The 72,089-nt window shown below is 31.4% G+C and overlaps 6 protein-coding genes across 12 annotated transcripts; 2 read left to right on the top strand and 4 right to left on the bottom strand.

Moving 5' to 3' along the window:
* Nucleotides 1-3,700: 3,700 nt before the first annotated feature.
* LOC108451306 (uncharacterized) lies at nucleotides 3,701-9,605 on the bottom strand. Of its 3 annotated transcripts, none has more exons than XM_017749018.2 (7): nucleotides 9,215-9,605; nucleotides 8,102-8,187; nucleotides 7,845-7,988; nucleotides 7,293-7,372; nucleotides 5,250-7,139; nucleotides 4,623-4,773; nucleotides 3,701-4,525 (listed from the first exon to the last, which is right to left on the bottom strand). In XM_017749018.2, the coding sequence occupies exons 3-7, from the start codon at nucleotides 7,978-7,980 to the stop codon at nucleotides 3,801-3,803; spliced, it is 2,982 nt and encodes a 993-aa protein (XP_017604507.1). In that variant the 5' UTR covers nucleotides 7,981-7,988; nucleotides 8,102-8,187; nucleotides 9,215-9,605; the 3' UTR covers nucleotides 3,701-3,800. The 3 variants fall into 3 exon arrangements, with proteins under 3 accessions (XP_017604507.1, XP_052886483.1, XP_017604501.1); XM_053030523.1 differs by having other exon boundaries at nucleotides 8,155-8,187; nucleotides 9,344-9,605; XM_017749012.2 differs by having other exon boundaries at nucleotides 8,155-8,187; nucleotides 9,215-9,604.
* A 29,088-nt stretch (nucleotides 9,606-38,693) lies between these two features.
* Nucleotides 38,694-42,496, bottom strand: LOC128295573 (uncharacterized). The gene is made up of 5 exons (XM_053031258.1): nucleotides 42,004-42,496; nucleotides 41,233-41,664; nucleotides 41,101-41,158; nucleotides 39,392-41,023; nucleotides 38,694-38,979 (listed from the first exon to the last, which is right to left on the bottom strand). Exon 4 carries the CDS (start codon nucleotides 40,904-40,906, stop codon nucleotides 39,578-39,580), a length of 1,329 nt encoding a protein of 442 aa, XP_052887218.1. The 5' UTR covers nucleotides 40,907-41,023; nucleotides 41,101-41,158; nucleotides 41,233-41,664; nucleotides 42,004-42,496; the 3' UTR covers nucleotides 38,694-38,979; nucleotides 39,392-39,577.
* Nucleotides 42,497-49,700: 7,204 nt separating this feature from the next.
* Nucleotides 49,701-53,773, bottom strand: LOC108454905 (protein LOW PSII ACCUMULATION 1, chloroplastic). 3 transcript variants are annotated; one of them, XM_017753540.2, is made up of 5 exons: nucleotides 53,402-53,773; nucleotides 52,267-52,839; nucleotides 52,121-52,171; nucleotides 51,704-51,851; nucleotides 50,349-51,198 (listed from the first exon to the last, which is right to left on the bottom strand). In XM_017753540.2, exons 1-4 carry the CDS (start codon nucleotides 53,614-53,616, stop codon nucleotides 51,710-51,712), a joined length of 981 nt encoding a protein of 326 aa, XP_017609029.1. In that variant the 5' UTR covers nucleotides 53,617-53,773; the 3' UTR covers nucleotides 50,349-51,198; nucleotides 51,704-51,709. The 3 variants fall into 3 exon arrangements, with proteins under 3 accessions (XP_052886296.1, XP_017609029.1, XP_017609020.1); XM_017753531.2 differs by having other exon boundaries at nucleotides 50,349-51,562; nucleotides 53,402-53,768; XM_053030336.1 differs by having other exon boundaries at nucleotides 49,701-51,851; nucleotides 53,402-53,769.
* On the top strand, nucleotides 49,762-50,667 carry LOC108454939 (photosystem I reaction center subunit IV A, chloroplastic-like). The gene is made up of 3 exons (XM_017753583.2): nucleotides 49,762-50,028; nucleotides 50,183-50,248; nucleotides 50,345-50,667. The coding sequence occupies exons 1-3, from the start codon at nucleotides 49,762-49,764 to the stop codon at nucleotides 50,447-50,449; spliced, it is 438 nt and encodes a 145-aa protein (XP_017609072.1). The 3' UTR covers nucleotides 50,450-50,667.
* Nucleotides 53,774-53,966: 193 nt separating the features above from the next.
* On the top strand, nucleotides 53,967-55,050 carry LOC108454924 (glutathione transferase GST 23-like). Its single transcript, XM_017753561.2, has 2 exons — nucleotides 53,967-54,386; nucleotides 54,491-55,050. The coding sequence occupies exons 1-2, from the start codon at nucleotides 54,024-54,026 to the stop codon at nucleotides 54,857-54,859; spliced, it is 732 nt and encodes a 243-aa protein (XP_017609050.1). The 5' UTR covers nucleotides 53,967-54,023; the 3' UTR covers nucleotides 54,860-55,050.
* Nucleotides 55,051-55,421: 371 nt separating this feature from the next.
* LOC108454931 (monothiol glutaredoxin-S10) lies at nucleotides 55,422-59,080 on the bottom strand. Of its 3 annotated transcripts, none has more exons than XM_053030337.1 (6): nucleotides 58,680-59,080; nucleotides 58,453-58,526; nucleotides 57,232-57,306; nucleotides 56,698-56,724; nucleotides 56,180-56,242; nucleotides 55,422-55,659 (listed from the first exon to the last, which is right to left on the bottom strand). In XM_053030337.1, exons 1-6 carry the CDS (start codon nucleotides 58,952-58,954, stop codon nucleotides 55,547-55,549), a joined length of 627 nt encoding a protein of 208 aa, XP_052886297.1. In that variant the 5' UTR covers nucleotides 58,955-59,080; the 3' UTR covers nucleotides 55,422-55,546. The 3 variants fall into 3 exon arrangements, with proteins under 3 accessions (XP_052886297.1, XP_052886298.1, XP_017609062.1); XM_053030338.1 differs by having other exon boundaries at nucleotides 55,422-55,664; nucleotides 58,680-59,058; XM_017753573.2 differs by lacking the exon at nucleotides 55,422-55,659 and having other exon boundaries at nucleotides 55,796-56,242; nucleotides 58,680-59,058.
* Nucleotides 59,081-72,089: the final 13,009 nt, after the last annotated feature.

Genomic DNA, 72,089 nt, shown 5'->3' with positions numbered 1-72,089 from the left:
TAAACTTAGTAAAATTTCCCATATTAGATTTTGAATTTTTTTTTCAAGTTAGGCCATGAACTTGACAATGTTCTCAAGTTAAGGCTTAAACTAGACAACTGTTTCTATATTAGGGTCTGAATTTGACAATTATTCTCATATTATGCCTAAATTCTAAGATTTTCAAGGATTAACTTGAAAAAAAAGTTTAAACTTCAAGATGATTAGGGCAAACTTAAATAAAAAAAAATTTGGTCCTAATGTAAGAATAATTGTGAAGTTTAAGGCCTACCTTTAATAAAGAAAATTTAATTTAATTTCGGATTTAAAAAACTAAATCTCTGATTTTTGTTGTGTAAAACCATCTTAAATCAAAGTATTCCCACCAAATGAAAAGGATTGCAAAAGTTTTTATTGGAATTTGTAAATTATTAGATACCTTATGCATTGATTGATGGAAGTTCACAAAAATGCTTTCCTTTTGTTACAAGGTTTTATTTTAAATTTAAATTTACATTGGATTGGAAAGCTTGTCAACAATCAAAGGACAAAAGGTTCATTTTCATTGAGCTTTAAAAGAATATTGGGAGACATTAATGTTCTTTATCCCAATTTGTTTTATAGGTTGGGCATATTCAAAAGTTGAATTTGGATGTGTCTATCAATACAACACTTTTCTTTATTTTTTTAGTGAATTACAAGAAAAGAATAAAATGTTAACAATAACGTGACTAGTGCAACTCGAACTCAGACTACACCTAAGAGAATGAACACCTTAATTATCAAGCTAACATATATGATTCAATACAACACTTTTCTTTCATCCTGTGTAATTCAATAAATGAAGTTTTGAGAACTTAACAATATTTCATTAATTGATAAACCTCACAATCCCAATTAGGTTAATTGATGAAATTGGGTTTAAAATCTCCCCCCCCCCCAACCCCTTTTTGTGTCCTTGGATTGGTACATAGTTCCCACTCTCAGTTGGAGCAGTGAAATATCCCTATCAAATTCAGGGCATACAGCTCACCAATTGGACCTTAGCTACATAAATAATGGACAAGTATTTTTTTTCCCATACGTATTCTAGTCATATCTATGGACCATTCTTTTTATTTGGACTTTAATCATGCAAGAATATATTTATCTATCCAGATAGAAGTATTATCGAGATTTCTATATTAAGAGTAAAATTGTATTTTATTTTTTATATAGAAAATGAATAAATTAACTTTTGTATGCTAGATAAAAAATAAATTAAGTTTTTGGTTAAAATTCTATCTACCATTAAGTGATGATGTAACTGATAGAGTAAGTAGGTAACGCACATGACGACGCATACTTCATAATTGAATTTTTAATCTGAACAACTATTTATCCAAATTTATCATGAAGTAATTTTTCAAATGATTATAAGAATATTAAAATATAAAAATTATTCAAGAATTATAAGAAATTATTAAAATTAATAAAATTATTTAAAATTACAATAAGTATTTAAATTGCAAACTAATTATCATCATTGAGCTACAATTTATTTAAATATTTGATAATTATTATAAAGAATTACTATAAATATATAAAAAGAATTGAAATGACAAATAACTAGAAAAATAATGTAAAATTAAACGAAAGTGAAAGCTTTTGTTTTAAGTAATTGTTTAATTTGCATCTTATCTACTGTTAAGTGGATCAAATTAAGAAAATATGTTATAAATTTGGACTAAAAAACATTTTAAGAGGAATATGATCAGTGTGTAATATAAATAACGCTGATTAAAAACAAAAACAAATTATTAAATTCTATTATTTTGGATTTATAGTTTAGTAAGGGTTATTTAATTTTGGTTATTTATTTTAAATTAAGATTAAGTTTTAAATAATTTTAATAATTTTTTATATTTTTATAATTATTTAAAAAATCACATCTAACAAAATTAAGGCTTAACGTGTAAAAAGCCCTCAAACTTTTTTAATAAAAGCAATTAAGCTCTTGCTTTTTTTTTTTTTTGCACTCAATTGGGTACTTAAACTTTCAATATGCATTAAAAAGGCCCTCAAACTTTTTTAAAAAAAGCAATTAGGCTACTGCTTTTTTTTTGGCACTCAATTGAGTACTTGAACTGTCAAAATGCAACAAAAAGGCCCTCAAACTTTATTTTTAAAAAAAAGCAATTAAGTCTCTGTTCTTTTTTTGCACAAATTATGTACTTGAACATCCTAAATACATCAAAAAAATTCTGGGAAGGATCTAGGGGCTGATAGGGGCCCCGAACCCCTAAAATGAAAAAGTTTCCATTTAGGCACTTTATAATTTATAAAACTTTTAATTAGTAATGGTAAAATTACACTTTGACCCCCCAAATGATAAAAATTGATTTAATCTTCTAAAAATTTAAAAAAATATAGGCTATTAAAATTGTGAAATTGTATTTTTACTATCATAAAAATATATAATTTAATCCCCCAAAAAAATTTCTGACTTCACCCCTACTCCCTTAAGTCATATTTCTTGATCCACTACTAAAAATGGCCCTTTGATCGTTAACTTTAATGGTTGATCATTAAAGTTAATTTCTCCTAATTTTTTCAATTAAAGCCACTATATGTCACAATCACGGCGTAAAATGTAGCAAAAAAAGATAAAAAAAAATAAAAATTTTATAAATTATAAAAGGCCTAAATGAAAAAATTTTCATTTTAGGAAGGTCGGAGCCTTAGATCCGCTCATGGCGTTTTTAATGTATTTTGGTAATTCAAATATCCAATTAAATGTAAAAAATGAAGAAGCAAGAGCTTAATTGCTTTTTTTGAAAAAGTTTAAGGGAAATTTTTTTTGCATTTTGACAATGCAAGTACCAAATTGAATGCAAACAAAAATAAAAAAGACTTAATTGCTTTTTTTTTAAAAAGCTTTTAAGGTTTTCTTTAATGCACTTAAAAAGTTTGAATACTCAATTGAGTGCAAAACAAAAACAAAGGCTTAATTACTTTTTTGAAAAATTTAAAGAAATTTTACACTCTTACACTAAAAATTAATTATTTAAAAATTATTTACTCCCTTAAGCACAAAATTAATTACTTTAGGATAATTATTATTTAAATATTTGCTAAGGTACATGAAAGTCATATTTTACTACTTGCTTGCTCCATGAATCATATCATCCCGCTTAAAGAAAGAAAGAAAGAAATGTGATTTAGATTAATTTATCTATTTTTTTTAATTAAAAATTCTCAAAATAGTTTTACCGGCTGCCTACTGGTAAATTAGAGGGAGGGAGGGGTGATTGAGTGAGTAGAGAGAAGTCAGCTTTCAATCTCGCAATCAAAAAGTAAACCATTTCCGTAGGGTACTGACAACCAGTCTGAGCCGAAGCTTGGTTAGTTGAGTGTGGGTCAGCATTCCACCTCAAGCTTTATGTCCTTTTGCACGTACATACATACAGGCTGGCTATCCCACTTTCATTTCATTTCATATCATAATAAATAAATACATCAATCTCAAAATATTGGATCTGAGAATATTAACAATAGCTGATGAGGCAAGTAGAGGGTGAGGTGAGGGGCCTGACTGATAATTTATAACCACAAAGACAGAGCAAGGGATAGGATCTTGAGGATGGAGACACTGTCGGCTAGTTTAGACATTTTATCAGATTAATATACAATAAACATTCATGCTGCAGCATTCAACAAAATAAGCTGGCTAGGATCATCCTTCTTCAAAATCAAATGCACAAATTCACATATAATAGGGGATAGTTATATAGTCAATAGTGGATGGGGAAAGACGACAAACAGACAAAACTAAAAACACCTCAAAACAACTTACCAGTTAAATCGGTCACCGCCTCTTCTACAAGTTCTTCTAGCAACCTCCATTCTATCTCTCTTTCCAAATTATCTGCTTCCCATTGCATTTGATCAATCCACCCTTTACCCACTACTTCTTTCTGCAACACCCTTTCCACCACCAGGCTGTCACTGTCCCCATCATCACAACCCAAACATTTCACCTCACCGGAAAACCATTCCTTCATTTGGGCCCACACATGGTCAACCAGCATGGGTGATGCACCCTCCTTGACTATCATCTGGGCCCTGCCAAATGACATAGCTTTCATGCACCTGTCTGACCCATAACCCGAGATTTCTAGTAATGCTGCATTGACACAGTCAAATATGAGCTTCCTGTTTGATCTCCATTGTCGTCTCTTAGCTTCATGCAGAGGCTCCTTGTCATTCAAGTTGGCATATTTGTCTCTCAAGCATGGGTCCAGTGGGCTTTCAGCCGAATGCCACCTGGCAAAAAATGAATCTAACTGCACCTCACCATTGAGACCAGCAGCTGATAATAATAATTGGACAAATAAAAACCAATCTTGTTCTTCTTCCTTGGCGCCTGGGGAAACTGAAGAGAGCTTTGATGGATATAATAATGTGGCTGTCTCTGAACAAGAATCATCCCATGAGAGGGTGCGAGCAATTGATTCTATAGGTGGTGACTTGTCAATCAAGTTAGACCTAGGTGGCACCCCCACTCCTGTAGTAATAAAAGGGACAATGGATGAGGACTGAGGATAAGAGAAAATAAGGATTAGACAAATTACAACTATCCCAAATTAACAAGTGAAGTTTACCTCGGTGCACCGGTTTGGTACCACCAGAGGACTCTGAAATCATGTTCTCATCCTCCTCAAATGGAGGTTCTAAAACCGAGATGGGGCTTGGCTGTTCCTGATTCTCACTTATATGGACAGGCATTAAAGGTTTTGCTACAGACAGACCTCCCTGCAAACGTAAACAAGTATTCAAAAATGATATTCTGACCTCTTATGTTGCCTAAGAGCATGACTGACTTTTGTCATTAACAAGATCAATTAATGACAGAAATAATGACACTCTTAAAACCGTAAATGATGACTTTTTTTGTTCAAACAGATTAATCCAAAACTTAAATTGCTTAAAATTACATTACAACCCTAGATTCTTTGTATTGGCAATATGCATTCTAAACCCCACCCCCATTAGAGGAATTATTTATTCACAAAACTCGAGGTTACCCTTCCATTAAATCAGTAACATCTCTAACCATATTCCTAGAATTATCCCCATTCACATTCAGCATTCACAGCGTTCATACAATAGGAATGGACCTTTGAAGTTTACGTGCTGCCCTGTTTTCTAGATTAAATAAATGGGAGGCAACATATTTCAATGCAGAAAAACTAGAGTGGGTTGAAAGAAACTAAAGAAGTTTGTACTACCTCCGTAGTGATCATGCCTAGCTTCTGTCCTATGCCAATCAGATCTGGTAAAGGAGTTTTACTTGCTGATCCACCTACAACAGGAGACAAACACTCTTGGATGTAACTGTCATTAACACACTGAGATGCATCATTGCTAATCTTCCGAGGGTGAATTATGGGTGACCCTGGTGTTCCAGGAGTCACAGATGGAGATTCATCTGTAGATTGAGATCCACTATATTTTTCTTTATTCGTTTTCTTATTCTTTGAGAAAAATAAACTTGACACCTTCCCCTTTAAAGATGATTTCATGCTCTTTGTCTTCATAAGTTCCTTGGGAGCTTGTTCTTTGCTAGTTTCAGGATCTGAAATTTCATTGTTAAGCCTGACACCATAAATCGTGGAAGACCCAGGCACAGATTTTGACCTCATAATATTTTTTGGAGAATCACTTGTACTTTCTTCTTCATACAAATTACTAGCTACACAGGAAGTTGATCCCCTACGTTCTTGTTCCTTACTACTTCCCTCTTCTTCAGATCTCACCAATTTCTTTGTATCTGAAAGAGCAAGCATCTCACCCAATGTGCTTGAGCTTCTCCTGCCATGTCTTTGTTCTTGAGAACTACCGTTTGAAGTCATCATGGCCCATCTCTCTGAGAGCCGCTTCTTTGCTTCCCTACAAACCGAGGACTCAGGAGAACATGATACGCGACTGAAGGGTGAGGAAGAATAAGGGCTAGCAAACCTATTGATGTAATCCCATGAATGTCTAGAAGTTGGTGACATGACTTCTGAATCACTGAGGTTTTCCACAGGATACTCATTTTCAGATCTATTGCATGAACTATCATCACCGGTGTAACCATTGGAAAACACAGAAGAAAGTAAAGTTTCATCCCTCCTGTGACCCATAAGATTTTCACGCATATGCCTAGTGATTTCCTTCGCCACTTCTTTTGATTCTCGTGCATCATCTTCTTCAGGTTCGTCATAGAAATCTCCTCCATGTAATATCCTAGGCAAAGGGGGCGATGGAGATGCTGGAGTCCTAATAATGTCCTGATTCTTCCCAGGGCTGGGCTTCAGTACCACTATTCTAGTTGGTTGGGAAGGATATTCCTCAACTTTTGGACTGGGGAAAGGAGAAGTTGCAGTGTTATTTCTACCATATCCAGTTACTTGACCTATCTGAACCGGTTTCTTTGTCTGGTTATCACCCTTCTGCCCTGTTCCGACAAATTTTTCATTGTCAACCATCTTAGAAGGTCTAAGAACAGTTATACGTTTTGTCTGAGGCGGTAGAGATGAACACCGGAAATTGTTGAGATGCTGAGAGAACGTGGAATTTGGCTCTTCCAGAAACTTGAGGAATAACTCTCTATTGGAACTTAAGACTTCCAGTGCATCTTGAAATTCCTTGGACTGGCGAAGCTTTTCATCTGTCACTAGATGTTTTGCTTCCATAAACTTCTGACGAACTAAAGCCATTTTATTCTCATTTGCATTATCACTATACCTCCCTTTTTGTGGAGAGCTGTCTCTTGAATAAGTAGTTCTTGGGGATTGTTGCCAGATTTCATACACATCTTTGTATTTGTTCGGCACTTCATAGGGACTTACTTCGCATTGCATTTGCTCATCTGGAAAGCTTTGATCCTGCTCCCAGCTTTCCACTGGTATCTCAGAGTGACACGAAGAATGTCGAGAAGGGCCTTTAAAACGGCATCTTTGTGCAGATGAATTATGCTGCTGCCTAGGTAGCGCATCAAGGCCCATCAGCTTAGCAACGACATTGGGTGGGTTACACTTAGACTCCACATCTTTTGACATTTCCTGGGCTAGGAGCATTTTCATGGGTGTTACATTACCTTTCTTGTTTGAAAAAGTCCTCAACTCAGATACAATCTGCACACACCAAAAGATATAAAATAGGTCAGGATACAAGTTATTTAATATTTTAACTCAAGTGAAAGATAGAGAGGCAGGTTGTGCACAGAATCTCTTTCCAACTTGTTTATAACAGTTACTGTTGCAGAGTCTAAAAAATCCAATATTTACCACTTTATCCTCAATTTGATCTCCAAAGGTTGGGCTTGGCATCCTTACGACATCAGATTGACTCCTAGAGAGTGAGGAACCTGCACATCAGCCGGCATCATGTTAAAAGAGCAAGATAAATATGAACAACCCAAAATACAATAAGCGGTGCAAAACTTCCAGTGAGCTAACACCAGAAACATAGAAAGGCGAAGAAAAGGCAATTATCAGTACTTAAGTTAATCAACATGAGTTAGAACAACTGACCCCCAGAATCAAAATAAAATTCCATTATCTTAAACCATTTTAAAATTTTTAAAATTTTGTAAGAAAAAAGAACTTTTACAAATGACATCTTATAGAGTTCTGAAATTGCTTCAATTAATAAGGTACAAGAGAATGCTAAACGTCGAATTGAAGGGAAGGGAAGGGAAGGGAAGGGAAAAAACGAATACTGAGACAAATGATGATCATGCCAAGTTATAATCCCATGACCAAAGAACAAATGTTAAAACTTCAAAAGCAAAACAAACAAACAAAAATATACTAGCTTCTTCATGAAAAGGAAATCACCATCACGATGCGGTTTATCAGTAAGCAGGCGGTTTCCAGGAACACCCGAGTTCAGATCAAACAGGTTTACCATCCTGCCCAGGCATCCTGGAAACTTTTCAATATTCTGACCTTTCTTGTGCTGAATTCCATTCATTTCAATACCTGTTAACCACACAAATCAAAAGTACCAAATTCATTTCCAAAGTTTCTCTCAATATACAAAAAGAAAATTAAAATTAACTAAGAGCAAAGGAAAATTGTCAAATTCAAGTTACAAATCGGTTATATGAGAGCACAGTCATTCCAGGAAATTTCTCAATATTCTGACCTTTCCTTTGCTGAACTCCATTCATTTCAATACCTGTTAACCACACAAACACATAATACCAAATTCATTACCAAGGTTTATCTCCTAAAGTTACAATGAGAATATTAAAATCGACTAAGAGAAAAAGGAAAATGTCAATTTCAAGCTGCAAATCAGTTAAATGAGAGTAAAAATTTCAAGCTGCATTTAACAGAATAAACTTCAAAGAAAAATTTAAAATCCAAAAAGTAAGAATAATAACAATTTTGACTCAAAATTAATTAACATTGCAGGAACATTGTAATCCAATGTCCCAACTACCAACCAACTGAAAATACAGTACTCCTAGAATTCAAACATGCACCAAATAAGAAAAGAAAAGCCAAGGGGGCTTGAAAAACAAAGGAATGAAGAAAAAAAGGAAGCTGATTTTGAAGGGATGCGAAGAATATAAAGTTAAATAAAAAGACAAATCTAATATTCTTACATATTGAAAAATTAAGAAATATTCTCTTTTTTCTCAAATGGTGTATCACATCACAGATTCACACGTCGCTATAACCTCTGAACAAAAAACTGTAAAGTATTCTCTATTTTTAAGAGTCAAAAATTTTCCCTAATTTGACAGTGATCAAAGTGAGGAATCAACTACATTCATTGGAAAATGAGAAAAAAAATTATCAAATGAAGAAAATAATATTATCCTAAATCAAGTAAAGAGAACGAACTTTGAGATTCAAAAATATATTGAATCAAAAGGAGAGAAGTTAATTTCAAATGAAATAAAATAAATAGCTTCCAAAAAAATCCGAAACTGTTGCAGAGTTCAAAGGAAAAACAAATCTAGAAACAGAGATTTCGATTTCATTTTGCAGTTACACTTCCGTGAAAATAATAAAATCTTCTGAGAAAAAAAAAAGGAGAGATCGAAGAAGAAGAAGAAGAAGAAGAAGAAGAACGCCAGAAACACTGATACTGAAAAGTACTTCTTAGCTCTCCCTAGAAACTGACAATGCCAAGGAAACGCTGTCGTTTCCCGTACGGGTAAGAAGCAGAGACTAGTTTAGAGAGAGAGAGAGACCTGGTGATCAGAATCTAACATCACGTGAAATGTAGCCGTAGATCCACCGGAATCTGACAATCACGGCGGAAACCGGCGGCGACGTTTCAGTAAAATGCGTGTCGAGTGTATGGCTTTTTAGAGGTTTACCTTTTCTCTGGTTATGGAAATGTAAAAAAAAAAAAAGCGCCTTTGTTTTTCTCTCTCCACCGACTCTGAAAGTCGGATTCTAAACAGCTTATTTAATTCTGATTCGTTTATGGGTTTCAATTACGGAAGAGAGAGAGAAAGAAGAAGAAGAAAGTAAGAAGCAGCAGCTAAGAGAGAGAGAAAGCGAAAACCGGGACGTGAGTTGAGTAAGTGAGTAAGTGAGAGCGTGGGCGCGTGGGGGGTTAATGAGTTAAATATTGCTCCTTTTATTTCCCAAAAAGTTAATAATCATGAGTAAATGATTTTTCTTCATGATTTTCCATTTACGTCCTCCATCTCTTTTTTATTTTTCATTGAGTCCCTAATTTTCACTTTTTTTTAATTATGTTTTACTGCCTAAGGCAAGCGTTGATGTATTTACAAATATTTTTCAACACATTTTTTAGGCTCAATGCGTAAAAAATCTTCAATTTTTTTTAAAAATTAAGTCTTTTTTTTTTCATTCAACTGAGCACTTAAATTTTAAAAATACATCAAAAAAGCCCTCAAATTTATTTAAAAAAACAATTAAGCCCTCATTTTTCATTCAATTTGGTACTTGAACTTACAAAATACATAAAAAAAACCTCAAAATTTTTCAAAAAGCAAGCCCCTACTCTTATTAAAAATTTAAAAATATAAAAATAAATTTTAGAAATATTATTAAATTTTAGTAAAAATATAAAAAATTTAAATTTTATTAAAATTAGAATTTTTATAAAAATCATAAAAGATAAAAAAATTGTAAACTTTTATAAAAATCATAAAAAAATTAACGACCTTAATTTTTTTCAATTAAAGTCATCACATGTCGCAACATAGCGTAACATGTGATCGAAAATGATAAAGCTTATAGAAAACTTATAAAATGCTTCTTTCCTTACGATAATTTTATAAAAAAATTTACAAAATTTATATTTCTTTACATTTTGTATAATTTTCTTATGACTTTATAAAATTTATATTTTTTATGATTATTATAAAATTTACAATTTTATATTTTTTTACTATTTTATATTTTTCTAATTTTAATATTTGAATTTTTTATTAAAATTTGATAATATTTATAGCTTTTATTTATTTTTATTTTTCATTTTTTATTTTTAATAAAACTGGGTTTAATTGTTTTTTTAATATGCATTTTGAAAGTTCAAGTACCTAATTGAATATAAAAATAGTAAAAGCTTAATTGCTTTTTTAAAAGGTTTGAGGCCTTTTTATACATTTTAAAATTCAAGTACCCAAATGAGTGTAAAAAAAAGCAGGGACGTAATTGCTTTTTTAAATTTGAGGACTTGTTTCACCCTTTAGCCTATTTTTTATACAATAAATATTAACTTTATTACAATTTAGACTTATTAGATTTTTTTAATAATTTAAAGATTAAATTGATCTATCTAATTATAAAAGACTAATTTAATCCAATTATAGGAGCTCTTAAACAATTTAACCTATTTACAAGTCAGATTTAATTACGTAAGATATTAATGTTTCACATAATTGTTGAAACTCGATTTAAAATGTCAGCTCAAAGTTTGTTCATACCTTCCCAATTTATACATATTTTCTTTTTGTTTTTTAGAAAATATTTTATTTTATTTATTATTTAATAATTTTATATATTTTCAATTTTATTAAAATTTCAAACATAAATAATGTAACATATGTTTTAATATTTATGTTTCATATAGTATGAATTAAATAACATATAAATAAATATAATATAATATAATATAAACTTGAAAAAAATCGAGTGAAGTTTAACTAGGATGATAATGGATCAAAGAGAGTAGATATTACTAAATTCATTCTTGCTTCTGCAATAGACATATGCTTTTGCTTCACCACCTGTCCGCTCTACTATAGATATATAATCTTGAAAACCATTATCACCTCCATAGATGTTAGATGCATTCATTCTCACCCCACCTCGCTCCAAACCGCCTCAATTTAATTTTTGTTATTTATCTTTTATTTTTTTTAATCTTTTTAAAGTCAACTAAATATTTAAACATAATTCTTCAAAATTATTTAAACATAAAATATATGATTTTTTCTGTAATACATTATTATATTTTTATCCTTTTAATAATTTATATATATAAAAGTAAAATGGTAATTTGATATAATGAAGCGGCTCGATACAGGATAAATAATTATCATAATCGTTTCACACTCACTATTCAAAAAAAAAATGAAAATTTCATCGCATCCTATCTCACCCCGCCCACACATCTACTTTTCAAACAGAAAATTATGTTCCATTCAGAACAAATCAATTCGAAATCCATCAAATTTTTTAAATTTTACATACTCCAATTTTTTTTATAAGAATTTATTTTCAACCTTAAATAGTCTATGTTGGATTAAATTTTTACCCCAAACTTTTTTTAGTCAAATATTTTATATCCCATGTCTTCTAAACTTTTGGAATAGTCAAATTAGGTGCTCTCTCACCTATATTTCTTTGTATTAGTTTTGACTTTTTGAGGTTTCTATATAATGCATTCTAAATTAATATAATAAATTATTAATCGATTTATTTTTAGTTCGATCAACATAAGTATTGTTATCAATGTAGAAGAATATGGGTTTGAGTGCGTTAAAACACATTATCCTCCTATTTAATGAGTTAGAAATGAGTTATAAGTAGTTCAAGGACTTTATAAAAAAGAGAGATATAATAAAAATCTATAATTAAATTATTAAAAAATATATAATAAATTATTAATTTAGTTAAGAAACAAAAATATAATTATTACTAATTAATAAAATATTAAAATTAAAATTTAGTGGTAAAATTTTAAGTTTTTGGAAAAAGAAATCCACAAAATGTTAAAAAGGGAGTCCAATCGTACAATATGGTTATTTTGTTTTTGGGATAAAATTATAGGATTGAGAGATCATTGGACAGCTCTAATAAGGTCGTAAATATTTAGGGATTTTTACTTCAATAATATAAAATAAATAAATACCAGGATAACGTCACTAATATTCATAAAAATGGAAACGAAAGTCGGGGATTTCCAGTTTTATTCTTCTGTATGAAAAATCCATTTATCCCCTCTTCTTTTTCAGCTTAAAAAATTACATTTTATTAAAAACAATAAAAAAATAGTTTTTTTATTTGTACATGTAAAAAGGACAATGTATTTTAAGTTTGAAATATGAGTACCACCGATTAGTCAGATTTTACTCAGAAAAATATTTTCCTTTTAAAGAAGAAAGGAGTGCAGCTGATTGGTCAGACTGCACCGGTTATTTATTATAGAGTTTGCCTAGATTTGTGAATCTTAGTATCGTTATCCTATTCTAGTATTTATTTATTTATTTTATATTATTGATGTAAAAAACCCTAATATTTATAAAGAATGGAATTTGTTTGTTTTTTAACAATTACTTTTTTTCATTTTTGCAAAATATAAAAATTTAATTAAAAATTTCAACAAAGCTTTGGATTGGGAAATAATTACTCACCTAAACCTTTAAATATCAAGAAAAAGAAGTAAATATTTATAGACTTTTATGTAAAATAAAATTATTTGGCGTCCATTGATTGCTGGCTGTGTCATCCAACAGGACGATGGGTTGAGGCAATTTGAGATTTCAAGTATGAAAGAGTATGGAAAATGTGACTAAGATTACCAAATAATTGGGCAGTCGAGACATAGTTGCCCATTTGATGATTATGAAGTGAAAGATATGCTTAATGAGCATGCAATGGATAGGTTTTGACACAAAGTTCCGCATGCAATAGATTCATTTTTAAGGCACAATCAGACCACCAATGGAGTAACATGTAACGACTCGACTTTAATCCGTGTTTAAAAATATAGTTTTGAAATTTAATTTTGTACATTGAGCTTGTGAGATTATAATAGCAAGATTTATGGAGTTAGTATGAAAATATATTAAAGGATGGTTAAGAAATTAAATCGAAAAAATTGTTAATTAAAGTTTAAGGATTAAATTATAAAAGTCCTATCGTTATAAAATTTTAATTTAGAAAATGCTTGAAGGACTAAATAACAATTAACCAAATGTCTAATGGTTATTTAACCATTAATTTTTCATGGGGCACTGGATGACACAATCATTTCCATCCATTCTCATTGAACATGTTAATTAAGGATTATTATTAAATGTTGGTTAATTAAGTAAGTTCAATTAAGCCTTAATTTTAAGTATATAAACTAGTAAGTGAGAGATGAATCAAAACACTTATCATCTTGCTACTAAAATCGTCCATAGCCATTAAAGAGAAAGAAAGTTTCAAGTTTCTTTTGTAACCGAAAAATGCGGTTTCAAAACAAAAAAAAAATAGGTTAATTAAAGATCCATGAGGGTTTTAGTAGATAATGTGAAAATATATTAAAGATCGGTTAAGTAATTTAACCAAAAAAGGTTAATTAAAACTCAGAGATTAAATTGTAAAATTCCAATCGCTATTGAGTTTTAATTTAGAAAATATTGAAGATCTAGAGAGCAATTATCTAAAGGACCTAAATGGTTATTAAATTATTGTTGTTGATATTGATAGTGGGAAATGATGATAAATTACACTTATTTATAATTTATAATTAAAATGTATATAAATGTCTTAATTAACGAATTAATCATGGTTAGTTAAGTTAATTAAACTCCTAATCCTAGTATAAATACTAAGATAGTGGGATGAACGATGAACTATTCATCTTTCTTGTCCATCCATCCATTTTAAAAGAAAAAGAAGAAAGAAAACCAAGTTTTCCTAGTCATTTCGGTCATTCAATTCACTAAGGTAAACAATGCTAGTTCTAAATTTTTTTATAGGTTCATGATCATAGGAGCTTGATTTAGCTAGCTCAAGTATCACTTTCTTCAATTATTAAGTATTTAACAAGTTGCCATTAAAATGAAATTGATTATTTTGAGCTTGATGTGAAGAAATTGGTAGTTAGTAAGCTTGAATTATGTTAGAGACTAAGTTAGAAATTAAGTTAAGCTTGTTAGATAACTTTGTGAAATTAGGACTAAATTGAATAAATATAAATCTATCATGAAATTATGCTATAGATAGAAAATATAAGGCCCTTAATGAAAGAATGTGAAATCGAATTTTGATCCAATGTTAGATATTAAAAAATATGTGAGTATCCCATATATAGGGACTTGATTTGATGTCGTGATAAGTTTTATATTTATGATTGATCGTACTTGAAAACTAACTATTATCACAATGAAGGTAAGCGCACCTATCGGACAGTAGTATAGTTTATAGCAAGACCGAATTCGAACCCATAGGAACTAAAAGTACTAGTATTAACTTTCTTTTTATTATCTAGCCTAAAAATAAGGGGATTTACTTTATCTAAACTAATTAACTAAACTAAGAATGCACAGGAAGAAAATTGGGGAAATATTTTTGGGAAAACTGATTGATTTGGATAATACCCAAGGAAAAATCCACCTAGACTTCACTTGTCATTCGACTCTGAATTAGACGATTTATTCACTTGACTTGATCCGTAGAAATCCCTAATTTATATTATTATCTCTCTCGAGACTAACAACGTCTAACCCTAGGTTGATTAATTGAAATCTCTTTCTAATTAAAACCCCTAGTGTCGTATTAACTCAATCTATGGATTCCCTTATTAGGTTTGACCCTAATCCGGCAGATTTATGTTGCCCTATGTCTAGGGGTGCAATCAACTCCCTTTAATTATGCTAGATCTACTCTTAGACAGGGACTTTTGCTCTTCTGAATAAGCACATCAATACTTGAATCAATATCCTGGAATATTAAAACAAGAATTAAGAACACATAATTAAGAACAAATCAAATATTTATCATATAATTCAGAAAATAATAACAAGATCCGTCTTAGGTTTCATTCCCTTTAGGTATTTAGGGGATTTAGTTCATAAATGTAAAAGGAAACATCTCAGAAAAATAATAATAACAAAACATAAAGAAAACTCAAAAATCCTGAAGGAAATTGAAGGGAGATATTCAGTCTTGAAGGAGAATCCGGATTTTGAGATGGATCATTCGACTTTCTTTGAGTAATTCCTTGCCTCCTACTCCGTGTGTCCCCTAAGTGCCTCATCTAGGATGTTTAAATAGGCTTTAGGATGCTTCCAAACCCTCAAATGTGGCCTTTTCTTAATAGAACTAAACTTGGGCTCGACAAGGACATGCCCGTATACAAGTGCTTCAAATCGTGTTAGAGTCTGTTGAATAGACACGGGCGTGTGGTCTACCCGTGTAAGGAAGTCCAGGCCTTGTCGATTTCTCACATTGACCCATTTTCTCCGTTTTTGGCCTGTTTCTCTCTCTTTTAACTTTCCTATGCTCACCTAAGTATAAAACATGAAATTAAAAGATTAGGAGCATTAAATTCCATAAATCTAATGATAATTAATCCAAAAATGTGCTAAGCATGGGATAAAAATATGTATAAATTATGACTTATCAGGACTAAAATGAATAAAATGCAAAATATAGTACTATTTTGTTTTCACGTGATTTGAGTGTGAATTGATATTGGTTTATAATTGAATTATCGAAGTAGCTAAAGGCAACGTTGGGCCATCTCGAGGGAAGAGAAAGATGAAAATCATAGACGAATGACAAAAACTGTGATTTTTACTTTTATGCTTCGAATTCAATATGTGTATGCATGCATACATGGTTGTTGCATGCTAGCTATTGAGGTAAAATCATTATTTGTTTCACGAATTGAATTGTGTTTGATAGTACTGAATGTCGAGAATTGAATTGATATGTGCATAGTAAAAACGAGCATGATATGAACTTGCTAAATGATTATTGATATGAAATGATGATGAAAACAATATGGAACTATGATATGTAAAAATGTAAATGATATGTATTTGGACATTGGTTACCCTATTAACTATTCGGACAAAGTCGGATATAGTTGGCATGCCATAAGGTCATAGGTATAATGATTATAAGCCATCGTTGTCGGGCAACTCGAGGTCGTATAATGTATTAGTTCTAATAGCCATTATTGTTGGGCAACCCAAGTGACAAAGTAATAAATCCATGTATCTATCTTGAGTCTATGTTTGGTTAATAGGGGTTATAAAACGTAAGCTAGCTAAATGGTCATTAATATGAAATGTGATTGAAATTGGTATACTTTGTATATATACGAAATATGAAAAATGACAATATTTGAAAGATCATGCGAACCGATTTATATAAGCCCTAAAAGTCGATGTGGAAATGAGACAAATCAAATGATTTCGAAATGAAATGAGATAATGATACAAGTAAATGCTATGATTTGAAATCAAAATGAATGTATTCATGATATTAGAAAGTATGGCAAGATATGTTTATATTGATTTGTCAATTGAGATAGCGTATGAATTTGGTATAAAAGTAATGAATAGATGATTTGACATGGTTGAAATTTGATCATATATTGATTGTATTCTTATTATGTTAATACTTTCATTTATATTACTTGAATCATGAAAGTACTATTGAGCTTTATCGCTCAACCTAAATCTTGAAGTTCCAAAGTAAACAACATCAAAATCACAACTTTCAACAGTAATGTTTGTATAGTTCTTTATGTTTTTCGATATATGGCATGTAACTAGGGTTTGAGTCGGTTTTATAATGTAAATAGTTATTTGAAACCTTATATTGGTAGATGTTAATATGAATATAAACATGTGAAATGTTAAAGTTGCTGCGTATATAGTATAAGGTTTATAATGGTTGAATTGTACAAATGGTCATCTGTGTTTTATTGTGTTGAAATGTCAATTGGTATGTTTGATGATTATAGGTGTTAATTTGGTTGACAATTGGGTTGATGCTTAAATGATTTTGTGGAAATAGTAGATGATGCCACGATGAAAGACTTCCAACTTTGTGGCGTTGAAATCGACAGAGAATGGCATCGCGGCCTCAGACCTTTGATGTCCTGATGACACTTATTGTTTTGTCGAGGTTGCAACGTGATAACCTTGAAGTCGCGACACCAATTCGATAATTTTGAGAATGTTACATTTTAATCTTCAACCAACCTTAGAGCTTTCCTAAGCTCGTTTAAATCTTGGATATGATTATATAACATATTGTGATTGTGTATTGAACTTAATAACATGTATAATTTGTTAAATTGATTTGTAAATGTGATTGTAGTTTCTCTGACAACGAATGTGGCATTCTGTAACTCGGACCCTACGATTAGGTTTGGTATGGAGTGTTACATCTTAGCAAACTTTCAACCATCAATTCACCAAGGTAACCAATTCATTTCTTTAAAAAAATTTATAGATTCTTGATCATGAGCGTAACAACCCGAAATTCAGTATTGCCGAAAAATGCGGTTTTGATTTAACATTTTTGTAAATCGAGTTTGTAAATATTAAATAGGAATACTTATGGAATTAGTATAAAAATATATTAAAATTCGGTTAAATAATTTAGACAAAAAATGGCTAATTAAGGCTAAGTGACTAAATTGTAAAAGTCCAATCACTATAGAATTTTAATTACCTAGATAACAATTATGCAAAGGACCAAAATAGTAAATAAATCAATTTATAATATGAGATAATGGATTTTGATTATGATTCCCATTAAATATTAAATTATTATTAAACTAATATTAGTTAAAGTAAAACATAATTAATTAAGCCAATTAACATTTAATCTAAGTTATATAGTAAAAATTAGTGGAAGATGACATATTGTCATCATCTTCCTAAAGCTTATTGTAGCCACTGAAGAAGAAATATAAAGCTTTCAACTTTTCATTTCGGCCAAAAGTTAATTAAGGTAACTAAACCATTTTCTTGAATTTTTTTTTTATAGATTTATGATTAAGAGAGCTTGATTTAGCAAGCCTATATACTAATTTGTTAAATTTTTGAATTTCTAGCAAGTTATCATTGTTGATAAATTGATGAATTAGGCTTGAAATTAATAGAAATTAAGCTTAGGTTATAAAAAGGACTAAATTGTAAAACTTAATAAGCTTAATTGTTAACTTTGTTACATTAGGGACCAAATTGAATAAAATGAAAACCTGTTATGAAATTTTGTTAGGAAGAGAAAGTATAGATTCCTTAATGAGTAAATATGAAATTGAATTTTAATCCGAAACTTTATATGGAAAATTATGTTTGTCCCGGGTTTAGGGACTAAATGGAATAAACTACAAAATATGTTTGACTTTATGTTTGAATGTGAATCAATGTAAATTAATATCTTTTAGTTTGAATGTGAATCGATGTAAATTAATATCTTTTAATTTACTGCGTTATCTTACATAGCTAATGTCGACGAGTGACACAAAATTTCGGTTTGTACTTTTTGTTGGATATGGTGCCCTAAGTATAGTATTTTTGTCTATGTACACTTGTAATTTTTTCGAACAGAGTGATTAATAAAATAAATTCATTGATTACATTAGTATACTTTATATAATTGTCCTCATGTGATTTTCTTTTACAAAGCAAATGTTGCTCATTGGTTGTCTAATGTTTAAACTAATATTAAACGGTATTACGTGATCGGATCATAATACGAAAAGACAACTTATATTAGTAGACGAACCTAAACATGTCCTTAGTCTATATCAGAAATGAGTGAACTGATTGAAAGACTAATATGCCGTCTATCAAGTCCAATTAGAAAGATGCTTTATCTTGGACATCGAAGCGGATGACTCCCAGAAGATAGAGACATAGATATGACTGACTAGACTAACAGTACATTGGACATGACCCAAGATGAATAGATCATAGATCCATTTATGGATTTATTCACTTGTGACGTTTATAATGTGGCATACCTAAATCCTGAGTGGATGACGAACTATGTATGCGTGACTCGTATAATTTGATGTAAGTAAAAGCCTGAGTTAAAATAGATAAGCAACCGAAAGTTGATGCGTTAGGTATACGACTTCTGTAGTATGTAGTGTCATTCACAATAATGGAATTTATAGCCCGAGACATGATTAAATGATATCCTTTTACTTTGATGTAAGTAAAAACCTGATTTCAAATAGATAATGAATCGAAAGTTGGTGTGTTGGGTATATGACTTCTGCAGTATGTAGCGCAATTCACAACAGTGGAATTTATAACCCGAGACATGCGTAAATAATATCCTTTCATTAGTATTACATGGTTGATGAAAAGTAAGCATGACCATGGGTCGTTTGTTTTTATGGTGAATGACTTAATTACTATTTAATAGTAATTGGCTTTTCATGAAGAAAGATGTAATGATTACCATGAGATAAAATATGATCATATTAGGAGAACAGATATTATCCCTAAGAGATTAAGGATATCCTATGAGGGTAACATGTTTATGATAAAGTCATTGGATGAGCACTGATCGAGTTGCTTTCGTAATGGTATGTCATTAGGGAGAGCTCAGTCACGATATTATAATGGAATGACTTCGTGACTAAATAAGTTTATAATTAATAGGTGAAAAGCTGGAACTTAATTATAAATCATTTGAGCCCTAATTGCATATGTCCAATTGGTCCCTCTGCCAGTTCGTTGAAACCATAAATGAGTTACAAATTGAAACAAATGAACATAAATGAATAAAAATTGTGGAAATGGAAAAATGGAATCATTTGAAAAGAATGTGTTTTCTCCAAAATGAAAATGAAAAATGACTTGAAAATGAATTTATGTTCTTTGAATTAAATTAAGTTTGAAAATGGAAATAAATTATTTGGTCATAATAAACCATTGAATGTAGAAATATTAAATATATTTTCTCATAGATTATTTTACGATAAAGTCATCATGATTTTAATTGGACCCAATATGGGAAAGGCTCAAAAGCCGCTCATGTTAAAGGGGTGGACGACAAACTCTAGTAATATTAATAAGGGTTCCCGCTTGTAACGATTCGAAAATCAATAGTGTCAAAAAGTATAGTTTCGGGACCCCGTTTTCATAAATCAGACTTATAAATATTTGATAAAATATTTATGGAGTGGTATTAGAAGTGAATTGAATTTTGGTTAGGTAATTTTGTTGAATTAGTGCTTAATTCGCGTACAGAGACTAAATCGCGAAAGTGATAAAAGTTTGAATTGTTAAGGAATTTTAATTAGAACTTAATAAAGAGGACTTAAAAGGTGGTTAAACCAAATATAATGGTAGTGGACGGTAACATAGCTTATTATGTTTAAAAGTTTAATAAAATAAATTATAAAATGGAAATTTAAATAATAATTAAATAAAACATAAGTTAGTGGAAACTAAAAACATTTATTCTTTTTATTCATTTTGGCCGAATTTGAAAGTGAAGAAGAAGAACTCATAGCCTAGGGTTCTAGAATATCCAAGCTTCAGTCATTAACGTCAACCCGGATTCCTCGAAAAATAAAGGAAAAGACAAGGTCATTGACGAATAGCTCAGAGTTTACGGTTTGTGTTTCTATAATATGAATTAATTTGTAAATTGTTACCTATTCATTTGTTTGTTCATGGTAAGCATTTGAGGTGAGATTTCTTGTTCAATTGGGTTGTTTTGAATCAATTGATGATTACGAGGACTTAATTGTGCATATTTGAGAAATATATGTATTTTTATAAATGTATGAATTGAATATATGTGTTGGGATAATTATAGCTGTTATTAAGTTGAATAAATGTATACAAGTTGAGAATAAATCTGAATTTGAAACATTGGTTGGTATTGAAACATGAAGTGAAAACCCTATTAATTGTTTGGGCTAAGTCGGATATAAATGACATGCCATAAAATAGGAAGAGTTCAGTGATACTTCGACTACAAGTTGATGAGACACTGCCAATTTACTTTGGTTTAACCGATAAGACACTGGGTGTCAAATTTATTTATAGTGCTGAGCGCAACTACTTGTTTCAGATTTATCCGATGAGGCACTAGGTGCCAAATTCGTGTGTTGGTTGGATTTATGTATCTGTCCTAATCCGATTCGTGTTAATAGGAGAAGTAAATGGTGAACTAGAATTAATGATTTGAAATAGAAAATGGTATTGAAATGACAATGCTTTTGAAATAGCAAATAAGATGAAATGTGAAATGGAAATCAAAAGAATGATTGGATATGTGAATAAGAAATGGAGTTGATTTATGTATGATACGTGAATTGAATTTGCCATGTATTTAGCAATAGTAAAATGTAATTGGTATAAAAATGTCTATATCAATTTGCATATTTGAATTAAACATTTAAAAGTATTATATTTTGTAGTAATGTTCGGATTATAGAAATGCCACTGAGTTATATTCAGCGTAGGTTTTATTTTCATGCATAATTTAAGTACTATTTGGTTCGTACGTCAATTCAACATCCAACGACAATCCCGAACTCAAGTGTTGGTAATGCTCTTATTTTGGTTTTGGCATATACCTAGGGAGTCTTGTGTTTGGAATGTTGATTTTTGTAGTTTGATAACATTTTAAATCTTGATGGCCTTATAGGTTATGTAAATATGTATGCATTTTGTTAATGGTCATTTTGTTGTTAGTTTGTTGGTGGTTTTGGTTATTTGCAAAGTGATTTCATGAATGGAATGATTATATATTAGGCATTGGGTTTGATGGATGTTTGGATTTGGTTGGATGCATAAAATGCCTAGAATATGTCTTAGTATGGAATAGATAAAAATAATGTTTACACCTATGCTTTACTTGAATGTGTTGGTTGTTCTTGTACATGTTTGGTTTGGTTATTTGGGTGCCATTAAAGGCATAATGGTAGTTTGAGTGAGATCATTTGAATAGGTTTGCATTGTTAATTGAGGTGCCTTTGTGGGCATATTGGTTAGACACTTAGGTTGAACTATATATGGCATGTTTTGACATGATTTGGTGTGTTTTGAGATGGGTATTTATAGGTAGAAATGGTATGACTTGGTAGCCGAGCAATAGTAGGTGAAATGGCTTGATTTTGAATTACTTTAGCTGCATACGACCTGGGACACGGTCTACCACACGCCCCTGTGCATCTACTATGTTTTGGTGCAGGTTTGTCCCACACGGTCTCAAGTTGTTATATGTCCGTATGACCCTATTTCGAATCACACATGGTTTGGCACATGATCTGTGATACAGTCGTGTGACCCTATTTCAAATTGCACACAGTTGGGCATACAGTTTGGTGACACAGCCGTATGACTCTATTTTCGAATTGTACACAATTTGGCCACATGGCCTGGGCTCTGTCATACAACCGTGTGACCCCTGTTTTGAAATTTTTCTACATTTTTTCTATTTTATTTTAAATTAGTCTCTAATTGTTTTCAAATTGATTTTTAGGTTCCGTAAACTCGATATAAAACATGTATTTGTATATATGTTATAATTGATGATTGATTTTGAATATTTTAATGGTTTAAGTTTGTTATTTTATTTGTTAAATGTTGTAATACTCTATAACCCTAATTTGACGATGGGGACGGGTTAGGGGTGTTACACCGCCACCTATACTTCTAGTTAGACTAGGAGTTCATTTTTCTAATTGAAATAAGCTTCTACAATTCAACAAGGGTTTCACCTTCTCTCCCTATAAATCGATGGCACTGATAGGGCTATTAACACAACTTTAAGATATTGTTACTCTACCTTAAAATAGAAAGAATTTATTCTCAACTATTAAATCTATTTTTGGGAATAACAATTTCTATCAATTTCTATTTGAGAAGAGATTTTTGTTTTCACATTTAAATAAAGAAAACTATTTATATGTTTGATTCAAATCGTTAGAGCCCATACTTGAAGCAGTTCGTAGTACGAAAATAGTAGAGAAAATCATTTGGTTGAAAGCCAGGAATGACAAGGATCTGTCTATCGAAAATACATATGCGAATTTGGTTTAAGGTTTATTGCTATAAATATCACAAATCGGGTCAATTTTTAAAATTTTTATTTTTCGATGCACAAGAAAACCATTTTCAAACCGGATTTATTCCCATACTTTTATGATCCAGGATAGATTTAATTGATTGCATATACATGTTAATTGCATGATTGAACACCAAGTAAGTATATAATTGACGTATGACTTGATTTGTTATTATTGTTATTGATTATTATGATAATGGACTAAATTGAATAAAATAGAAGTATGATTTTATGAAACCTAATTGTAATATTTGAATGGATTGAAACATGTTATATAGTATAAATTAATTGTATGTTGATGATGGATTGAAATGTGACTCTAAAATTGAATGTGAAATATTATACATATATATGAATTGGATTGGAATAAAATGAAATGAGATAAATGATTGTTATACAACAGAATAGTGATAGGGTCCAAAAATGAAAATGTGACAGAACACAAGGTATGACAGGTAAATGAAATGATTACAGAGTATGAATATGTGAATAAGAATGATTACATGTATGATAATGCATATATATAATTGATGCCCATGTGAACTCAATAAAAGGTTAGGATACAATTAGTATGCCAATAGAGTCATATGTGGGTTTGTATGGGATATGTGATTGTATAGGGATTTTTTTACAAGTTAAGCTTAGACGAGCAACCTGATGTGATGTGTTGTAGTTTAAGTTTGGACGAGTAACTTGGTGTAATTTCAGCTTGGGTAAGTAACCTTATGTCATGTAGTTTACCTGTGTATCCGAGTCCATTTTACTAGGGTTCCATCAGGCGTAACATTATAATTGGAATTGGAAACTTGAAAATGTAATGAAAGATTGATAATAGAATATGGTACTGAAATGAACTATGTGAAATTGGTATGAATTTGTGAATTGATAATAGTATATGGAATGTATTGATATGAAACTTTATATGTGTATGTATGTGATTTGATTCGTAATAAAGAGAGTGAACAAGAGAAACTATACAAATGGTTGAAAATGAGCCCTAGAAGTTGACTTGAATCCGAATAAGTCAATAGACTTCAAAAAGAGATTTGAATGATATATTGAATAATTTATTGATGTTGAATGAATATGGAATTGAATGATCTCATACGTTGAGGAATAAATGTTTGATCCATAAATGATATTGAATGTTAAATGGCATAAAGATAGGTAATTGACCAATAAATTGAATTGGTTAAATATGTTGCAATGTTGAATGGATTGATATGTTATTTGCTATATGCATACTTATATGAGTAGATGATAAAGGAAAGGCTTGGTACCTAATGTTCAAATGTTTCAAAATGGTAGAAATTGTCATAGATTTCAATGTATTGAATGATATATTAATTTTATGTATATGTTAAATGATGTTTTATGGTTAAAATTGAGTAAATGAATGTGACATTTTTGGTTAAATGGTTGAATGGGAGAAATGGTTAGGTGTTTGATTGGTTTAAATAGGTACCAAATGAACCTTATAGAAATAGGCAATCATGTCGTGACGCCGACCCCTTAATATTGCGATAAGACCAAGTTAGTGAGTTGCGCTATGCCGAGGAACCCCTGAAGTCACAACATCAACCCAATATTTTGCAACCTTTACAGCTTGGTCCTTATTCAACCCTAAGTCACCTTTAGAGCTTTCGTAAGCTCGTAAAAGACTTGAAAATGAATGTAAATCATATTATGAATGAATATTATAACTAATAGCATGAATGTATGATTAATTTGAATTGTGGTTGATCATAGTTACTTCAACAACGAATGTGACATCCCATAGCTCAGACCCGACGATTAAATCGGGTATGGGGTGTTACAATGAGAGCTTGATTTAGTTGAACCATGCATTCATTTCTTCAATTGTTAGATGTTTAGCAAGTAAGCTTGGATTATATTAAGGACTAAGTTAAAAATTAGGTTGAGTTTTATAGATAATTTTATGATATTAGGGACTAAATTGAATAAGTTGAAAACTATTAGGGAATTATGCTATAGATTAAAAGTATATGGTTCCTAATGAAAGGATATAAAATTAGATTTTGATATGATGCTAGATATTGGAAAATATGAGTATTTCGGATATAGAGACTACAATGAATAAAATGCAAAATTTGTTTGATTGTGTTTTTAATGTGATTAGGTGAAAACTAATATCATTTTTATAATTTAATTATCAAATGTAGCCAAAGACGACGTTGGACCGTCTCGAGAGAAAGAAAAGGCGAGAGCTGCAAAGGAGTAGCTAATACAATTAATACTACCATGATTTAAATTAAATACATATACCTATGTTCATATGACTTGTTACAAACTAGCTTCATTAAGGTAATATCCCTACTTGTCTCATGAATTTGGTGAGTATTACATGATTGGTAATTTTTGAAATATGTGATATGGATTGAATTAAATTGAGCATGATATAAATAGTAGTATATGAAAATGTGATATATGATCATGAATATGTGTGTGTGTGTGCATAAGCGTGTGTGCGTATGTTTGAAACATTAGTGTAACACCTCTTGCCTGATCCGATTGTCGGGTCAAATTTACAAAATGCTACAGTCGAAAAATGTAACAATTATAGACTTTAATCGATCAATTCTAAACAAAAACCATTTAATTCAATCATTTAACAAAATTTAAAATATTTCCCAAGTCATATTTGAGCTTAGCGTAAGTGACCGCGTTCGCACGTACACATAAAACAAACAACTTTATAAAATAAATTTATAAGCGCGACTTCAATGCAAGCGTACATGCCAATTGTAATATTTGTAGTGTTGTAATGGAACACTGAAGTATTCTAAGGATCGAACCTAAATGAGATGACAAGTGAGTGATAAATAGCGTACACAAAAAACTCTAAGCGGCTACTGATACGATTTTATAGTACGATAAACCATAACGAAAAAAATTTGCAAGAAAATTAAATATGCTAATATGAGGACTAAATTGCAAATAGTACAAATCTAATATATTAACCAAATAAATGACTAACAGTAGTTCGTTGATTTCAATATGGTTCATCAGTTCTTGAACAAGGGACTTAAATCCCTTAAATTACTAAATGACTTCATTTTATCTTTCAATTTCAATTTTACCAATTTAGACGAAATAGTGTGATTTATCTCTCGATCTCACCAATTTTTCCGGAACTAATGAACGAATGTGCAACAAGCTTACCTTTCAGTTTCACTTGCCTAGACATTCCTTTAGGGCCGTCACTTCCTAAGTTTTTAGTTTTATTCAATTTAGTCCAATTTATTACGATTTAGTCCTTTGTCCAAAAACCAGCTTCCCCACATATCTATCAACCAACCCATTTTTAGGTTTAGTTACTCATGCTAAAAATAAAGAGAATGAACATGGAAATGAAAAATAAAGAAGCCATTAAAACAAAGCTTAAGAAAACTATAAAAGTTTAGATTTTTATGCAAGAAAACTTAAAGAACGTGAAAATAAAAGCATTAAAAAAGAAAATCTAAAGCAATAAACGTAAAAGGAACTAATTTTAACAGATTTAAAGTGGAATAAACTGAAATACATTAAACTAAAGCTAGAAATGTCTTAAAACCAAGGTACAAGGACTGAAAGTGTAAATAAACCTAAGCTACAATGATAACTAACTTAACTAACACTAAGAACATCAAGTACAATAAGTAAATGTAGAAAAATAAACTCTAAGACCAAGAAAGAAGAAGAAAAAATGAAACCATAGAAAAGTTGTAGAAAAACCTAGAGAAAACTAAGGCTAAAATTAAACTAATGTGTGTCTCTCTTTTTCTCAGCCAATTTTGGCTATTTTAAGTTGAATGCTGATGAATTTTCGTTGCCAAAATTGCCCCTACACAGGCATTGGGTGATTGGTAGACCGGGTGGACAAAGACTACCCTTTTTGTCCTTTTTTTCCATCTAACGATGTCGGTGTCACGATATCCAAAAAATGATATCGCGATATCTCGAGCAGTGTCGAGCATTGGGGTTTTTTTTAAAGGGTGGGTATCACGATACCCAAAATGGATATCGCGTTACCACTGAAGGGTGTCTCTAATCTTCCATACTGTTGGAGGTATCACAATTCCAAGGTGTGGATATCGCGATACCCTTTTCTTTGGTGTTGTTCTCGCTTGTTTTTAACCTCTAACACGTCCTTACACCACTCAATCACACTTTAGGCCCCACAATGACACTATTGGCTAAATTGGGTCACAAAATGAGCAAAAACGAGATATTTTCACTTATTAACTGAAAATATAAAAATTATGAAAAACTATCCAAAAGACGCTATTTTGCTCGAGAATAAGCTCTTTAAGTATATCAAGAAAGCCTAATTTTCCATATCAAATTCTAGCAGATCAGTAAGCTCTAAGGTTGACCCGGGATCGAATGAGGACCTAACTAAAAAGATTTCAAATGTTTAAAATGATGTCGTGATTTAAACCACAAACATTCTACAAGTCAACTAGTCAAATGGAACGCTATGATTCCTACTAAGTTCATGCTGAAAGCATTAATACATAATTCAATGATGGTTACTAAAATATATCTATTTTTATTTTTATTTTTATTTTTATTTTTATTTTTAACCTTTGACCCACGTTGAATGAATTACACTGTTATTGAAATTTAGTTACACTAATCCCTGATCCTGAGGCTTAAACTACTGATTTCCCCATTTTATGCATGCTACAACTTAGAAGAATAGCTCATGCTGACTTGAAAGATTATAGCTTAGTCCCTCTCCAGTATCTCGTATATCCCATATTACCCTATCTTGATATTACCATAATATGGTATGACTTCAGTGACCTGGTCTTATGTTGACATCACTTGCATGAGGGCAGATTGTGCATCATCATAGTGCACTATTGATATCATTCACCTTAACCAACTTGAAAGTTGACACATTTTATAAATTGACACGGTTCTCCATTTTCATCATTTGTGCATTAGTATATTTTGTAGGATAATCCTATTTAAGCTCATGCATCGTTTTCATACATGTGGATTCATAGATGCGGGTTCCTACTTGTGGGTCCTTAATAGTGGATACGCTTCCCTGGGCTCACACCTGTGGACTCACATGTGCAGATTTATGCATGCGAACTCATTCTTGGCAGTCTTAGATTTGCGGAATAATACCTTGGCGAACTTAGACTTGAGGATTCATGCTTATTGGTTAGTTCCTGCAAACTTTTGCTTGAAAGATAGTCCATGTAGACTCTTACTTGAAAGATAGTTCATACAGACTCTTACTTGATAATAGTCCTTACGGGCTCAAATTTTATACTAGTCGTTACAGACTTTCATATGGCGAAGTCCTGCGTATAGCATCAACATGAAAACTTGAGGACAAGTCCAGCGGAATGTCTTAGTTTGAGTATGCCCATGGCCATGGGACTTGCATACATATATGAGGCTTAAAGCCTTAGACTCAGCAGAGTCTCATACTCGAGAAAAACCTTTGTAGGGTTATCATATACTTGTGCACATATATCCCCATACAGTCCAACCGAACCTCTGCAAAACCAAATAACATGTGGCACAAAGTGCACAACATGACATCTCCTCGTTCCTTAATCCATTATTACATCCTTCCATACTCCACATATCATTCGTTTTCATTGAATAACCGCATATAAAATATTCATCAATATAACATAGTTCATAACACTTTACCAAGTAACAATTTATCAATACAACAAGCTTAATCAAATTTAGATTGGTGAACATTGAAAATTCTCAATATATTTTATTTTTATTGCTATTCGTTATTATACTTTGAGAAAATAATTAAATTTGCCAAACACCTTTTATAAATTTTAATTTTATTGCAAATTTTCATTACTTTTGATTTTTGAATTAAATTTTACCACTTAAAATTGATTTTGATTATTTGAAAATAAAATTTAAGGAGAAAAATATTATTTCATATTTTTATTTTAATATTGTATAAATTAATTTATAAAATATTAAATATTAACAAATTAACTTAAAATTTTTATTTAATGAAAGAAATACTTAAATATAACAAAAGAAAAAGGTTTACTTTTTTAAATGACTGTTTTTATTAGCTGTTAATAAAATTTTATTTGGTTAAGTTTTGTCTTCAAATGATTTTAAATTAAAATTGAATAGTAAATTTCAATAAAGAAAAATTAAATTTTAATGATAAAATTAAATCGAATAAAATTCAAGATAAAATTAACATAATTTATCTTTAGTTCAAAAGTACAACGATAAAATATCAATTAGAATAAAATATTATCACGAATTTCAACTTTTTACAAAGTTTTAGTTTTCTTTTAATAGAATATTTTGATGTGTGATAAGATATAAGGAAAAAACAAATATTTGTGACCTTAAGGAGATTTTTAATGTATAAGAAGAAAATGCAATAAAGATAATTTAGGAGATTCATAGAACGTTGATGAATTGTTCATGAATCGTTCATTTATGTTCATTTATTAAGTTAAATAAATGAGTATGAATAAAATTTTATGTTCGTTTAATAAACAAATGAACACGAATAGAGATGTGTTTAATTCATTTATATTCAAGAACAAGCTCGTTTATTGACTTGTTTATGATACGTTTATTTATTAATGATATTTTCTTATAAAAATTTCATTAGTATATATTAATGAAATTATCTTAAAACTCGTTTATTTTTCCATTAGTATATATTAATAAAATTATCTTGGTTTGTATTTTTTTATAATATAATTATTAATATTTATATTTGACTATTTAATATCTAAACAATATATGTGTAGGTATGTATTAATAAAATTATCTTGGTTTGTTTGTTTATTTATTATTTATTAACATTGTTTGTGAACATGTTTGATTTTAAGTTAAATGAATATGTTCGTGAACATTAAACAAACGAACATGAACACACATAATTTTAAATAAATGAACATGAACAAAATTTAAAATTCTTAACTAACACAAACTAAATACAAAACAAATTAAAAAATTAAAAAATAAATATAAATAAAGATTTATTCGTTCAAGCTCGATCCATTTACAACTTAAGTTGCTATTGATTTGAAATTTGGATTTGTGATTTTAGTCGTTAGGCAAATGGAGCTGCTGTTAGAATTAAGTGACCCAAATTCTTATTTAAATAAAATACGATGGAAAATAAAATAAAAGTAAAATCCATATAGAACTAGACTTCTTTTATTTTATTTTAGAATAAGGTTTTAAACCTTATTAAACTCCATCTATTTTATATTGATTAGGATAAGGTGTTTCAATCCTACTAGAATATGGCTTTGCAAGCCTATAAATAGACATAGTCTATTCCTCTTGTATTTGAGTAAAAATTTTTCGACATAGTGAATTTTCTTCTCCTCTGCCGTGGTTTTTTTCCGAAAGGGTTTCACGTAAAATTTATGTGTTCTTTATTTTATTTATTTTATTCTATTTTATTTTTCACAAATTGGTATCGAGCTTAGGGTTATTCATCTCGATCACAAGAATGGCGTCTTTGAAGTATGAAATTCATTGTTGGATCGCAACACTAGATTTGCGTTGTGGCAAATTAAGATGCAAGCGTTCTTGCAGATGGATCTAGAGGATGCCTGCTAGGATAGATAAGATGCCTTCGACATTAAGATGAAGAGAAGAAGCGTAAGGATCGAAAGGCATTAACACAATTACATCGCATTTGTCCAACGAAATTTTGCAGGATGTGATGAAAGAAAGCTGCATTGCATTATGGAAGAGGCTAGAACAAATATGTATGTCGAAAACTCTAACAAGCAAGTTGCATATGAAGCGTCTTTATGCTCATCGTTTGGAGGAAGGTGCGTCGTACACGAACACTTAACAGTGTTTAAAGAAATTCTCTCAAACTTGGAGGCCATGGAGGTTCAAGATGATAAGAAAGATCTAGGGTTGATTCTACTTTGTTCGTTGCCCCGTCTTATTCAACCTTTAGAGACACGATTTTATATAGCCATGAGTCTCTCACAGTTGATGAGGTTTATGATTCTTTAACCTCGTATGATAAGATGAAGCATCTTGTGGTTAAACCCAACTCTCGGGAGAGGGTCTCATTGTTCGTGGGAGACAAGACCGGATGTTGATGATGATCGTGGTAGAACACAGAACGGAATCCTCGTGGTAAATCTAAGGGTAGATCGAAATCTTCAAACAGAGGTAAAACTTGCAACTTCGCAAGAAGAAAGGGCACATTAAATCTGAGTGCTATAAGCTACAAAATAAGATTAAAAGGAGGCTGCGAATCAAAAGGGAAAAAACGGAAAATTCCGGTGAAAGGCGATGTTGTAGAAGACTACAGTGATGGTGAACTTCTAGTTGCTTCATCAATGATTCTAAAGTAAGCGAGGAGTGGATACTTGATTCAGCTGCACCTTCCACATGAGTCCCAATCGGGATTGGTTTACAACTTATGAAACAAGATTCGAAGGTGTTGTTTTGATGGGAAATATTGCTTCATGTAAAATCGCGGTGTTGGAACAATTAAAGTTAAGATGTTTGATGGAGTTTTCGAACACTTAGTGACGTGCGGCATGTTCCGAATTGAAAAGAAATTTAATTTCGTTGAGTACTCTTGATTCAAAAGTGCAGATACACGGTGAAAGTGGGGTTTTAAAGATTTTCAAAGGGTCCTTGTTGTGATGAAAGGGCAAAGAAAGATTGCCAAGTTATATGTTTTCTGAGGTTCTATCTTATGGTGATGCAATTGTCGCTTCCTCTTTCTTGTCGGATGATGATATTACTAAACTTTGGCATATCGCCTAGGGCATATGAGTGAGAATGGCATGGCGAATTAAGCAAAAGAGGACTTCTTAATGGGCAAGGAATTTGCAAACCGAATTTCGTGAGCCTTGTGTTTTTGGGAAGCAAAGAGAGTTCGATTCACTAGAGGAATCCATAACACGAAGGAAGCGTTGGAGTATATCCATTCGATCGTGAGGGGCAGTCGAGTGCCTTCGAGAGGTGGAGCTAATTATATGCTAACCTTTATTGATGATTTTTCGAGAAAAGTTTGGGCGTTCTTCCAAGCGAAAAGCGATGTGTTTTCCACATTTAAGTCTTGGAAAATTATGATTGAAAAGCAGACGGAAAGCAGATAAAATACCTCCGTGCAGACAATGGCTTAGAGTTACGTTCGATGAGTTTAATAGATTGTGCAAGTCGGAAGGATCATGAGACACTTGACGATTCGTCATACTCCATGAGAAAAGCGGCGTTGCGAGCGAATGAACGAAGCGATCATGGAGAAGGTTCGATGTATGTTGTCAAATGCCAACTTACAAGTCATTTTGGGCGTAGCGACCTCTCATTGCATGTTTTTGATCAACCGATCTCCATCCGTTGCCATTGAGAAAAGACTCCACAAGAGGTATGGTCCGTAATCCCGCTAATTATTCGATTTAAAGATTTTTGGGTGTCTGCGTATGCTCATGTTGATAATGGAAAATTGGAACCAAGATCCATTAAATGCGTTTTCTTGGTTATAAAGTGGTGTAAAAGGCTATAAGTTATGGTGTCTGAAAATAGAAAAGTTGTGATTAGCAGAGATGTTGTTTTGATGAAACCGTTATGCTACCTAACTTATCTCTTAAAGACTCTTCCAATAAAGAAAACCAAAAGCGGTGGAGCATCGATTAATGAGAATCAACTCCTCAAGCCGGTACAAAATTGAGAATAGAGTTGCTTCTTCACCGCAATACTCTATCGCCAAAAACAGGACAAGAAGAGAAATTAAACCTCCAAAGAAGTATGCCGAGGTTGATCTAGTTGCTTATGCTTTAAATGTGGTGAAGATATGGATGCGAATCAAGAGCCATTTAATTATTCGAGGCGATTAGCTGTGAAGACTCGAAAAGTGGATGTTTGCTATGCAAGAGGAGATGGAATCACTCCACAAAAAGCAGAACATGGGATCTTGTAAAACTTCCTAAAGGTAAAAAGGCATTCGTTGTAAATGGGTGTTTAAAAAGAAAGAAGGACTCAGGAGTTGAAGAACCCAGATATAAAGCAAGGCTTGTTGCAAGGGTTACATCAAATTCCAGAGTGGACTTCAGATGTGTTCTCTCCGGTTGTTAAGCATAGTTCGATTCGAGCTTTGCTTGGTATTGTTGCCATGCATGATTTGGAGCTTGAGCGGTTAGATGTAAAAACGCATTTTGCATGGAGAACTTGAGGAAGATATTTACATGCAACAACCAGAGGGTTTTATAGTCTCGAAAAAGAGGACTATGTTTGCTTCTTGAAAAAGTCCCTTTACGGTTTGAAACAATCACCAAGACAAGTGGTACAAGAGGTTTGATTCCTTTATGACTTCTCATGATTTCAAAAGAAGTAGTTTTGACAGTTGTGTCTACTTTAAGAAAAAGCAGTGATGGTTCTTTTGTGTATCTACTTCTTTATGTTGATGACATGTTGATAGCGACAAAAGATAAAGAGAGATAAGAAAGGTTAAAGCCCAACTAAGTGAAGAATTTGAGATGAAAGATTTAGGACCAGCAAAGAAGATACTTGGTATGGAGATTCTCGAGATAGAAAAGCAAGTAAATTGTACCTAAGTCGGAAGGGTACATTGAGAAAGTTCTTTGCGGAGTTCAATATGCAGAGTGCTAAGCTGTTAGTACTCCTTTAGCGACCCATTTCGGACTTTCATCGGCCTTATCTCCTCAATCGATAATGAGATTGAGTACATGTCACATGTTCCATACTCTAGTGCAGAGAGGATCTCTCATGTATGCTATGGTTTGTTCACGTCCGATTTATCATATGCGATCAAGGTTAGCAGATACATGGCGATATTGTTGTGAGCAAAATTAGCACTCATGAAAATCCTGCAGATATGATGACTAAGTCACTTCCTATAACCAAGTTTGAGCATTGCTTAGACTTGGTTGGTGTTTATTGTTGAAGTTAAACCCTTAAGGGGTTTTTTGGAAGAGGTGAAGAACTTGTTTATTGAAAGTTCGCGATGAAGAACTTGTTCATTGAGAATTTGGGTCAAGGTGGAGATTGTTAGAATTAAGTGACCCAAATTCTTATTTAAATAAAATACGATGGAAAATAAAATAAAAGTAAAATCCATATAGAACTAGACTTCTTTTATTTTATTTTAGAATAAGGTTTTAAACCTTATTAAACTCCATCTATTTTATATTGATTAGGATAAGGTGTTTCAATCCTACTAGAATATGGCTTTGCAAGCCTATAAATAGACATAGTCTATTCCTCTTGTATTTGAGTAAAAATTTTTCGACATAGTGAATTTTCTTCTCCTCGCCCGTGGTTTTTTTTCGAAAGGGTTTCACGTAAAATTTATGTGTTCTTTATTTTTATTTATTTTATTCTATTTTATTTTTCACAGCTGCCTATTCACCTTGTGATTAGACTTAGCAATTGAGAAGTCAAATTAATTGCAATGATGATGTATGGATAGTTTTTGAAATATAAATTAAAATTATTTTAAAATTTGTATTTAAAATAATGAAAATAATTTAAAATTATTATATAATAATTTTTTTCAAAAATGTTATGTAACACTTATCCATTATCTTTTATTTACTTAAATTTTATTTTTAGAAATATTAATAAAAAATATGTTAAAATTTCTAATAAAATAAAATTGAAAACTAAAATACATATTAAATATGAAAAATCGAGAATCAAATAAAATTATCATGAACGATTTAAAAAATCCAAAAACACTTAATCAAACTGCATCAAACTCACCTTTACTTTTGGTTTCCCATATTATATAAATTTAGCAAAAGATCTTGACTCATACCCATATCTAGATTTTTGGGTACAACGATAGTTTGAACTCAAGATTTTCTAAGCTACATTAACAGAGGTCACAATTTAGGGTTCTTGTATCTAGATTTTGATAATTTATATACTAATATTATATTCAGTATATTTGATTATATCATAATTATATTTAGATAGTATTCGAAAAATCATTCGGTAATTGAAATTGGATGTAACTTTTATAATTACACAAGAGTAATATGTTTAGATAACCACTGTAATTTGTGAATCCCATTAAATTGAGTTTAATTAAAGTACCTAAATGAGTTTAATTAGAGTACCTAAATTATATTCTCCAATTCTTAGGAGAAAATTAAGAATTAGGGTAATTACACGGATAATTACGTGCAATTACAATTACACCTATGATTTTTAAACACAAATACATGATTTTAAATTTGAGAAATTATTTATATACAAGATTACAAAAGTTACTTTTATACAATAATAAAAATAATTTAATTTTAAGATTTTTAAGTCTAAATATTTCAAGCAATTTTGGACCAAATAACAAATTAAGTTTATAAAATTATATTATAAATTTTATATTACTTTTCCCTAGAATAATAATAATCGAAATATTATAAAAAATTATAAAATAAAAAATTTATTATAATCAAAGGATTACAAAGTTAACTTCCGCTTTAGATTTTAGAATGTGTTTTTCAGAGAGATCTCAAAATTAATTAAAGATTTCATTTGGTAATCTATAAAGTTGATTATTCAAATGTAAAAAGTTATCTTATATCATATTGTCGGATATAATATTATTTAAGATAATAGAGTAAGACGTAATAATTAAAGATAACTTGTAAACTTTTTAATTTAAGACATTTAAAACTTTAAAATGTAGTTGAGAGAACATTTGCTGTCTTGAAAATTCATCGTAATCTAAATGATTTAGATTCATATTTCGATATGGATGATGAAGAAATTGATAAGTATAAATTAAATGTTGGAAAAGGAATAACTCAACAAATATAGCACGTTAGAACAATTAGATAAAAATGCATATGATATTTATTTTTATTTTTATTTTTATTTGTAATCATATTATCGACTAACATATTATATACAATGATTTGATTTTAATTTTGTTATTTGTTTAAAAATTTTCTCAAGTATTATTGATAACTTTTATAGTAATTAATATTTTTAAATAGATTTAAAAGATGTAGATTTATAATTATAATTTATACCATCAAATACTATATAAAAAATTATAATGTAAATATACTTTATCTACTAAATGCATTTAGAAAATTATAATTTCAGAACTTAATTACAGCCCTAATAGTTACATTTCATTCAATTACTTTATTTTATGGTGTACAAACACACCATTAATATATATTTTATTGATATAAACTATAATGTATTAATAATTTGTATTATTTTAAATATATATTATATTATACATCATATTTAATATTATCAGCTCTACTCCTAATGCAACAAAGCCTCCTCTTAAACAATGAACTATCCAAAAATGCACGTGCAATGTAAGGCTAAGATGCTGAATGCTGATGTAATTGATTCAAATTTATATATTATGATTAATTTCTGATCACAGGTAAGTGGTAAGATATATAATATAATATAATATATTATATTATATTATATAGAATAATATAATATATAGGCCAAAGATGTAAGATATTGTAGAGTAGAGGACAAGAGTTAAAAAGGGCAGAATAAACAAATGTTATTTTGTTTATAGTTGGTACGAATAGTTCAAGTGATCTTATTTAATCACATATAAAATATGCTCTCTCTCTTTTTTTCGTATAATTCATATAATTTCTAATATTATTTGGCTCTACACCTAATCAACAAAGTCCTCCCTCTTAGTCGAGTAACTACGCGAAAAAGCACATGCAACCTAATACTAGAGATAATGATGAGCTAATGCTAGAGATGATGATTATTTAGTTGATTGAACATGTTATGATTAATTTTTAATATATAATGTATACTAGGTTATGGATAAAAAATTAAATAAAATATTTATTAAAAGTTTATATGTAAAAATCAAATAAAACATTGGATAAAATAATAAAGTTAAATATTGAAAATCATGGTGTCTAAGTTTTATTAATCAGTAAGATTAATAAAGAAGAGAATAAGGTTGATTTGATGGGAGTTCACCCTTAGTTGAGATAGAGAGCCACTTAATGATAAGTCTGGTAATATGCTTTTAGAAAGTTGGAGGAGAATTATGACGAAAAAAGGGGATATTTTGTCTTGATTTTTCTCAGGTGTTAATGGTGAGTTTATATAGTGGGGATTAAAATGTTTTAGTGTAAATGAGATCACACTTTGTTTCCCTGGCGATGATTTGATATTTTAAGATATGATTTCTTAGAACAATTAAATAATTAATTAATTTGAATCTTTATATACATCTCATGCATATCTGACAAAAGTTATTTTATGTAAATTCGTTAATCTATTATAATCTAAAATTCATCTACTGTGAGATGTTATAGACACATGAAAGAACATGTGGAGGAATATAACAAGTTCAAATTTTACTATATAACAAAATATAAACAACAAAAACAAAAACATGCTTTATAAAATAATATAAATTTTGATAATTTCTTAATTAAGTTTTACTTGATTTTTGAGAAAAACTCAACCGTTATTTAAAGATTAGTATAAATATATAGCTGATAAAATGTACAACAATGCATATTGGGTTGAAGGATGAAAACCTGAATGCCCTTTAAATAAGCATTTAATCTAAACCCAATATAATTAACAACAATAAAAATTTCAAGGAAAAAATATTGTACAGTAGAAAAAAGCATAATAAATAAATGTCATTTTGTTTATAGTTGGTAAGTATAGTTTAAGTGATGTTCTTTAATCGCAGTAAAGTTTAATTCCCATTTATCACAGAAAGGTACTCGACCCTACAAAATAAGGCAAATTAGAAATGTAAGAACTTGTATTAGTAATTAAATGGAGCAATTTATTATTTTTGCCAGAGGAGCCCATTTACATAACTTTTAAAGCTTTTTGATTGATGGGAAATGGCAGGCAAGCTTGGCAGCCTGGCATGGACAGACCACCTTTTTATGGATATTTGGGTAGGGAACTGGGTAGTGCACCTAGAAAGATTTGGGTTGCTCTCTCCCATTTTTTTTTCTCTTATTTACTGTCTATTTAATGAATAAAATATGGGGAACAGATTTCCTAACAAAATTCCTATTACAAAGTTGACGTGTCACATTTAATGATACCACACTAATTCATTGCTAGGAATTAAAATTCATCTTTCACCAAAAAAAAATCATCAATGCTCTGTCTCCTGTCCTATTAAAAAAAAAAAGATTTTGCAAGATTTAAATTGTATACGGTTTTTGGTTGCATTATATTTATTATGATTGTGAACACAAAAGTCCTGAAACTATAAAATAATGATGTTTCTCCATTAAATCCTAAAATTTTGCAGATTTTGTTGGGTATTTAGTAAATTTTTTCAGATGATATGCTATGCTAAATCATGCAAGACTAAAGAGTACAAGACATGGATGTATGTTTTTCTGATGTGGGGTTGGGTATCCTTCTCTCCCAATTCACTACTTTCAATTTCAACGCAAATTGCATGATTTCATTCTAACTAATGGAATTAACAATAACATCTTTCCTTTCTAGAATTCTACTTAACATGGTGTGTCATTGATCCTTACCTCAAAATGCATCTCATTGGATAAGGTTCAAGCCGTCATTTGATAACCATTGGGATTGGTGAAGCACTCTCAGAATCTTAGGTCCAAGTTCTCAGTTTTTGCTCACAGTTCCACTCTGCATGCTCCCGGGCACTCGACAGAAGAAAGTGCCACAATTAAGCTGCAAGACTGAGTTCCTCTGTGACCTGCATTTTCTGCAATTGATGAATATGGCCATGTGGTTGGAGAAAAAATTAACAATGGTATCTATTCCTGGGTCACATGTTACTGGAAAAAAAAAAAAACCATCAGTTAAATTCTTCATTATGACAAAACTGAATATCAGATTTAAAAAGGATGCAACCGCCTTCAATACCCTACAGTTTTCATAGTCAGTATGCACTACAGTAAGATGGCCAAAGGAACTCCATCCACCTAAAACTTCAATACATTTATAATTTGCTAAAAAGTTTAGCTACCGTTGTTTAGCCTTCGAAAACCTGTGAACATCTTTAAAAAGCAAGGACCACATCAAAGGCATATTTGAATTGATTATCAATATCATATCATATGTTTCTTTAGTCCAGGCTTCAATTATTCAAGCAAATAGGAATGCACCTTTATCTTTGTCCCGAGATATTTGGAAATATAAAGATCACCAGTCATGGATGTCCAGCATAACTTCATTGCAGTGTTAAAAAGGCCTCTATAATGTGAACCGCCCAAGGAACTCACAAATTCATCTTCACAAAGAAAGTTGAATATAGGATTCCTTTTTCAGGAAATTGAAGATCATTTATCTTCTTAAACAACTTGATTGTAAGATTTCCATTGTACATTAAGGACATAGGAAAGATGATTTCCAAAATCAGTAGTATTATTCTCCTCAACCAAAGCATTGCTCATGAAGCCAAGGTGATTTTCAGGAGATGGGAGAAAGCCACTAGACTCGCTGCCTTGACATGCAACTTCAAAATGATTGCAATCAGCAATCAGATTAAAGCAATTTGAGGAATGTGATAAGGTCAAAGGAAGATGTTGCGAATCTGCAATTATTTCTTCATCTGTTTCTAAAATAGATCTTCCAAAGTCATGTTTCTCATAGCTGGTACTAGTGGGAGACACTAATGTATAAAAGTATTGGGGATAATTTCCTAGTACAGGTGATGAACACAACCCAAGAGTTCCAAATGATTCGCGCCAGTTATTTAGACTTTGCTGATGATTCCATGAACTTTGTGCTGCAGGAATTAGGGTCCAATTTGTATCTGGACAAGTAGCTGATAAGCTCCTTTCATTTACGTCAGGGTGCCACTGAAGCAATGCCAAATGTGGTTCTCTTCCAGGAGATCCATTTGGATCATGGGAATCATCTAGCTTTTCGACAGAATTAAATGGGATATCTAGAGTTTGCTGATGATCCCATGAACATTGTAATGCAGGAACTATAGTCCAATTTGTATTCTGGTAAGTAGCAGATGAGCTTCGTTTATTCATGTTTACAGAATCCCATTCAAGCTGCGGAAAATATGGATCTCCTCCAGGCAACAACCCAGTTGGATCACGCAAATAATCAGGCTCTTTAAAAGAACTAAATGGTAGAAAAGATTGAGGTCTTACAAATGGACAGCAAAAAGTGGGGTCACCTTCAACGCGGGAGATTAGATTTTTCTCTCTTACTTCATAGCTAGGTGACTCTAAATACTTTTGAAGGGTGCTGTGGTTGTTATAGGGTGGAGAGTGGATATTAGAGAGCATAGTCTCCCTCGATCTGTCTGACCAGTAAGGTGATGTACCATTTAAGGAATCCCATTCAAGCAGTGGCAAAAAAGCCTCTCTTGCAGGTAAAGATCCATTTGGGTCATGCAAATCATCTGGCTCGTTGGAAGAAATAAATGGTAGAAAAGATCCATGTCTCACGAATGGAAAGCCAAAAGTGGAGTCATTATCAATGCAGGAAGTCAGATTTTTCTCTCTTAGTTTGCAGGTAGGTAATTCTAAAGTCTTTTGAAGAGCGCTGTGATAGTTATAGGTTGTAGAGTCGATATCAGAGATCATGGTTTCCCTTGATATGTCTGACCAATAAGATGATGTAGCATTTTCCAAGTATGATGGTGTATCTTGAATTTCCATGATCTTCCTTTCTGGCAACCTGTAAATTTTCTTGGAAGGAATATCAGACTTGGGACAAGTAAATAACTCTGCTTTGGTATTGCTCTCCAACGGTGCAGACTCTGCGCTTCTGTAACCCTGCAAGAGTCAAAATTTCCTTTTAGTAATCAAGTTAAGAGAAGATATCATATCTACAAAAAGTTACAAAAACATACATTCTTCTCATTGCTCGAAGGAAAAAGCCGACTAAGGAGCACTGAAATGACATCACACCTGAGAAAACACCTAGTCAGTGCATGATATGAATTGAGAAAATGAAATTAACGTCTGATCATGACAAGTCTAACCCCTTGGAACCGAGTTCCTCTATCTCAGGAAATGAGTTATGAGCCCACTGCAGCAGTTTCTCTCTCTTTCTAGAAAATAATTCTGCTTCATCAGCATGGGACCCTGAAAGTTGAAATTATCTAATTTTATTTCATGAAATGACTTAAATATTCTCAGATTTAGCCAATGACTAATATTCTTTCAGATAGCAGATGATGATTTCATCCCTTTTTTTTCTATATATAGCTTGGAAGACCAAGGTGAAACCAGTATACGGCATTTCCCTACATCCATTTTCCCCTCTTTACCTCCTTTACTTTCGAAACAGAGAATAAAAATATTGACAACAGGATATCTACCTCCTGGTTTCTTGTTGTCACTATGATGCTGTAACCAATCTTCTATGCTAAATATAGGCTCAACGGCTGAAAAGGCATTCTTTAATTTGACCTCTGCTAAGAAAAACAAGAACAGTGGTTACTTGCAAGAAAAAACTTCATAACTTTGGCTTCTTTGGGGACCGGACATGAGAAATTTAACTAAAGAGTTTCAAAAAAAAGGTTGGCAACTTTACAGTTGTACCAGGAACAAAACTTTTATGCCATAGATTAATATATTTACATTAATAAACTGAAAATACAAACTCAGACATAAAGAGGTACAAATGACAAGTCGAAATGATACCTATTGAAGCACAACTACATAGCAGTGGTTAAAAGGTAAAGATAGCACTCAGTGAAGCAAGAGACTGATACAAACAAGAACCAAATAATTTGCTTTACAGTGCACACCTGAGTTATTTACTGCTCTGTCGACTGGCGAGGGGAATGAATCAAAGTTAGTAAGTGTCACATTGTTAACGGGCAACGGTGATCTTGAGTCCTTAGAGTTAACTTTTTCAACGGAAAACCGTGATCCCAACTCCTTAGAGCTAGCCTTTCCGGCAGGCAACGGACGATTTATAGTAATTTTGGTCCCCTCTGAGGACTTAGAGATGTTCCTAACTGTTCTGGTCCGCTCTGCCCAGTAAAGAAGAAAATATCATAATTGCATCGTTAAGAAAGAAACTAGGAATTAAATGTACTGAACAAAATGAAGGCGATATCAATCAATTTCTGTCAAAGTGAGGACAACATCTGATTTAAACCAACCTACTGCTCTACAACATTCGCCGGAATTCCATTTGTGTGGTTGGTTTTTGATCCTCTGCATTGAATGTGAATCAAATCTTTGGCCCGCATCTTTCTTCAGTTTCTTGAAAAAGGCAAACTCAGAAGTTTTAGGGCCATCAGCTGCATATGAAGAGAATTAAACAGGTAGAAGTAAAAAAGGAAACAAGCAGCTAATCTAAATAAATGCCATAAAATTAGGCAAAACAAACAACTGAAAGAGAATTAAACAGGGCGTGCTCGGATTTAAAGAGATAGAGCCAGCGAAGTTCAAACTAAACTCAATTACGTTTAATAAATGAATAACTGGAAAGGAAAAGAAGGGAGTAAGAGAAAACCTCGATTTGATAGGGAATCGGGTAGGTTTACGGGGCTCCTAACTTTGGGGAGAGCTGCAGTAGACGAAATTGGTATTGGAGATGGATCTTCGGGGTCAATATCCTGATATCTTCTCTTCATTTTGATCCAAATTCTCCCATTTGTTATTAGATTTCTTGGATGGGGTAAAATAAAAAACCCTAGCTTTTGTTTGAATGAAGATTTAGATCGGGGAACTGAAATTAGTGAGGAACTATGACCGTTGTTTGAGAGGAAAAAAACTGAAAAAGAAACTGAAAGTTTTGGCGCCTAAATGGCGCGTGAGATGGGGCGCACTATAAAACACCAAGTCCAAGATCCTATTCCTAGGCTTGCTTTTTTTTTTTTTTTAACTTCCGTTATATTAATTTTTTTAAAATTTTTTGGGAATGAAAACTTTCCATTGTTTACCTAATAGTTTAAATATTTTAATTAAGTTTAATTAATTTTATAAAATTTTTCAATAATTTATTAGATTTTTATATTTTATAATATTTATAATTTTAATAAATTTAAATCAATTTTAATATTTTTATATTTTTATAACATTTTACAATTTTTAGTTTTTTATAAAAAATTAGATTAAACTAAAATTTATCAAGTGTCAATATTTGATTGATTTCTCGATTTATTTTAATAGTTAATATGGTCAATGATAAGCATCGTTAATAGAGAGGTTTAATTTATTATTTTAGTTACGATAGAGACTTAAGGTAAGTTTGGATGGGCGGTACGTTTACCTGAGGTTAGTGTAAAAATAGCGGTGGCAGTGAGATTAGATACTGTAGCGATACTGTAGCGTGAAACAAAAAGTAAGCTAAATGCACCGCACCGTACCGCCGCCCCAAACAAAGCCTTAATTGGGTGCAAATTTAATTTAACAATTTAATTGATTTTTTTTTGCATTTTTAAGGGTTTTTTTGACATATTAAAAAAAATACTTTTGAATTTAAAATTATATGTTTAACATTGTTTATACTTTAAAAGTACTATTTCAAAAAGGTTGAGTATTTGGTATGCTGGTAATATACTTTTTTTTCACAATTAATCTTAAAAAATTGACATGTGTTCTTTTTTTTTTAATTTCTATTTTTAAATATTTCATTATATCCTTACGGGACACTTATTAATTTCTAATATTATTTACAGAGTCTAAAAACTTCCTCAATAGTGTACCAAATATTTTCCCTTTAAAAAGTGATAAACACAACCTAAATTTGAGAGAATAAAAGAGTTTTTTGGGTTTACTTCCTTTAGAGGTGTTTATGTGTAACACCCCTAACCCTAAACCATTCCGGAAGAGGGTTATGGAGTATTACCGGAGTTTACAGAATAATTACACACAATTCCATTACTTTCTTATGTTCATGTCAAAACTGTCTTCTTGAGCAACAGTTACTAAAATATTTCTATCTAGAGCTATGAAACTCCAAATTAAGTTCCATTAATTTTCCTTAAAACTAGACTCATATACCTTTCTACCATAAAATTTTCAAAATTTTTGGTTTAGCCAATTAGTACAGTTTATTTCTAAAAGTTTCCCCTGTTTTGCTGTCCAACAGTTCTGACCTCTCTTCACTAAAAATTATTTATCTCATAATTTAGGACTCAGATGATGTTCCTGTCTATCCCTCTTGAAAATAGACTCGATAAAGATTTTAACTATATAAATTAAAACTCATAATTATTTTTTTATAATTTATAATTATTTTCTAAAATCAGAACAGAGGATCTCGAAGTCATTCAGACTCTGTCTCACAACAATTTAAATATCTCATAACATAAAATCCAATTGCATGCACCGTTTCCTCTATATGAAACTAGACTCATCAGGATTTAATCTCATATTTTATTCAGCCCTTAATTCAATTTTCACAATTTATGGTGAATTTTAAAAGTTACACTACTACAGTAACCCAAAACTGCCAAGGCCATATTTATTCATTCACCACTATTATTCACTAAATCCATACAATATCATTTCATCATTACATTTACAATTTCAAAATGACACACACATAAGACATCTTAGGTACATGCCATTACCAATAATTAACACACTTTACCTTAATGAATTCGGGATCGAACTGGGATGCTGATTCAACGTTCTATCTTTACTAAACCTGGGCACGGAAACAAACCGTACGCTGAGTATGGTATACTCAGTGGTATTTCCATAATCCGAACACTTAATAATATAACAATTAAACTTAAAATCACAATAACAATTATAAGTATTTATTTATTTGTTTTATAGATAAAATTCATTTACTTACCATAAAAATTCTATACAAGTCATATAACAAACACAATAACATATTTGTTCAATTCTTTTCATTTACTTACAGTATAAATTCTATACAATATATTCACAATTCACTTGTTTTCACACTTTACTTCTTAACAATATACCATTTTAATTCATTCTAACATCAATCATCATCCATTTGAACTTCACTCATTTCATGAACCTTTTGGTTCATGTTTTCAATCTCATATCTCAATTTCAATAGCTCAATCAATCAAATTCACTCGACTTATCTTTTCACTTATTTACCCCTATTAACAAGACTCGGACTCTGATAGATACGCGGATTCCTCCCAAACACACCAGAATATCCAACCCAAACACACTAGAATATCCAACCCAAACACACCTGGAATATTATAAATCTTCCATAACACACCAGTATATCATATCCTCCCAAACACACCCATAAGGCATTAAATGCCTCTTCAGATAAACCGAAGTATATAATAACAGAAACATCTTCTCGGCCGAACTACAAATTTCCTCATCACATCACAAACCCAATGGCATGCCATTTGTATCCAATCTGGTCCGATACTGTTAATAGGGTATTTGATTCACTTTCTCAATTTAATAAATCTTTCATCAATATACCATTCTAATAATCACATATTTTCACACATTTTCACAATTTCATACATTTTCATTCAATTCAACAAATATATTTCAATTATTCACATTAATTCATAATCCAATACAACTCAATTCACTTTTCAATATCAAATATTCAATTATCATAAATCTCATATATTCATATCAATTCCCTCATATTTCCAATCAATATAATTTTTCAATATAACTTTCATTCAATATTCAAATTTTTACATAGATCATATATATATACATATTATAATTTCAATCAATATAAATTCAATCAAAATGATTTCAATCAATATAAATTTGATAAATTCATCACATACCAAAATCAATCCATTTCAATTGTAAAACATCATAATTCTAACACTAACAATTGTCATATGTATATAAATATAACAAATAATGACTGAGTTCGGATTATAGAAATACAAACCGTATTTTCCGAGCTTTTCCAAGCTTTTCCAAGCTTTTCCTCGTCGACTTTGCTATTTCCTTACTTAGCCGAAACTTCTCGAGACAACATTAGCAAATTAACTTTGAACCTTGAAACCTCAAATTTTCCTTTTTCTTTTTCTTTATTTCTTTCTTCCCTGTTTCTTCTCTGTTTCGTTTCCACATTCTGTTTCTTTTCACTCTGTTTCTTTCCTTTATTTCATTTTTATTTACTTTACTTTTAATAATAATATATAATATACTTATATAATAAGCAAACATATATGTGTATTACAAGTGTATGTATATCATTGGTACACATATAAATTTTTTTTTTACCACACACTTGTCTTACTTTTATTCATTTTATAATATAATATCAATTTAAATAATAATAACAATAACAATAATAATTAAATATAAAACTATAATAAATAATAATAATTTAATATATATTTTAACACATAAAAATATCAGATTTTTAGGTTTATGCCGCCTCACTTAGGACAAATGGCATAATTGCCATTTTGGTCCTCTTCATTTTCTTTTAATCTACAATTCAACTTTCATCCTTTATTCAATTTAGTCATTTTTCCTAATTACTCTTAATTAAGCTAAATTTACTTAATTAAACTCTAATTAACCACTCATTTTACTTCGTAAATATTTTTAATAAATATTTACGAATCCGTTTTTTAGAAACGGAGACCCGAAAATACACTGTTTCGGTAATGGTAAAATTTGGGTTATTACATTATGAGACAAGTCAGATTAGTACGAGCCTACCTTATCTATTGTATTAATACCATTTATGATTGCTAATCCCAACTTGATTTAAAATATGGATTTTAAATTTTGTTTAAGTCAACTTATATTCGTAAATGATTAAACCAAACTAATTTAGGAATATATATATATTAAAATATAATTATTTTTGTTTAATCTATATTTTACTACCATTATATATAGACCATTTTATTTCTAACTTTGTTTACAGAAATGGGCCACTTTTTTCATTATTTACCAGAATGGGCTTAAAACTACAAAACGCGTCCACGTAAGGGTGTTGTAGGTGGAAATTTCAGCAAATCACACCTCCGATGGAGCGGTTTTGCCATGTCAGCACAAAACGCGCTGACGTGGCAAAATCGCTCCCTCAAGGACACATTTTAGCTCGTGTTTTTTTCTCCAACAATCAATTAAAATTTTGACCGTTGGGGGGTCCAACAGTAATATATATATATATATATATAAACCCCCTCCTATTTTTTTCACACAACATTTCTTCCAGATTTCTCAAAAAATCTCTCAAATTTCTCCCTAAATTTCTCAAAGCTATCTTAAATTTATTATTTCCTTTAATTTTTTTCTAAATTAGTATTAATTTTTTATAATTTCAAAAATATTTGATCGTATTATCAATGGCCTAGGAATTAATTTGTCTTGATCATAAACATATTTCCGTTAAATAAATGAAAATGGTAAGGGTTAATTTTAATTTTTAATATTATTTAATATTATTTTCGTTTATGTAATTTTAATTTTATAATTTTTATAATAGTCGTAGATCGGGTGTTATAATGTTATATTCGTAATATGACTAATCCTCCATCACCATTATAGAAAATTACTTGAGGGAAGCGGGTTTTTGGCACATGACCAATATAGGCCGAGAGTACAAGTTGGACCCGAAACTCATCAGTACATTAATAGAGAGGTGGAAACCCGAGATGCACACATTCCATCTTCCATGAGGAGAGTGTACAATCACTTTGGAGGACGTGCAATTACAATTGAGATTGCTAGTTGATGGGTCCGTACTCACCGGGTCCGTTCAATCTGCTAATTGGGGAGCCATATGCTAAATCTTTTAGGTGAGATTCTAGATAATATTTACGGAGGTTAGGTCGAGATGGACTGGTTACGAGACACATTCCCGAAGTCAGGGAATGATTCGACTGAAGTAAAAAGAATACAATATGCTCGGACATACATCATTGAAATGATTTGAGGTTATTTGATACCGAACTTATCAGTAAACCTCATACATCTGAGGTGGCTGTTGAAACTTGTTGATTTTAGAGTAGCTGACGAACTTAGTTGAGGGTCTACCGTATTGGCAACATTATACTGGGATATGTGCAGGGCAACGCCACCAAATAAAGCCAAAATCAGAGGTTGCCTATCAATCCTACAATTATGGGCTCAGTTTCGCTTTCCATTTTTACGTCCTCGAATAAATCACCCATAACGAGGTAAAATTGACATTATTTAACATTGTTTATACTTTAAAAAGTACTATTTCAAAAAGGGTGAGTATTTGATACGCTGGTAATATATTTTTTTATTATTTCACAATCAACCTTAAAAAATTGACATGTGTTTCTTTTTTTTTAATATCTATTTTTAAATATTTTATTATATCCTTACGGGACACTTGTTAATCCCTAACTTTATTTGTAGAGTCTAAAAACTTCATCTAGAGTGTACCAAATATTTTGGCTTTAAAAAATGATAAACACAACCTAAATTTGAGAGAATAAAAGAGTTTTTTTGGATTTATCTCATTTAGAAGTGTTTATGAGCCAAGTCGGATTGGTACGAGCCTACCTTATCTATTGTATTAATATCATTTATAATTGTTAAGCCCAACTTGATCCAAAATGTGAGTTTTAAATTTTGTCTAAGTCAACATAAATAATTAAACCAAACTAATTTAAGAATATATATATATATTAAAATATAATTATTTTTGTTTAATATATATTTTACTACCATTATATATATAAAAAAATATTTTATTAAATCAAAACACACACAACTTAGTACATTAAGGCATTTATTTGTATTTTTCATGTCATATAAATCACATCATATATATTATAAACTAAATTGATTCGGACTTTGAATATTAAAACTTAAATTACACCGTCTTTTAAATTAATTTAATTTCTTTTACATAAATTATTTTTATATAATATTTTTATTTAAACCTTTAAATTTTAATTTTTTTTACTTTTAATTTTTTAATATCATTTTTATGGTGTAAAATATATTATATAACATGATAATCCTAAAATGTTAGGTCACCTTATTTTCAGTTATGCATCCACATAATTCAAAATTAAACCCACATACCAATGGCTATTGATTTCAATATTTAACTTTTGAAATTCCAGAAATAATAAATAAAAAGTATAATAATTTATTCAACTGTTCAACTTAAAAAAACATTTTAGTTTTTTATTTAATTTTTCATATTTTTAGTTTTTAAATTTGTACTTTTATCAAATCACCTCAAAATAAAAGAAAAAATTAGTATTATTTCTCTTTGCTGATGTGTCAGTTAAATTAACGAAATAGTGATTTAAAAAATTTAAAAAAGACTAAATATTCAAATATATCATTCAGAACAATGAAGATTTGCATAATTTTATCAAATGTTAATTTGTTTATCATTTTTTTGTTCATCAAGTATTTATCAGATTGTGAGGATGACTTCTAAAGACAATGTACAAGCAAAAGAGATATGGTGCATAGGTGGCAGCTCCCTAGTGGAGGAAACGATTTAGTCCACTTTCACAAGATGAGATAATCCTGGGAAAATCCAAATTTCCCTTCCACAATTTTTCTGCCACACTATCCCTTTGTTACAGACACAGAAAAGATCAAAGCGTGGAGACATGGCTAGCTGCTGCAACATGGCATCGGCTGCTTCAGGTTTCTTGCTAACACCCAATGTTTCTGCAGGGACTTCTAAGACCAACAACAACAACATGGTGTTTTTCCCATCCAAGACCAACAACACCTCAAGGCTTGTTGTGAGGGCAGCTGATGAGGCTTCACCACCACCACCCTCTCCAACCCCAGCAACCACCACTGCACCACCTGAAGGGGGTGAAGCTCCTAAGCCTAAGCCACCACCAATAGGACCAAAAAGAGGCACCAAGGTTAGCTCCCTCACATGTAGAATATATCTGCAGAGATGATGTAGGGAAAATAAGTAAACATAAATCACTCTCAGTTAAGCTTTGATCATTAAACAGGGAATCAAAATTGTTACTATGAACAAAAAGTTTGATGAAATGATGTTCGATATGATAGGTGAAGATTCTTAGGAGGGAGTCCTACTGGTACAACAGCTATGGATCAGTTGTTACAGTTGACCAGGTCACTCTTTCTCTCTTTCTTCTTCCAGCTCCATGTGCATGCATGCATGCATGTATGAAGGAACTATGGATCTAATTTTGTTTCCATTTGGTGCAGGATCCCAAGACTCGGTACCCAGTTGTGGTTCGATTCAACAAAGTTAATTACGCCAATGTATCTACCAACAACTACGCATTGGATGAGATTGAAGAAGTTAAATGAGTCACTGTTTCATTTTGTAATAATTTTGGGTTTCAATGATCCTATGGCTAATATATATATCGTCTTCCCCCCTCTATCTGGCTTTGAGCTTGTTTCTACCAAAAACGACGTGTACAATACTATCATCTTTCTCTTTATTTCTCTCATTTATTAATGCCTTACTTTCCTATGTTATGTTTCAACACATCAGTGACAAAATTGGTGATCATCTGATAAAACCCTGAAAGGTTCTTTCGGTGTTATACTGTTTTTTGTTGCAGTTCAAAACAGTGTCTGGATCCAATTGTGCTACAAGTGTAAAAGAATAGAGCACCTTCCAGACTCATTTTGAGTGTACCTTTGATGCTAAACAATGTTTGAAAAATATAATTCCTGTTCGGGTCGACGTTTTATGCATAAAATTGATAAAAACCCCCTGTCAGACTCGTTTTTATCATCTTAACAGCCGAGCTTCCTCCGAAGGGCATAACTGTTTTTTGAGATCAATTAAGATTTCGAAACAAAAGACCTTCTACTTCCATATACATGAATCATTTAGCAAAAAGGTTCATTCACGACATAGCATGATGTTACCATAGCTACCAACAAGTTACTGCATACAGTATTGGTTCCTCTTGGTTTCTCATTCTGATTGCTTCCGACAGAATGATAACTGAATCGAGGTATCATAGACGACAAGATTAAAAAGTATGTATCTGTAGATAAATAATGTTGTTTTGGGATACAGATAGGGCAGAACCCTGTAAGATCTGCAATAGAACATGAGCAGCAACATAAGATGAGACCATATATATGTGTATGTATTCAGCTTGAAGCAAATTCCTGTTTTGTCATTTTGTTGTTGGACATAGGAAAAATGTAACATTCAGAAATACATAACCTCTTGTTTCCTTCTGTTTTGCATAGTTTTACAAGAAGAAAACCGGTCCTGGTGATGATAGGCGTTGTTACAACTAAACTCAGTAATTAAAGGAGGCAGAAATGATAACATTCAGATTATACTGCACAATATTTCATTGTTTTAGGAACAAGAATCCATAATGTCCCCTTCTTATATTCCCTTACCCTGGCATTGTTTCACCATCTCATTCCATGTAGATGAAAACTTCATTTCTAAACAAGAAAATAAACCCGAATACTCTTTACAGCATTTGATTATAATATGAAACATATATATAAGTAAAATAAAGAATAAATTAGTACATACTGCAACTTAATGTGAAAACCTATAAACATATAGAAAGGTAAACTAACCTTCCTTCAAAGAACTCTGCCATCCATTCCATCAAGAAGACCTGACCATAGTCCCTTTACCGGTGGCAACTGAGCAACAAGAGCATTCCAAGGAGGGTAACCAACACCACTTCCACGTACACGACCATCCAAGCGCAGAGATAAATAACTATATAATGAACACCACATAAGTAAATTTCACTAACATGGGGATTTCTATTGACGATTTTCTAAGCATTTGTTCTGTAGTTATCAGTTCAAGTTTATAGTTTGCTCGTTTCCAAGGTTGTCTAGAGGTGCAAGGGAAATGATTGATAAACACCTAAAAGTAAGGTCATAAGTGAAGAAGTATTCATTTGTAAGGTCTAAGAAGGCATGTCTCTTTATATTCCAGGATTTACGAATGAGAAAAAGATGGTAAGGGGGAGGAATCCTTACACAGGAGATTCAGGGGAAATGCCAGCCAGTTTCTTTTGTTCATCCAACCACCTGTATATAAAGTTCAAACAAAGATATATCAGATAAGACAGAGAGAACATGAAAACTGCCAAATAAAATGATCATTGCTTTGCTCGGAATCTTACTCGGTCCACTCAGAAACATAAACCGGGGCCAGTTGCCAAAGCCTCTTTCTTTTCTCAGTGATCTCTTTCATGTCTTCACTCTCATCAAAGTCGAGACTAGGTGAGTTTCCATCTGTAGCGAAAGGAACCACCAGCACTCCTCTTTCGAGAAGACTCTCAGTGAATGGCTCACTAAGTTTAAATGACTCTAGGATAAACGATGCAGGGCCAGAACATATTACAAGACGAGCAATTCCTCTCAAACTGCTAACTGAAATGATCTTATTTTGATTCACTCGGAGCTTAAGATTGGAAAGGCTTTCTTCTCTTGAGAGTCTGGCTAGTTGCGCATTCTTAGCAGTGTTCTCCCTGAAATACAGAAATGCAAAGATAGATACTGCTCCAATGTCTATGCCAAGACCTGTTAAAATATCGGGAACTTCGGATGATCTTGCAGGATTGGTTAGAGAAGCAATTAACTGCGTGGTGGCTATTAATCCTCCCAAGGAACCACTCGCAATGAATGCGAGGTAAAAGAACATACGCACAGACCGAAAGGGAGACAGAACTTCACTCCTTATCTTGGCTGAAGAACTGAGAACACGTACAGTTATTAACAAGCCTCACTTGTAAAATAAAATTAAAAGCATTCAATAAAAAGAAATCAAGTAAAAAATTAGCCACTGAAACTCCATCATGGTGCATCTAAATCCATTGGACTCACCAACTCATTTTAGGAAGAAATGTGTAAAACCAAGCTATCATAAAGTCTTATCAGACATCAATGCAAAAGCTAAAATCAATCTCATCTTAATAATCATCAACATGTGACAAAAGACTCGTGTTCAAGACCTCAATTTACACTAGTCTCGAGTTAGATCCTTAGACAACCCCTATCCCTACCCCTTATTAGAAAATAATCTTCAACATTCCCTTGTTCCATATCCTCCTCTCCCTCCCTAACACCCCATTTTCAGTAACATCTTAAGCTCCAAAAGTCTAATATTCTCAGATTCAATTGAAGAAAAAAAATTTGCATCAAAATTCTCTCAACGGATTTCGAAGAAGAATCTCCAAAACCCATAAATATGAGTACAAAATCAGAAGAAATTAAAAAGAAATACAATTAATGAGAGAGAACTGAGAAGAAGAATACCTAACTTGTGAGGAGGAAGAAGGCTTATTAGCAGCTGAGCAAACGATGGTAGGGGAGACTGAGACTGATGATGGCTTTGCATGAAATCTTGTACTTATATTAGACAGTGCATTCTTTCTATAAACGGGGTTTTGGAAGCAAAATCTGAAACTACTATACTTTTGTCTAAGGTTTGAGGGGCCAATAATGTAACAAAATTGTGCCATGGAAGCCATGGCCAGACAGCAACCTGGAACTTGGGGGGAGTTCTGTTGGTTTGGTTCGTTACATTCATTTCTTACAGTTAAACACTGGCGTTTCTTGGAGAGATGTGATCAATAAACTGCCACGCTCACCAGTTGTTGTCTCTGAGTTGCCCAATTGTCTTTTTGGGTCTCGTTTTTTAGACCCTAACCAAAATATTTTGGACCCTTTATTTCGACCAGGACCAGAACCAGGATGGACCTATTTAGAATATTAACAGTGCTAAATTCTGAGTTATAGCCCATTTTCATGGAAGCTTCAGCGAAGTTGCAGCATTGACTAGTCTTTGTTACGTAGGGAAATGTCATATCTTAGAAAGTCTTTGGTCATCTAAGAAATTTTCAAGCCAAAAACTTGGACCAAATATGCGAACATTGCCATGGCAGGGAAGCAAAAACATACAAGAGTAAAAAATCAATTGAAAATGGGAGAATTGAAGGTTTTAGGGTCTTGGTCGAGTCCATATGGATTGAGGGTACAATGGGCTCTGGGACTGAAGAGTGTGGAGTACGAATACATAGATGAAGATTTATTAAACAAGAGTGAGATGCTATTGAAATATAACCCAGTTCATAAGAAGATCCCAGTTCTTGTTCATAATGGGAAAGCAATTGCAGAATCGGCTGTTATTCTCGAATACATCGAGGAGACATGGCCTCAGCAGCATCCTTTGCTTCCTAAGGATCCTTATGAAAGGGCTATGGTACGGTTCTGGATCAACTTCCTCGACAACAAGGATAAGGTAAATTAATTTAACTGCATAAATCAACTGAATTAAAATCCGGGTTTATGTTATTATTCATGCTTGTACAGTTGATAATGTGAATTTCAAATGAAAAATTGCAGGTAGCTCCATTCATAACATTCTTCATTGGGGTTGGGGAGGAACACAAGAAGGCAGTAAAGGAAGCAAAGGAGTTGCTAAAGTTGTATGAAGAACAAGTGCTTGGGGAGAAGAAATATTTTGGTGGTGAAGAAATAGGGATGTTAGATTTGGCCATGGGGTGGATGGCCTATTTTGGAGCCATTGAAGAAATAGTTGATGTCAAAATATTGGACGCAGAGACCTTCCCTCGATTGCATGCATGGATTCAGAATTTCAGGGCCCATCCTGTGATAAAAAACAACCTTCCGGATCATGATCGACTGCTGCAAAATTACACAGAGAAAAGACAAAGGTTTCTTGCATATTCACCACACACAGAAAATGCTTAAATTCCTAGTATTATATTCTATTTGTATGGCTATATATAAGCCACTTTTTTTTCTTTTTTTTTTTTGGCTTTCTTTTGCTTGTTGAAGCTGATAAACTCTTTTTTTATGCAAGTTTGATTATTATTGTGACAAAATTAAGCTTGGGACAATTGATATTAAGGCTATAAATGAATTCTGCTTGAACAATCAAATTTTTATTCATGTTCGTTCAATTAGTTTATTTGTGATCCATTCATGTTTAATAAGAATTTCTTTTTTGTATGAAATTATTAGTTAATATTTTTTTTGAGAAACCAAAGTATTTTTCATGTCCATTGTATGATCCATAGAGATTAATTTTTTTCAAAGTTCATGATTGACCCTCCCAACAATGTCACATTCAAGGTTCGAACTTGTGTAAACATATAATTGAACATATCACGAACAGTTTTCATAAATAACAAAGAAACAAACAATCAAACATAAATAAATTTTATCATGAACTATATATCGAACGCTCAATTCATTTATTCACATTTGCTTTATGAACTGTTTCTTCAAGTGTGCTTGCAGGAACTGGGGATTTCAATAAGGATGTGTGAGAAATTTCATTTGATACTATTTCCATGCCTAATTTTGGTGGACAATGTGTAACATTGAGGCATTTGAGGTAAATATAGACGATGACAAAAATGGAAAACAAGCCCACTAGCACCAAGTTTTCCATGGTAACATCCAAACAGAACATTTAAAACCCATTCTACATGAAATACAGGCACATAAAATCACGGCATCCTCGACCTTTAAACCTTCCCCGGTTTCTATCCTACAAGGCAATGATCATGTATTATCTTTCTACGTTCGGAAAATCCTAACCTAAAACATTTTTATCTGTCATCAGAAGAGAAGAACCCATCAATTCTTTTCTTAAGAAAGGAGGAAAAAACTAATTAAATCTTTTAGCACAATAAATTCTAAAAGTAACCATTTACAATTAAAACAGTACCTTAACAATGCTACCAAGTACTTGTAAACTGCAGTCTGCAACATTATTTTCGATTCATTTCTTCTTTTCCAGGAACTCATGAATCACTAAATCCTACCGGTTAAGAATTTGGTCATATTATCAAACATGGTTCACATGGGATAACATGCAACGGTTTCATACTTTTAGCATCTAGTTTGAATAAGGAGATTTTAAACAATTAACTTATGGGGTTCTGAAGTAAATAAATATAATAGAATGGAACATATCTGCTTAAAGAGAAGGAAAATGGCGAGCCTTGTAATAGGATCTGAAGTTTGCCACAGGATCATATCAAATGAGCTAGTTTTCCTTACTTTTAGCGGTAGCTTCTGACAGCAAAGGTTCCAGTTCTCCTCTACGATATAGTTTGACAGTATCTGCAGCAGAACATGAAGCATCAATAACTGAAGATCTATTCACTCAAATTCTACAACAAAGTGTCTCTTACTCCAAAGAAACCCAAGTTACTCGAACAGAAAGAAATGAAAAAAAAAAAAAACCCTCTAAGGTCACTTCAAGAATCATGTTGTACATCCAATTTTAAGAGACAATGATTAGAGAATTTACTTTTGACTAAAACCAAAGACAAAGATTAGAAAACTTGAAAGATTCTTTTTCCCCACTGGATGGCAGGAATGAAAGAATCACAAAATTCCGAGTACCATAAAATGGTGTATGACATTATTAGGAAATGTCTAGAGTTTAACGTCTTATTTTGGAATCTATTTATGTCAATTCATTTAGCAGTTAGACAAATTCCAGGCTATTAAAAGACGCAGCAGGGCCTCATTTTAAAGAATGTATCATTCAAGAGAAGAAAAAGCATGAATACCTGTACAGCCACCGATGTGTTTACCCCCTGTGCAAAGCAGATACAGAATTATAGCATCAGTTATACTTTTATAACCAAGGAAAATTGCTAACTGTTATTTCACAGGTTACTTTAAACAAAGTTCCTAAGGTTGGAGTTCAAAAGTATCACAAAGCAGGCAATGAGCACGATAATTTTTCCTGTCACTGCAACTTCTTTTAGAATCATAACAAAAAAAAGGGCTGTTGTTTCATAAGTGATTCTTTTAACCAGAACTTGAACCGGAAAAAAAAGAAGCCATTAACAGGTAAGCCAAGTGCAAAGTCATGATGCTCAAACTGGTTTTCTTATTAAGCTATGACCGACTTCTGTTCTGTTGGTAAGAACAACCTGACAAGACAGCCTTCTACTTCATCCTTTCATGGATAGTAAACATTAAAGATAATAAATGGACTGGTAAGGGCTTTATACATATAAAGCAATAAGCCATGCATACTGTTTTACAGTCAAGGGAGTTCTATATCTGTTACGTAAATGCTAATTCAAGAAACTTACCAATAAAAACATTTGGGACAGTGTGTTGCCCAGTAAGCCGCTCCAGCAACTTCTGCACTTGAGGCCCTTGGGCACCTGAAAAAGATAGAACTCTTTAACAAGCAAGATCAATATTACGATGTAAAGTAATTGACTGCGTGGTCCAATTTGAGATATTAAACTTCATTCACAAATTCTGTTGAATTTGGAGAATAGAAGCATGAATTACAACCCAGAAACAACATTCTTTTGAATAAGATAAATGTTATATAAACTCAATTTCCAGCTTTCCAACCACTTTTTCCAAGAGAAAGTATCACATGGTGATAAAGTGATCAATTTTTACTTACTGTTATGATTTCAAAGAGGTTACAAATCTGAGACTTTCATAATTTCAATGGGTTTTAGAAGCACAACGAAGAACTACAAGACACTCAATTTTCATTATAACTTCACCTATATGGTGAACTTAGCCTCTGGAAGACCTTAGCGTTCTTCATTATTTGTTTCTTAATTTAAGCAGAAAATAGACCAAACTTTCAAAGTTGAGATTTTCTAGATTCACATTATTCATCCTCATTGCATTCAACATCTCAGCCTCAGGTTATCAGTCAACTTGGCTGAGGCCAAACAGGTAGAAGCAAGAGGGCACACTCACAAGGACTCTTCAAATGAAACGTCCAGCCATCTTCACTGAATCACATTTATTAAGACAAATGCATTTCTAAACTGTATGGAAATTTCAAATGCAGCAAGAAATCAAAAAGCACTCTTTATCATCATTGATCAATCCAATGAAGTTACAAAAAATTAAAAACAAGGTCAAGGTGAACCAAAATAGCGTCTTTAATGACCGGGGTTCAGACGTCTCCTCACATCACCACAAGTCACCTAGCGTATGCTTAGGTAAAAAAAACTGTCTTCTTTGGATACAACCCTCAAAGTTTTATCATCCGACTGCCCTCCCTCAATATGAACCAAAGTAGGTGCACCTTTGGGTAACAAAGGTGGGCCTATAGGTGCCAAAAAGGAAATATGTTTCCTTTGATGTAATTGATGCAAGGGTAGGCGTGGTGAGTGGTGACAACCAAAACTCGGTATATGCAGTGATGTGGAGAGAGTCTAAATCAAGGGTCATTATAGTATCTCTACAACATTTGGTAATATTGAGTAACCTAAGGGGAAACACACATTTTATAGCATAAACATAACAAGAGCAAAAATTTTGAAGAAAAGACTAACCCATTTCATCCAATTCAATAACCAAAGGCTCCACACCAAGTTTCTTGAACAATGATTTCACCTCTGAAGAATACCTGCAAACAAGGAAAACATTAAAAAAAAAACCCAACTCAAATCTCTCTAAAAAAAAACCGATTCACACAAGAATTCAACAAATTTATTTAATATTTCAAAAAAAAAAAAAAGAACAGATGAAACTCAGGAGATTAATCGATATTTGAACTCACGAGCACCAAGACTTAGAGTATACAACAACTGGGTTACTAGCCACGGTCTTCTTAACACTCTCCTCAAGCCTTGACCCAAATGAAGAACCCATGCTTCGCACCAACATGGGTTTACATTGCTTCCTGGAGACATGGATGCCCAAACTGAAGCTGGTCGATGTTGAAGCTCTGTTGCTTTGAATACGAAGAAATTCGTTGCAAGGAAGGTGTGAGAAAGAGGCAGGACGGTCTAGAGGAACATAGCTGAGGTTTGGCAGATGAGATGTAATTGCCATGGTATTTTTATTTTTTTTTCCTTTCTGGTTATTGTTTGTTGAGATTGATCTGGTGTCGTGTGTTTCAGCAGCTATTTTTGGAATTTTACTCTGTCCTTTCGTTATTATTGTTTTCAGGTTGTGTGGGCTGGGCTTTCGGCTTTGCTTGCTCATTCTCGCAAACCAAACTTTTACTTCTTTTTTGAGACTTGAGCCTTAAGTAGCCTTCTTTTCCTTTTTTTTTTAAAGGTAATTTTTTATGGGTTAATATTTGGTATATGGAAAATATTTTTTTATTTTATAAGTAATTTTTTTTAAAAAAATTTAGTATTTATTTGGTATAATGAATTTTTAGTCCTTAAATTTAAAAAAATATTTTAACTTTTATTTAATTTTTTATTTTTAACCCTTAAATTCACTTTTTTTTGTTAATCACTCAAAATGAGTTGAAAAAGTTAATATTTTTAACTTTGTTGATGTTGCATACATGTGGATTGTCACATGATGACACTTCAGCATCTAATTAATTTTTAAAATTTAAAATTTCAAAAAAATATAAAACTATTTTTAAAAATAAAAATATTCTTAAATAATTTTAATTTTTTTAAAAAATTAATTAAATGCTTATGTGTCATCTGCGTAGAAAACCACGTGTATGCTACATTAGCAAAGTTAACAAATGTTAACTTTTTCATCTATTTTGTGGTAATTTGATAAAAAATGCAAGTTTAAGGGCTAAAACTGATAAAAAAAATTAAATAGAGGGCTAAATAATTTTTTTTGTAAAGTTAGAGGATCAAAAAAGTCTTTACTCCTATTTTTTTAATATTTTACTATACCACGCTTATTAACCCCTAGCCCTATTTGTAGAGTTTAAAAATCCTATTGATAGCCTACTACATATTTTCCTTATTCTTATTTGAGGACGGTTAAGGATAAAATTCAAGATTTTAAATAATATTAAAATGATTTTAAGAAGTTAGTTGTTCAAACATTTATTAACATTTTATATTTTTAAGAGCGCAAACTAATATTTTATATATATTATCACTAAATTAATTCTCCTTAATAATACTTTACTCGTTTAACCAATAATAGTAAGGTGAGATTTAGGATTTATGATTTGAGACTTAAGATTTTAGAGTTTAGAATTTTAAAATTTAAGGCTTAAAATTTATGTTTGGATTTATGATAGGTATTGTAATTTAAGATCTAGGGTTTTAAGATTTTAAAGATGCAAGGTTTAATATTGGATCAAGATTAAAGATTAGTGTTAGGTTATAAGGTTTTTGGCTTCAGGTTCTTTTATTGGGTGAATAATGTAAAATTTTGGTTTTTGATATTTAAGGTTTGTGATTTTAAGGTTTAGATTTTAAAATTCTAAAATTTAGGGTTTAGTGTTATGTTAGGATTTATGGTTAAAATTAGGATTAAGATGTAATTTTAAGGGTTAACTTTCAATTATTAGGTGAAGAATTTGAGATTTTGGTTTTTAAGGCTTAAGTCTTATGATTTTAGGTTTTAAGATTTATGATCATATAGATTTTAGGTTTAGGGTTTTTAACTTTGTGTTGGGTTAAGATTTAGGGTTTTAAGTTTAAGATTAGTGGTATGAAGTATAACTTAGGGGTATGAGTTTGTAACTTTAGGGTTTAGTGCTTTGGTTGAATTTATGGTTCATGTTTTTGTATTTAGGGTTTAAATTTAGAATTTATTGTTTTATATTTATGTCTAGTGTTTGGATTTAAGATTTACAATTTTGGATTTAGAGTTTGTGATTTTAAGGTTGAGGGTGTTGGGATTTAGGATTTATTGTTTATGAGTTTATAGTTTGGGTTTTTAGATTTAGGGTTTATGTTTTGAATAATAATTTTTGAGTTTAAGGTTTAGGATTAATATTAAAATATAATATTTGGGGTTTAGGTTTAGGGTTTAGAGTTTTGGTAGAGTATTTAATATATTGGTTTTTGGTATTTAAGGTTTGTGTTTTCAGTATTTAGAGTTTTGGCTTTATGTTTTAGTTAGGACTTGATGTTTAGATTTAAGGATTGGTTTAATGTTTAAGGGTTTATGTTTAAAATTTAGAGTTTTGATTTTTATGGTTTGGTGTTTTAGATTTATTCTTCAATATTTAGTACTTAGTATTATGGTAGGTTTAGGTTTTTTGGGTGTAGGGTTTATGTTTATAATGGATGGTTTTTGGTTTTTGAATTTTTGGGTTTAGTTTTAGTTCATGGCACATGATTTATGATTTTGGGGTTTAATATTTAAATGTTTATCACAATGTTTGAATTCTAGACTTTTAGATTTAGGGTTTAAGATTTTAAAGTTTAGTTGTTGTCAGATGTCTTGTCATATCTTTGTCCGTACATGGATGCCTTGAATTTTTATTTACCGCCGATCTTGAAAGTCTGCTTGAAAGTCTTCTTGACTTTCCACGTGGTCTTTGTTTTGTCTTTATCCTTCTTGGATGTTGTCCAAGTTCCACGTTTTTATTTCATCCAAGTGTTTTTTATCTTCTTTGACTGCTGATAAATAAGGACTATCAATCTTTTTTTGAATAATCCAAATTTGATATGGTTGATAAAATCGCTCTTTTTTAGCAATGCCAATAAGACTACTTATTTGGATATAAAAATAGTAATAAAAATCATCTTATTAGTTCTTCGTTTTTTGCTGTTTTAGCTTTTAAAATACATCCCCAATAATTTTGTGATGCATCAGTTTCTAAAATTAATTTATCACCTTGTTTTGGTAAATAGACTTTTGGGGTATAATTTATTTCTGATTTTAATCTCTGTATAATCAGCTTTTAATAATAAATCATGTGTTTCATTTTCTTTAGTTATTTTTTCAACTAAGAATTGTGAGAATTTTGTAAGAGCTCGTCTAAAATTTGCTCTTTGTTCTAGAATATGAGTTTTTCATATTTCATTAATGTATTTATAAATTTCACTTGATAGGCCTAGATTATAAAAATCTTTTATTTCTGGAATTTGTTATTGTTTCAACAAATTTTCTGCTCCTTTTATAACTTCAGAATAACTAGCTTAACAGAAATCCCATTATTTACTAAAGAAAAAAATTAAGAGAATTAAAAAGAAATATCCTCAAGTTAGATATATACATTTAGGTATAATTATGATAACAATTAGAGCTTTATTCAGGAAAGGACATGATATACCCATAATAGCAGTTTTATTAGATAAAAGATTTGAAAACCCAATAAAAGCACTTATTGGTGGTATTCAGTCTAATTTACACACTGGTGTAATAGGATTTAAACTATATCATCATTTACCATTTTCCATAGATAAAAATCTAGTAATATTATCAACAGAAAAAACTTCTGTAGAAATACCTTTAATAGAAAACCATAAATTTATATGTGATAAAGGATTTAGACCAATAAGAAAAGAACAGATTAAACAACTAGAAACAAATCATTGGTTGTTTAAAATTCTAGAAAATAATTTTAGTGAAGAACCATTAAAATTATGGGAAAATAGTCCAAGATATTGTGAAATAAAATTAAAGAATCCTAATAAAATAATTAGAATCAAACCTATGATCTATACTAAACAAGATATAGATGAATTTGATATACAAATCAAAGAATTACTAGAAAAGGATTAATAGAAAAATTAATAGTCCACACTCGAGTCCAGCTTTTATAGTAAGAAACCATGCTGAAATAAAAAGAGGAAAAGCTAGAATGGTAATTAATTATAAAAGACTAAACCTAAATGTATATATTATGAATAAAATATTGAATTTGGTGGTAGTTTATATATTTATATAAACTCATTAATTATTTTCGTTAGGCCTTTGTGTGTTAAGACAAAAAATATAATGAGCGGTTTTAGGTACCAAAGATAAATAACATGGAAGAAGCAGATTGTTTATATAAAGATAAAACACGCAATCATATTATGCATATAGATTTTAAATAATCCCATATGTATATATTTATATAAAATCTAAAAATGGGAATTAATAATTAAATATTAGATAATATATTATAATATATATTATTATAATATTTAATTATAAAGATATTTTAATTAAATCCTATATTAACGTCATTATATTATTTTATCAATTCCAATAGCTCTAATTGGGTTTTCATTAATTCTCATTTTTCTACAGGAATGACTTTTTCTCTACAACTACTTGTGGTAGCTCCAGTATCTAATAAAGCATGCAAAGAATATGTTTTATATTCTCTAAATTGAAGTGTAATTTCTATATATGTATAATATTTCCTATGTTGGAAATTTGAAAATGTAATAATATCATTTTTTCCCATTTTTATTTGTTGAATAATTGTAGTAGATTGTATTTCTTCCATTCTAGTATTTCTAGAATTTCTACTAGGTTCAGTGGAAAAAATAGGTATTTGAACTGTTTTCATACCTATTGGTGTTGTTGAATTTGTGCTAATATTATCTTCCTCTTCCTCTATTTGAGAATTAGAGGGTAAGACTAAATTATCATTTGTATTTGTTATAGCATTATTTTTAAAATATAGTCTATCTCTAGATGACATATATTCTATAGTACTTACAGGTTTTGAAGTACTTGCATCACTTATTCTATCAATCATCCAATCTTTTGGTATTGACAGATCTTTTAGATGTAGTAATTTTGGTTGTATCTCTGTGGTAAATTTATTGGGTTCAAATAACTCAATTATTTTATTATTAATTTCTTTAATTTCTACTTTTGCCGTGTTGGTATATTCATTAATAGAAATACAACTTATTGCTAGATCTTCTGCTAAATCACTAATTTCAGAATTTTTTGTCTGAATTCTTAAACATAAACATTCTTCTATTAGAGGATCTGTAATAGATATAAAATAGTTTGGTTTAACTTTAAATCCTATTACACCAGTGTGTAAATTAGACTGAATACCACCAATAAGTGCTTTTATCGGGTTTTCAAATCTTTTATCTAATAAAACCGCTATTATGGGTATATCATGTCCTTTCCTGAATAAAGCTTTAATTGTTATCATAATTATACCTAAATATATATATATATATATATATATATCTAACTTGAGGTATTTCTTTTAATTCTCTTAATTTTTCTTTAGTAAATAATGAGATTTTGTTAATCCACCTCTAGTATCTTTAGCATTTGTGTTACCACTAATTTTTCTATATGTCTTTGACTCCATATTTTAAACTTAGATATTTTATATATTTTTCTTTAGAAATATGATTTTTATTTATTTTTCTATTATAAATAAAATGTTTAGAATTTTTATTTATTGTTTTATATTTAGGGTTTTGATTTTATAGTTTAGAATTTTTGGATTTAAGATTTAGGATTATTGTTGGGACATAATGTTTAGGGCTTAGTGTTTAGTTATTGGATGGGGGAAGGTAAGTGGTTTTTGGAATAGGGCTTGTTATTGTAGGGTTTAAGATTAGTGTTAAGAATGCTAATGGTTTAATGTTCAGTGGTTGGATAGAGAATTTAAGATTTTGGATTTTTGGTTTTTTACGTTAAAGCAAATTTAAGGGTTTATGATTATGTTTAAAGTTAGTTTTCAAATTTTAGGGTTTAAGAGTTTCGTGTTTTTGTATTTATATGATTTAGAATTGGCTTTTAGTTGTAGTTAGGATTTAAGATTTTTTTAATTTCGAGTTTAAGATTTGAAGTTAGATTTTTTAATATAGTGGTTTTTTAGAAAAAAAGCATCTCAATGCCAACATAAAAATGCGGCACAAGTTTTTCACTAATATCATGGATGACATCATCTAGTACTTGTCTTATTGTTATAAATTGAGATTTAGAATATGTATGATAAATCGTTGAGCATTTTCATTTGATTAAATAATAAAAATATTAATATTAAAAAAAATTAAAACGTGTATGAGAACCTTAATAAATTTTCATTTCATTTTAAAATTTCAGCAAAAAAAACCATTAAATAGAATGAATAGGTAGATAGTTACTTATCGCTTATGGGATATTTAGTGCTTTCTCATTCTGTGATTCTAATAGAATGTAGTTCCTTGTAATGTAATTGATGAGAATGTTATTATTGTAAAGTTACTTTATGATGTTTGGTTCAAATTGAAAATTATCGATCAAAATCTCGAAAAAAAATTAAAACAATACATTTGTTATACTCAGCACTTTCTTAAAAGTTGTATTCAAGTATTTTAATATTTTTCAATAATTTTTATCATCAACAAGTATTTAAATTAAATGTTTAATAATAACATTCTTCAACAATCTTTATTATTATAAAATATTTGAATCGATAACTATGATGAATGTATTAACTATGGATATGATGTCGGAAATAGACCGATTTTATATCACCCTCAATTTGAACTAACAAAAGTAATGTTTCCTTGCATAATATGGATTCCAAACATTCATGACCTGGATGTGAATGAGGCGAATTACTATCCTTCGGTCTATTAATGAACTATCTCTCCAATGATTGTGAAAGATGTTCCACTAGAAATATTCTTGTTATTGTTTCGACTCATAATCCCCTAAAAGCGGATTCCACTTTAATAGTCCAGAATAAATTAAATACATGTATTAAGATGCGAATGTTTCTTATTCCACAACAACAAAAGCACTTTTTCACTCTTTCATATAGTAAGGGGTTTCACTTGGAAATGAAAATATTCCATATTAATGGATTTAGATCCATAACTGTGGGTTCAATGCACGAGATATTGTAGTACTTACCAATGAGGCCCTATCGATTAGTATTACATGGAAGATATCTATTACAGACACTAAAACAATTAGATTTGCTCTTCATAGGCAAACTTGGGATTTGTGATCCTAAGTAAGATTGGTTTAGGATCATGAGTTTTTTTTTATTTATAAAAATAACCTTAAAAAATTAATTAATTACTTAAATAACCTATTTTTTTTGATAAAATATGAAAATAACCTAAAATTTACAGTAAAAGTTGGTGGAGTCAAAGTGTTTGGCGCCACTAACATGCCATGTCAGCAATTTACATTAAAAAATTAATTTTTTAGTAGAGTCTTGTGGAATAGTGCTACTTGTGTAAATACTAGAGAAATATTGTGATTTTTTGAAAGTATAAAAGGGTTTAAACAATTTTATATTTTTTTGGTGGAGCCAAATAAATTGGCGTCACCAGATTTTAAAAAAATACTTGCCTGTCACCTATTTCCTGTTAAAATAGGTAAAGGCAATTTTTTTTTATTTTTTTCCTTCACGTCACCTTTTACGATTTGTCTTTTTCATTCTTCTTTCTTTTTAAGTTTTTATTTATTTATTTTTTAAATTTTTTATTTGTCCTTATTTATTTTATTTATTTGTTTATTATTGGTTTTAAAAATTTGAAATGTTTTATAATATTATTTTTAAAATTTCAAATATATATTTTAAGACTATTTTTTAAAATTTAAATATATTTTAATAATATAAAACATTTAAATATTTTAAGGATATGATATTTCAAATTTATTATTTGTTTTATAATATTTTAAATGTATATTTTAATTTTTTAATTTAACATATAATTTTTAAATTATTTTTAAAGATATTCAAACCTTTTTAAAATTCTATTTAAAATTTTAAAAATAATATTTTATTTAAAAATCAAAATTGAATTAATTAGAAAAAAATTATTTGTTAAAAAGGATTTATTTGTTAAAAAATATAATTTTATTTAAAATATATATTATAACTGGTCACATCGTGTTAATAACATCAACAACGTGACCAGTCATTAACTTAATTATTAATTTAAAAAAAAGAAAAGAAGATGAATGTCTTATATAAGTTGGGGTTTGGTCCCCTTCAAATTACAACTTTATTTTAAAAAAAAGTAAGTTATTTATAATTTTATTTTTATTTTTATATTTTATAGTTATTATAATATAATAATTAATCATATTGCTTTTATGTTTTTTTAATATTATGCAGATATCAAAATGTTTTATGGATCAAATACGGATCACATTTAATTGAGGATCAAAGAAACAGTAAAATTAATTATAAATTAAATAAAAAAATCGTTTTAGTTTCTCATTTTTTCTTGCTAAGCGCTACTTTACTCAACGTGTTTTGATTACATGAAACTGATCTCTATTTGATTGTTATTATTCTTTTTTAACTCTTTTCTTGCATGAAATTGATCTCTGCGTGTTAGTTATAATTTTTTTAATAGGATGAAGGATGACACTTCTGCTTAATTTTATTGTTTACTCTGCTTGGTTCCATTTGTGAGGTACAAAAAAGTTATATTTTTTTTTAACGAGTAAAATTTTTTTAATAAAAGTTTTCAGTATGTAAGATAAATTTTCGAGTTTGAATATGCCTAGTTTATATTATATGTAAAACTCTATGTATTATTATAGATATCAACTCAATAAAAATAAGTTTTTTTTAATTTTTATATTTACCCATACCACTTATAGTTTTTAGGACATTATTTTTATTTATTTATGTACTTTTTGTAGTTATATAGTTGCCTTTAGTTTTAATGCTTAACTATAATTAGGACATAATAATCACATTTGATTCTGCGTGTTATTATTAATATTTTATGACAAATCTTTATTCTATTATTAATATTTTATTACTAATATAATTTAAGTTAAATAACAAATACTTAGAATGGTATAGTATGAGTGTGATGTTTTTGTTTTCTCAACCTTTTAATTTTACTATTCAATATATAATTTTATGTTTAAATTATATAGATACTTGATTTATCATATTTTTATAAAAAAATTATCATACAGGATAGGTATCGGGTTTTGAGGTCGCGATTTTATTTTCCCAAGTACGATCAGGACGAGCGGATCATGCCATACTTATAGTTGGTGGGATTTGGGGATGTCGCATTGATCCGGAAGTTTGACCTGAGGGTAAACTTAATATCCACCTTGGTTGAGCGGTGGTGTATGAAGACCCACACCTTCATTATGCCGTGCGAGGAGTGCACTATCACATTGGAAGACGTCACTATGCAACTTGGGTTACTAGTTGGCGGTGCTATGGTCACGGGTCGAAGCAAAGTGTTGGAACCTTTAGTACTATGCCACAGATTGCTTGGATTGTCCCCTAGTGATGGGGAACAAAATTTCACATGCTTGACATTGGCATGTTTGAGAGCAAATTTTAAGGAGTTATCGAACACTGCCTTTGAGCAAGAGGTGATGTGTGCTGCTCGATCCTATATTATGTAGCTGATCAGGGAGTACTAATGTCGAACAACACGTCTAATAAATTCCACTTAAAGTACTTACCTCTATTGGAGGATTTCTCTCGTGCCGCTAGTTACAGCTGGGGATAGGCAGTGTTGGTCGTATTGTACTATGAGCTTTGCTGAGCGACAAAACATGGGGTTAGTAACATGGTTGGTTGTCTAGGTTTGCTGCAGTCTTGGGCTCTATACAGGATGTCGTTTTTAGCACCACCAACCATATTCGTGGTCACTTATAAATAGGTAAAAACAAAAGTATACTTAACATTTAATGACTTATAAGTGTGGATAATATTTTCGAAAGTTTAACTGCTAGCGTGTTTGTTTCGATTTTAGATGGGCGGCGTTACCAGGAATTGGTACGAGCCAAACATTAATCATTTCAGCCAAATGATAGAGGCGTACACTAGAGAGAAAGTAATATATATTAATATGGTTTAAGTAACGTCAATTTAACTTATCCACTTGCAGTATGTGATGTGACTTAATTCATTATGTTATATTGTGTAGTTCTTGTGGATGCCATATTTTGCTTCGAACATTGCAACCCTTATTCCTCAATGGGTTCATGTTGAAGCCCATATGTGGTGCATTAACAAGCCGGTGCTCAACTTCTCAACCGTTGAGTGGTACAACGGTGATCGAGTTATGCTACAATTTGGGTGTAGACAATTTGTGTCGGTCGAGCCACAACAATTTGCTAATGTCCACGGTAAGACCATGAGGGGGAAACATACAATAGATTGGAGCATGGAACATTAATGTTATGTAGCACTATGGAATGCTCGGTACGACAGGCGACCTGGAATGTGCATAGCATATTTGATTTCAGTCCCTCGACTGAATACATGTAGTGGTACATGACTCAATGGCACGCTTATTTATATAGTGGATAACTTATGATAGTACCAGGTCACAGCTACAAACATGGAAATCAACCTATGGGGTAGCTAGAGGATCAACATATGGTGGAGCTCGACTCAGAGGACTAACCTTTGAACATATCAGACCAATAGGTTGACGCTTTTTGTGATGAGTCGCAGAACAGTTCATATCACCCGGACATGGGCAGTTCAAGTTCATATCACCTGGACATGGGCGGCTTGAGTTCATATCACCTAGACATGGGCGGTTTAAGTTCATATCACCCAGACATAAGCGGTTTGAGTTCATTCCACCTAGAGCAACCACTGATATCATTTGAGATGTTTGGTAATAACATGTACTCCACCCCGCCTCAAGCCACATTCGATCCAGTTGCTGATCCTCCTGATGTGTACAGTACACCTTTAACGTCCACCCCAAGAACGAAGGCCCGTAAAGTACTATACCTCGAACGACGTTACCACTCTCGGTTCTTTTCAATTTTGAGTTATGTAAATTTCAAGTGTTATGTAATATTTGTTGTATTGGTTTAGGGTTCCACAACTTATATATTAGTCTTTTTTTTGTATAATTTATAATATATTTTAAAGTATTAAAAGTTGCAACTGTTAATTTTAAATAAAAGCTTAACATTAAATAATACAAACTTTATTTCTAAAAAATCATAAAATGCAAACATCAGGTACAACATTTAATTCTTTCAGACTGTGAAGATTGACCAGTGTAGACGTTTCCATGGGGACAATTGCTCCGATTGTGGCCAACTGTTCTACATATGGTGCAACACTTTGGATCGACATGTTCTCTTATACCCATGTCATTCTAAATTCTCATTGTTGTCGGTCAACCTTTGACTCTCCTACGTAGTAATCGATCTGGTAACATCTCAAACGCATGCGTTGCACTTTCCATGTCGATACATCCCTTAATACGAGAAACTCATTTCCCCAGATACGCAACGTACGTTCAAGTGTGTACACATCGTCGATATATTTTTCGACATTCAAATTGTAGGTAGCACATGTTGCAACCATATGCACACACGGGTACTGTAGTATTTGAAACATCCTGCACTCACACCGTCTGTTTTAGAGATCAACTCCGTAGAACCGTGGCGGGATTCCCAACTGATGACCAATGTACTCTATCACTCGAAAAGTTTCTAAGTTTCGAGAATATAGTTCTGCATTCATTGACCTAGCCCTTTGAGTGTTCTCTTTCATGGCATCCATGGTTTTTTTGACGTATACGTATCCTGCCTCTAATTGTTTTGCTTGTTTCAACCCCATTTTTGGCATTAAGGTTGCTAGCCTGTAAAATGTGGCTGAAAAAAATACTGAAATTGGCAAGTGATGCGTACGCCTTAAGACGAAGTTAACGATCTCAACGAGGTTAGTTATCATATGACCATATCGATACCCCTCATCAAAACATTGAGCCTATTGCCACAGCTCCATGCTACCCAACCACTGTGTGAGAAAAGGTTTGGACCCTGCCATATCAGTCTCTAACCTTATCAACTTATGTCTGAATCGATGTGCTTCCAGCTCGTATCCTAATAATGTATTCCGATAAAATGCGTTACCATCCCAATTAGGAAATAGACTCGAAATATTTACAAATACGAATTTAAATACGATATTTTTACCCATGTTCACAATTTGTTTGCGCCAGTCTTTGTTCTTGTACTCATTGTGGAAGTTGATAGCGATATGACGAATACAATAGACAGACCTCCGCGGAACCTTGGATTGCCAAATCGCAGTAACAAGACCCTTCGATTTGTCGAAGATAATGCAAAAGTTGTCTTGCCTAACAACATGCCTCTGCAAGTTTCGAATGAAATATGCCCACAATTCAAAGTTCTCCGACTCCACGATGGCAAAAGAGATCGGTAGTACATTTCTATTACCGTCTTGTGTAATCGCAATCAGAAGTATCTACGTGTATTTTTCATAAAGTCATGTTCCATCAACTTGCACTAGCGATTTGCAATGGGAGAAGACCCTAACACATGGATCAAAAGTCCAGAACAGTTAATGGAAAACTCTTTTCCCCAGTTTCAATTGTCTATTTGGGCCTCTATAAGGCAACGTTTGCAAGTCCACAATAATTCCTGGGATGTACTTCACCATCGCCAAAATCCAACCCTAAAGTTCATTGTATGACTTATCTTAGTCACCATACAATTGTTGTATGGCCATTTGTTTCACCCACCACGCTTTCTTGTATGACACTTTGTACTGAAATCGAGCTTGCATGTCCTCAATCAATGTTGACACAGGAATGATTGGGTTATCTTTCACTAGTGGCATGATGCAATTGCAAATATTTTTGGCATTTAATTTTCGATGGTCTTGAGACATACATGCGATAGTGCATGTACGACGCCTTTCTAATTTTTGTATTTGCCACTGTTGAGTCTTCTATATAAATGCAGCTCAAACTCGCCAACCACACCCATCGCCGACTCTCCAACATTCCCAACATATAATGTCAGTGTAGATTTGGCAACCTTGTAAGCAATCGACAACTTCATGCTGTATTGTTTGATGGTAAACATACAGTCTGACTTGTTCTCGAACTGTTGTCCAACGAACAACTCCTTGAACTACGAATTTAACGCCAATCTATGAGTAGGTACTATATCGGCGTACTCAGGGAACTCGGATGCATGCGCTGCATCTGGATCTACGTTCAACATGTTGCCCCCAGGTTCATTTTGTAAAATAATGCCACAACTCGGGTTACTGAATAAAGGGCCATGAACATCTTCAAACTTCTCCGGGCTTTCATCAGCGATATCGTCTGGAACCTCATCAACATCGGGGTCACTAAAGTCTTCAACGTCCTGATTAGAATCTTCACCATTATTGGTCATTTCTCTGACATTTGACTCTATGCTTATTATCACTACTGGATGTATTTGTATACGGGGATCGGGGGTAGGGTTGTTATATGAACTCCCACCATAATTAGGATTTTTGGGTATCTGCGATGTCCCTTCGCATTCTAATTGGTCTGTCCATTCGACATTAAAATCA

This window comes from Gossypium arboreum, chromosome 7 (genome assembly GCF_025698485.1).
Source record: "Gossypium arboreum isolate Shixiya-1 chromosome 7, ASM2569848v2, whole genome shotgun sequence".
NCBI lineage: Eukaryota > Viridiplantae > Streptophyta > Magnoliopsida > Malvales > Malvaceae > Gossypium > Gossypium arboreum.
The sequence above is the reverse complement of the archived record's forward strand: the minus strand, read 5'-3'. Positions and strand labels throughout refer to the sequence as shown.

Bases quoted from the DNA above. Each gene is read 5' to 3' on its own strand.
- LOC108454924 (XM_017753561.2), top strand. From the start codon at position 54,024: ATGGCAGGGAAGCAAAAACATACAAGAGTAAAAAATCAATTGAAAATG. The intron at 54,387-54,490 runs GTAAATTAATTT...GAAAAATTGCAG, and splicing joins TCCTCGACAACAAGGATAAG to GTAGCTCCATTCATAACATT.
- LOC108454931 (XM_053030337.1), bottom strand. From the start codon at position 58,954: ATGGCAATTACATCTCATCTGCCAAACCTCAGCTATGTTCCTCTAGAC. The intron at 57,307-58,452 runs GTTAGTCTTTTC...TATCTTTTTCAG, and splicing joins TATTGAATTGGATGAAATGG to GTGCCCAAGGGCCTCAAGTG. The intron at 55,660-56,179 runs GTAAGGAAAACT...CTTGTAGGATAG, and splicing joins GTCAGAAGCTACCGCTAAAA to AAACCGGGGAAGGTTTAAAG.
- LOC108454939 (XM_017753583.2), top strand. From the start codon at position 49,762: ATGGCTAGCTGCTGCAACATGGCATCGGCTGCTTCAGGTTTCTTGCTA. The intron at 50,029-50,182 runs GTTAGCTCCCTC...TCGATATGATAG, and splicing joins GACCAAAAAGAGGCACCAAG to GTGAAGATTCTTAGGAGGGA. The intron at 50,249-50,344 runs GTCACTCTTTCT...CATTTGGTGCAG, and splicing joins CAGTTGTTACAGTTGACCAG to GATCCCAAGACTCGGTACCC.
- LOC108454905 (XM_017753540.2), bottom strand. From the start codon at position 53,616: ATGGCTTCCATGGCACAATTTTGTTACATTATTGGCCCCTCAAACCTT. The intron at 52,840-53,401 runs GTATTCTTCTTC...ACGTGTTCTCAG, and splicing joins TCTTCCTCCTCACAAGTTAG to TTCTTCAGCCAAGATAAGGA. The intron at 52,172-52,266 runs GTAAGATTCCGA...CTTTATATACAG, and splicing joins TATGTTTCTGAGTGGACCGA to GTGGTTGGATGAACAAAAGA.
- LOC108451306 (XM_053030523.1), bottom strand. From the start codon at position 8,179: ATGAATGGAGTTCAGCAAAGGAAAG. The intron at 7,373-7,844 runs GTGATTTCCTTT...GCTGATGTGCAG, and splicing joins TGATAAACCGCATCGTGATG to GTTCCTCACTCTCTAGGAGT. The intron at 4,526-4,622 runs GTAAACTTCACT...TTATTACTACAG, and splicing joins TACCAAACCGGTGCACCGAG to GAGTGGGGGTGCCACCTAGG.
- LOC128295573 (XM_053031258.1), bottom strand. From the start codon at position 40,906: ATGGAAATTCAAGATACACCATCATACTTGGAAAATGCTACATCATCT.